Here is a 69,376-nt window from a genome sequence, read left to right on the forward strand (position 1 = left end):
AGTYATTGCTAACCCACATCAGGACTGAGGTGGAAAGCAGAAGGGAGGTCACCTTCATCAAAACCTGATATGGCTGAATTCATGGACTCTGTGCTGTACCCAGTGCTCACCTGAAAGAACCCCAGAACCTCCCCATGGCCCAGAGGGAGGTGCRGTCCCTTTAGCTGTGAATGGGGCTCCTTTGCAGTTTTCCTCCTCTGTTGTATGCCTGCACCTTCTCACTTAATTCAGTAGGTTGTTTTCTGCAAGACCTGAGAATGTAAGAATACATCTACCACTGCTTCCTCCTGCTCCAGCTACGCCTGCACATCTGCCCCACCTGCTGCAGGCAGGCAGGGAGAGCAGCTTTGCCAGCTGTGAGGACAGTGACCCCAAACCGCAGCTCTGGGGCDGCAGGGCTGTGTTTGCAGAGCACGTGCAGCCCCACACAGGAGCACATTCGCTCCTGCCGCCTGTGGTTCCTGGCAGCATTTCCAGGGAGCAGCCCTGGGCTCACAGAGCTGCTTGTTCTGCAGCATGTYGTGTTTTTGCCTGGTCTTGCAGCTGCCTGTCAGCTGCTGTACAAACACAGCCCTGTCTCCTGTGCTCCCCCGGCCTCTTCTCACTCCTCAGCTCTGCTCTTTGCGGTGCTCAGGATTAGCCACACCTCAGCTGGGTAAACAGGAGCTGATCCTGCCCCATCAGCCGGGAGCTTTGCAGCCTCAGCTGCCGCAAGCAAGAAGTGCTCCTTTATTTCTCTCCCAAGCAAATCCCCCTTTCATCATTCGGCAGATCTGAAGCCCTTAATTGGACACAGCAGTGGATGTGATCCTCTGCATTGGTTTCATCTTCTATTTTTCTTTATCCTTTTATTTTCTTTCTTTACCCTTCTATTCTCTACTTTTGGTCCACYCAGCTTCCTTATCTTCTGATCTGTTCCTCATTTTCTCATTCCTTTTCCTCACTCCTGTCTGTCCCCTCCTTTTTGCTTTTACACCCATCTGAGAAAAGCCACTCTTTCTGTATGTCACCTTCTGGATGCTAAATAATKAACTAATGAACTATTCTAATCTGAAAAAAAAGTCCTTGAGGTTGTTCATAACTACAGCCAGCACCATAGTCTTCATCTCAACTCAGAGACAGCATTTCCTGCAAATTTTTACCTGAGACTGAAGAGATGCTGAGAAGGGAAGGAAGAGGACACCCATTCCCTGCAGCACAGCACCCTCTAGCCTCCACCAGGGCGGTAGCTCTTTCCTGAGCTGGAAGGAGGAAGGACCTTCACCATCATCATTCAGCCATGCATCCTCCCATCCTGCCACACTCCCTGCACGTCCAGCCCTACTCCCTGCATGTCCAGCCCTGCACTAYTCTGACAAAATCCTCCTGCAGCATTGCTGCCAAATCCCAGGATGGATTTCATGAGAGCTCTGGAGGTCAGGATCTTAAAGCTGGTCTGCTCTGAGCAGACGTGTGGCAAATCAGACGTCATTTCCCAAAAGTTGAGACATCAGCTTTGCAAGGTGGAGCCTGCAATGAGCCGAGGTGGAGTCAGCCTGGAGAAGGGGTCATTACACAGCACCAAACAGCGCTGTTCATTTCCTCCAGCCCACRCAATACTTTAATTCAGAGCTGGTAAAAAGGGAAGTGCTGCTCCTGCAAAGCCAGGTAAGGTCAGCCAGTGTGGAGTGCAAGAACTCTGCAGTCACTTTGTTTTCTTGGGACACTGATCTGCAGCCTTCCAGGAGCCTGKGCATGAGAAAGGGTGGTCACCCTCAGCTCACCCTCTGGTCATGGTGGCAGACCTTCCCTGCTTGGCTGTGACTGCCAGTGTATCTCCAGGAAACCATCAGGCAGATGGAAATGCTCTGGATTAGCCTTTCATCCCAGATATCCCACTGCACCTTCAGCTTCCTGCCCACCTCTCAAACCATGCTCCCATGGACCCTACAGCCTCACCCACAATGCATATCCCTGCACCAGCATCAAGYCTGTTTCCTTTCATCCTTGTTTTCCTTCTACACCCAGGAAACAGAGCTCTGGCTCTCTGCTCCTGAACCAACCCTCATTCTCCAAAATCACAACTATAACCATTTCTTTTGTACTCACCCTCATTGAAACAAGTTCTCTTATTGCCACCTCCAAGATCTATCCAAATTCCCACTATTTTGGCACAAGGCAGTAGCTTCTGYCTCTGCTCAACTTATTTCCAGAAATATTGCTTTCTAGGAAAAGGCCCTTCCCCATTCCTCAGGCAATATAAAAATTTGGAGTTTTACAAGGGGCTGCTAATCCCATTGTTCGGTTCACTGAGCATTTCAGTTTGCAGGATTGCAACCCTGCATTCTCCTCAGGCATTACTACTTCCATGGAAACTTTTCCAGAGAAAGCATTTCACAAGCAGCCACTGAAAAAAAACCCCAATAACTTGTGGCTTTAGCAGACTCCCTTGCCACTTTCTGAGGCACGACAATAATAGTCTTTCCAGACTGCAACCTCAGGAACACAGTATAGTGGCAAATGTCAGACAGACCACTTGGGATTAAACAGACCAGCGACTTCCTTTATTCTTGGAAACACTCCAGGAGAAGCTCATACATCCTTCCAGCTCTAGTACATACATTTGTCCAAATCCACCCTGCCTTCCCTCAGAGACAACTCCTCTCTCTGTTCTCRCTGCCTGCCAGACACCCACTGATCTGATGCCACCTCCCCTGCACAGAACCCTCCTGCTTGTGCAGGTGTCTTTAGGGACAGATGCCACACCAAAGCACCGTCTGGCTCCTGCAGCTGTATTTTGAGTTACTAAAATGTGTGATAAAGGGGCAGAAACAGCTGCAAGTGAACAAGAGATGGCATTAAAGTGGCTGCAGAGGTATGCTCAGTTTTTGGTGCAGAAGGTATTCTGAAGGTAGGAATGTCACCKAACTGAACTCCCTGGAAAACTCAGTAGTGTTGTGACACAGATGCATTTCAGGGAGATACAGATGGATCCTTCTCCTGCACCATCGAGTCTGCTTGTGGAGCCAGGCAGGGTTCAAGYGCCATGGAGCAACCAGAAGCAGGACCAGCAGCACTGCTGATGTCAGGGAGTGGTTTTCAAAACCTCTTCCTCCAGCCAGTAGCTGTGGCTGGGTGTGGGATAAAAGCAGTGAGCTGGTTGCTGAGAATTTGTGGACAGAAACAGCAGAATACAGCCTGGTAAAGTGCTCAGCTCACTGGCATTTCTCATTTTGGCCTAAAGAATTCAGGAAAGCAATAGCCCATCTGCTCTGAAATGATCAGTGAAGCTCTCTCTGTAAACAGTCTGAGCCCTCTYGATTTGGTAGAAAAACAAAAAAAGTGAGTCAGAAAGTCTCTAGCAACAGCCTTCAGCCATTAGAGACCAGAGCGTGTGGTGTAGAGGGGACAAAAAGGTGGACAGCAGTACCCAGCAGGGCTGAGGTCAGTCACTTCRGTTCTATAATTAGGAAATAAATAGCATGCTAAATAAACCCAGAGTAGAAGCTTTTGAGGAGCGTGACAGAGCTGGAAGTTGGCAAGGAACAGCTGAATGAGAATGTGATGGAAAAATACTGATCAGGTGGGCCACGTGCCACCTTCCCAGCTGGTTTGTATGATGCAGCCATCCTCCCATCCCTGCCACTTGCTTCTGTACACTGCCAGCTCCTCAGGACAGAGGCTGGTCTATTTAGAGCTCTGTAAAGTGCCCATTACTCTTTTAGACACCATTTTCAGAAAATACGTAAGAGTCCAAAGAGCTCTGTGCCTCCAGAGCCAACAGGCTATGGAACAGCACAGCTCTGCAGCCCAGGAGCCAAAGCCTCACTGGCACTGCAGGGAAGGCAGAGCAGAGGAGGAAAAAGCATTGCCTTTATTTCCATCTGCAAAGCTTTTTTGTGCTCACATGTCACTGACAGGCACTTTGCTTATTTTCAKCTGGCAATCAAACCCTGCCTAAGAGGTGTTTTCCTTTTTGCTCCTGCTACACACTTCCAGAGATGAACACCCTGATGTTTCCTCTGGCAAAAAGGTTTCCTCAGGGGTGCAAAGTCCGCAGGAATCCTTCAGTGCATGGTGCGTTTGCTGAGCAGGAGAAAAGCTGGGCCAGGGGAAATGAAGCAGAAAAAGAGTAGCGAGTTCCTTGTGGTAGCAACAGCAAAAAGAGAGAGGGATGGGAAGAACAAAAGGTGATTGTCACCACAGTGTTACACGGGGGTGTCTCAGGCTGGTTCAGCAGCACGTGGAGTTCTCTCTGCCTGGTACCTTTCCAACTGCTGCATTTAAAAAGGTGGAATTTTCATCAGTCTTTTTTTGGCCTCTCTGTACAGAGRTAATTGCCTGCCCAAAGCACAAGGCAAAGCTGTTTTTCCCGTGCTTTTAGTTCCCAGCACATACATTTGCCCCTCTCACAACAGCCACACTACTCAGAGAGGGATCCTCATTCTCCAAAGCATTAGGATATCCCTGGACACCCACATCCCACCTCTCTGCAATAACAGCAGGCAGAAATATCTGCTGGGCYGAAGCAGCCAAATCCCTCCCTACAAGGCTGGAAACAAAGCTCAGCTCTTTCCAGCACTTTTCCTTTTGGGATGGTCCAGGCTCCTGCTCAGGTGGCACTTTCTGAGCATGAGCTGTTTACTGTGAGTGGCACAGCCTTGCTCCTGGCTCCTGGCCAGAGTGCTCCACCCACAGCACAGGCACACACAGCTTCTCCCAGCACCAGTCCGACAGAGCCCACCAAAACATCGGCCAGAGCAACTCCCCACACACTCAGAGGGAGGGCAGCTTCCTTCTTCACAAGCCATGGTTCACCAGCTGTTTGAACAGCCCAAAGCCGGATTTGTATTCCCAAAATGTGCTCGCTCCCTCCCAGACATCCCTGCTCCCACACCAAGAGGTGCAGCTGGAACCTCTCAACATTGCCCAGAGTAAAACACCAATGCGCTGGTTCTTCCTTCTTTCTGGAGATACAGCACCTTTTCCATAACTTCCCTTCTTGCRATAAACACAGCTCAGGATTTTGGCTCCCACGCCACAACCACCTGTAAATTTGTGCTGCCACATCTTCAGTGCTCACCTCTCCTCAGCAAAAAGTGAGCAGCAGGTTTGTTTTGCTTTGTTTTGTGACAGGTCTGTAAAAAGCTCTCTAATAGCTGAGCTTCTCTCAGGTCAGAGAAATCTCCAACAGCCTCCAGGATTTTAAATAAAATCTTGCCTGGAGGCTCAGCTCCAGTTTGAGGTGTGTTTTCCTGCCTGGATCTGTTTTTTCCTGCCTGGATCAGACGGTGAAGGAGCTAAGGTACACCTGGAATCAATTGAACTGCAATTTTCTGTAATCAAACTCAAACACATTCCTCAAATACCTCGTTGAGTCTGATACCGGATGTTTATCTGCTGAGCCTATCTGTTAACTTGATCACAAGCACAACTCAGCTGCCTTGAGACACACCAAACCACAGCCCAGCTGAGCCACTGACAAATTTAGCCACCATAAATTGCTGGGTATTTYCACAAGGTTTAATTAAAAGATAAGGAATACAACTCTGTTTGACTAACTGATGTGGGATCACACCTGCAGCAAGCAAGGAGAGGAGAATATCGCTTGTTTTGCCACCTTCGTTCCAGCAGTTCCCTCTCTGCCCTTCCCCTTCTTTGCCGTGACTCAGGCTACAGCAGTTATTCATCTCTCCACGTATACAGCGCCCTGGAAAATGTGACTCGCTCCTTGAGAGCTTTCTCCACGTAGGAAGCTCCAACACCCAGTAAACAGAGGAAACAAAATATCTGAAATGAGAGGATTTTTCCATCCAGTTATACAAAGCAACCATTAACACAGCTTGGAATGGTTAATGATACCAACAACGTAACACATGGCTCTTTTGGAAGAATCCAAGAAAAGCAGGTTTGTTAACATTGCACTGTGGACACTTCTTTATATTTTGTTTTCCTCCAGATGTGGCAGGGTCCATCTACCCCCAAGTGGATTTTGCTGTTCCACTCACACACCCCATGCCGTGGGACAGTGCTGAGCATTCTGAGGGACCAGGGAAGACCCTTCAGGGCTACAGGCACAGGCCAAGCTTGGATCCAGTGCTCGACACACAGAGGCACCCTGCAGGCCCCTGAGAAACAAACCCAGCGAGTAGAAGCCCCAGTCACCCTTTYCAAGGCTCGAAGATACTGTTCCTAAACAGCAGTATTATTATGTAACCAGCATGCAGCACCGGGGCCTCATGGGCAGCCTGGAGGAGGTTTTGGCCCTCAGGACCACCGAGCTCCGTGTCACTGTGGAGCAATTGTATCCTTCAGCTAGAGCMGCTCCCCAGGCTGCCTCCCCCGCGGCACGGGTGCTGGCTCCGGGGGCAGGAAGCGGCGTGCGGGGGACTGAAAATAAAGCTGAGGCAAAGGCTGAAGCCTCCACCCTCCGCACCCTCAGGCCCCGCTCTGTCATGGCCGCCACACCGCGCTCCCCGCCGTCACCCATAGCCCCGCCCCCAGCCCGCCACCGCCAATCAATCACCGCCCTGCGGRTGACTGACAGGTGTCCGAGCCATAAAAACCGCGCTGTCCCGCCCTGCGCTGCTCCTCCAGCCAATGGGATCCGCGCATCGTGACGGAGCGCCCGGGCGCAGCTCGCCTTCTGGCCAATGGCCGCGCGAGTCTGGGCGGAAGCAGCGCGGCGCTGGCCAATAGCAGGGCGAGGGCGGCTGCTAAAGGGCAGCGGGCGGCGGGCCCCCGGCAGACGGGCGGGAGCGGCGGCGGGAGCTGTCCGGGGCTTCGCGCCCGGCCGGGCTGCAGGTGAGGCGGGGGCGCCCGGGCGCCCCTTCCCGCGAGGCTGAGAGGGTGGCCGGGCCTCCTCCCCGCTTCTCTCGGCAGGGCCGGGGACTGCCTCGCGGCCGGGTTTGTGCCTGCCCAGCCGCCGTCCTGCTGTGCGCTGTCTGCACGCCCGGCCCCGCGTGCTTGTTTGCTGCGGGGGAGATGGGGATGYCGCTCGGTGGGGCTGTGGTGATCAGTGTCCGGTCTCCCTGCGGTTCTCCCCGACGTTGGAAGGTCTGGGAGGTGGCGGGGCGGTGACAGCCTCCAGCTTTCCTCCCTGGGGGTGCAAGGCAAGGGCTGAGGTGGGAGCAGCACATCCTTGTGCTCCCAGGGAGGGAAGGCCCAGGTGGGATGCGATTGGGAGCTGAGTGCGGAGCAGAGGATAGGATATAAGGATATAACTCTTGTGTGAGTTATAGCCAGGGGGWTTGTGTGTCCTGTCAGGTCACCTGCTCCCCATAAAGGATCCTCTTTGGTGCTCGTTTATGCTCCTCACCCTCTAAGAGCATCTTGCATTTGCTTCAGATTCCCTTTTCTTGCCTGCTGTGTACCTGTTTGTTACCCTGTGTGATGGAATTCTGCTCCATCCTGCACCTTCAGGTGTAACTTGTTATCTCCTTTAGCACATGATGTGTCTCTATTTATCACAATTGATGAGTTGCAGCTGCTGAGGTCTCTCACTGACACTAACTTGATTGCAGAGGTGTATCAGGAGCAGCTTTATTCATGCAGTTATGGCTGAAGGGGTTGCATTCTGTGCTTGCATTCTCTTGCAGGTTCCCTCAGAGARYTCGTAACAGCTTCCTCTKATTGTTGATGAACAATTGTCACTGGACTGGCAGGTACTGTAGATTYCTGTCTGCATCTTAGATTGCTCTTTGGCTTCCACAGCATTGGTKCTTCCTTCTGTAACAAATGTTCCTGGCTTATTACTCAGCTAACTGGTACAGTGTGTTCGTCTTGCATGCCTTATTTATCAATTATTTTCATGCTCAGCCATGTTTATTATATTGCTTAGGTTGACATGTTCTAGTCCCTGCTGATATGGTCTCTGTAGAACACTTAGTTTAGTTATTTGCATTTGTGGTATCTCGTWTTTACACTTCCTTTGATAATGTTTTTCCTGTGCAGGGAGTTTTGTTATTGACATCTATATTTGGTTGCTCTCTTTATCTTTTGTGTGTCACCTTCTCTCTGAGGTGCTTGCTTAGTTCTCATATCACAGGAGAAGTTTCARTAGCTTTTCTTGTCTGTTCTAGATCAGTGGACATACAGCCATTCTTATTTTGGTCTCAAGGTCAAGAGTAGGAACAGGAAGGATACAAAAAGAGAAGTAAATACTAATGTTTGAGTGCCTTTGCTCTCCTGCCCTATTCTTAAAAATAGTTGCTTTTGCATGGGAGGTTCTCTGTGTTGCTGAGTGAATTAGCTGYACAAAAGATGAGGCTGACCTAAGATTGTACCAGACTGTCTCTTAGGTGTGGAAAGGATGTGGAGGTTGGGGATAAAAAACCTTCCATCTTGCAGAACTGTTTCTGAAGAAGTTAAACTTAAAAATGAACTTCCCTTATGTTCTGCTCKTCCTGTAAAAGCTGTATTTTTCTATTCAGGGAGTGAATAGCGGCTTAAGCTCTTAGTATTTCATAAAGCTGCTTTATTAAATTTGTCATGTGAAAATTCAGAGATTAACACATTGAAATAGTTGTTCTGGGATGTGGTACTGAGAAGGAAAGATGGCAAAATRAGACCCTTTGACCTTGACACAGACATATGGAGGGGTTGTCATATGTTCCAGCTGTACTCCAGGTGGGATTTGGTGTGGGACAGGAAATGGTGGGTTTAGAGCAGTGAAATGCCTGGGTGCCACTGGATGCACATTGTCCTGTTACCTTTCTTCTTCCATACCTCTTGACTCTTCATCCCTGCTTTGCCAGCTCTGGCAGTACCAAAACTTGGATTAAGCTAACTAAGAACAAGATTTTGCAGTCTCGGGTAGGGGTGTAAGTGCTAGGGTTTGGGTGCTTGTGATTCCTRTTAAAAGGTGCAGAGACCAGCTTGAAATTAGTGGTTTGGACTCTTCAGCAAAAGCCTAAGTAACCATACTATTTTAAAGTCTTCATCTACACATTAGAGTTTCTCTGGAAGTGTTTCATGTATTATAGCTCTGAACTTTTGTTCTTAATGTGCTATAGATCAATTGATCTGTGCAAGCATTTGCCCTTCTTCACCCTAAATATCTCGCAAAGTTTAAGGTTATGTGCAGTTAARCGTCTGATCAAACTCGGCTGATTGATTTAATTTCAATTGATTTAATTTCAGTGTGCAAGGGCACATTGTCCTTCTTGTGGACAAGCAAAGTCCTGTTTGCCCAACATACATGGGTGGCAGTGATGGTATTTTATGGGGTAGCTATCTTAACCTTTTCTGGCTCTAGGAAGGCTTCTACACCCAAGGGCTTGTCTTTACTCTGTCAGTTGACTTAATAATAAAGATTCTCTGACTGCCAGCTTTACTCTGCCAGTATCAGGCAGCAGTAATTGAAAATGCTTTGCRAAGCAGTTGAGTACAAAGCAGCTGCTTGAAACGTCATTGTGCCTGTGCTCCGTTAGAGGTAACAGCAGTGGAAGGGAGTGCCAGACTGGGCAGAGAAGAGATTTTATCTGTATCTCTAGACAGACCAAGCAGTGCAGTTAGCTATCACTCACTCTGCTGTTGAGAAATGCTTTCATTTCTCATTATCATGGGTTCAGTCTGACTAAAGTAAATGATAACTTCCTCTGCTAATATGGGTTGAGCCCTTGCAAACAGCAAACTTTTCTGAAATGTCTCATATTTGCTAGCAACTGAGCTACAGCCCTATTCAGGGCATTGAGTACTCAAAAAATATAGTACATGCTCCTCATAGGAGGGGACCAGTGACTGCTACTGAGAGGCTCACAGTTGAGTACCTTGTCCTGCTTCTAAACTTACCTCAAAGCATCCTTAAAGGTGCTTTTGTATAGAGCTGCAGGTTCCGGAAGAATTATGCAGAGAGGGTTCAAGCCTGGCTCTCCCTTATCTGGAACACCCAGTTCTGTGGAGTGTTGGTTGAGCATATGTGAATATGAAAGGTTGTACTAAGTGAAAGAAGCACGTGCACAGTCATTTACAGTAAACCTCCTTGTAAGAAGTTAGGACAAAATGTCCTGAAACCTGTGCCTTTAATATCACTGGCCTGACACTTTGATATAGCAGGAGAGAGGGCAATGTAGCTCTTTGCACGTTGAGTTGCTGGTGACTGCTGTAGTGCTCCAAAACCACCCCTTTAGTTGTATTCTGGTAGAACCTGAATATTCAGCAGTGGGAGTAGCTGTGTGTTGGTCAGATCCCATCTCTTTGTGTGTAGTTCTTCTGTCCTTAAATGTTGCTGCTTCATTTTCAGTGTGTTTGCATGAATTAGGTTACTCCTTCTCTACTGCAAGCCTTCTATCTGTCATGGACAGRCTGTGAGAGAATGACTCTGCAAATCTTCTGCTCCCCTGTGGAGAGGAGCTGCTCGTCAGGGGAACAAAGTAAGCAAGGTGTTTAAAGACCTCAGTGAAACRGCACCTCAGCTTTTCATCACATTCAAGTAAAGGTGTTTTCAGACTGCTTGAACTGGACCATTCTTGAATAAATTCCCTTACCTGTGTTGTGACTGATTATAGCTGGTCTTTCCCTGCTGTGCATCTTGTCTAGTGTTGAGCATGTTCCCCACTTAYTCAGCCCTGTAGCTGAGCAAACAGCTGGTATTGGTTGGACTTTGAGCTGTTTCTCCAGTATGTTCAGCTGAGCTCTGTGAATGTGTTCAGTGTGGGAATGGAGGGGTTGGAGTCAGAGGATAAATGAARCTTTAACAATATGATGCTTCAAAATATAATGAAGGAATAGAGGAGACTTCCTTGAGGAGGGCTTGTCTATAATGCAGTTTTTGTTAGCTCYCTTAGCTCTGTGGCTTGATTCCAGTAGTTGCATTTCCTCATCCATTGGGCATGGATAGTTGGGTTCTCTAYGGTCTGTTTACTCCATTTCTTCCCTTGAGCTCAGTGCTGCTTGCTGGCAGTTATGTGGTAGGCAAGGAACACCTACTCSTGCTGTAAGACTGTGGAAAGGTGTTACCCAATATTTTTTTCTGTACCTAAAAGTAAGYTTGACCTCTTCTACAAGGACCTGAAGYTTTGCCCTGTATTACRTAAGGTAGTGGTTAGGGAGGCAGTCCCAAGTCTTTGTGCCTTATCTTAAAGGAAAGGCTCMTGTTATTTAARCAAACGTAATTATTTAATTACTGCAATTAATTGATTTCTGTGAAGTCAGAGTCTGGTGCTGTCTTAGTTTAATCATGTTCCTGAGGTGTGTGCAATAAAAGCTAAYGCKGTGGTTTTCAATCCATYTGAGACACACAGGAACCAGATAAGGTGATGTAACAGGGAGTCTACATAGCAACCTCAAATAATATACAAAAGCTCCATGTTCTGTGGTAGAACTGTTTCTGATCAGTTAAAATGATATTGTCAGGAAACAAAGGCAGTTCCTGTAGTTGGAAGGAAGTGAAATTCAAGGCTCATTTGACTGTAAATTAACCTTCCTGGAGAAGTGAGAGTGTTAAAGAGCCTTTGGCCCTGTTGGCTATGGTTTTACTCATGGGTGCTYTTTTAAGCAACCTGCCTTGGGATGTACACCCAGCCCTCTGAGGTGCTTGTTTTCTGCTCTGAAGATGTAGGACTCCTCAAGGGCAAAGTAAAAAGCTCTAGTTCAAGGCACCTGTCTTTCTGACTGTGCTGGTGGGTCCTTGTGCCATGAACTTTATTCCTGTTACCTCACAGTACCTCTAAATTTAGTCTGAGCCAAGTATTGTAACTGGTGAAAAGGTTAAATTCCAGTGAAGGCACCAGCCAAGAATTTTTTTTTGATCAGGGTGTAAACAATACTTGCTGGTTTCTGTACTTKCCAACCAGCCAAATCCTGGCCTGGCTGTTGCTCTGGCRCTGGGARGGATTTGCTCASAGATTTGTCCAGATAGTGTTCTTTTGATCATCCTTGTGATGGGACATGTCAGTATGCCCTCTGTGTTTTGAGATAAAATCTGTCACATGTTGGACAACAAACCCATGGTGGGCTTTGCCAGACTCCTGAGGACTGCACTTTMTCTCTCATGGCCACATCTAACCCTAAACTGAAGTGCCTTAAGTGCTCAGCTAATTCTTAATTATACCCTCTGAGGTTTGAGACTTAGCTGGCTCTTTTACATGTCCAGAARTACAGAGTGATGCATCAAGATCTCAGTATTTGCTTCTGACGTGTTCTCTGAGCCACACTGAGGTAATGGGTTCTGCACCCGGTGAGCTTGGGCTGGGTACATGCCAGTCTCAAGATAAGTGCTGTCATGACTTGCTTTGTGTGCTGAAGCTGATGAGGCATAGTATTGGTGTGACCCTAAAATACTTGTATCTRTGTAATTTTCTGGGAACAAAGTAGCAGTTTAGAGTTAACGCTGTTCTATAAAAACAAAGGCATTTTTTTAATACAAGTGCTGAGTAAAAGGCAGGATATGGAACTGCGCAATAAAGCTTGAGGCTTTCTTCATGATTCCTTTTGCACAGGTTCCTGTACTTGTGTAGCTTGTCCTCTAGTGCTCAGTAGGGCAGCGTTTCCCAAGTGTATTCATCATCCCCTGCATTTAAACCATTGAAAGCTCAACGATGTGATACTTTCATGCACTTCCTGGAGTGCGATTTCAGTAATAGGCTGCCATAAAACTTGTCTTTGTTAAAAAAACCATGTAGTGTTCTAACTTGCTACCCCTGTTCTTAAAATAAGTTCTGTTCTCTGTACCATGGTTCTAAATATCTCACCTGATAGTGACAGGCCTGTACGTTTTGGTTTTGTGSTGTATTTTTCAGAAGAGTCATTGGCTAAGGCTGATATTAAAGGTGATTAATTTCTGGAAACATTCCACAAAGAACTAACTTAAGTGAAATAACCTTCCTTCTTTCTCCTTTGAAGAGGTGGGAAAAACCCCACTTATTTCTGATCCCAGTCTGCCTAGGCACAACTCTTTAAAGTAGGGTGGGTTTGCTTTCCTCTTGTCTGACATGCTTGCTTTCAGTTTTATTCCCTAAGCAGACACKAAAAATATATGAAACCAGTCTGAGAAATGTCTGATTTGTTAGTTAACAAAGTCTGCCTGCTTAAAACTGTCAGAAATGGCTTCTTTAGCTCCTCTGAGTCCTAGTGAGTAAAAGTATTGCACTACTTGGTAAGCTGTAGCAGGCGAGGAAAGGGGACTTTTAAAGACTCTCACTGTTGGCCAGGCAAGTTCCAGTKTTTTGGTGATCCAGCTGAGCTTTGAGAGCATCAGTGAGCCACAGTGCTGATGGGTGGGGAGGCACCTATGAGGCTTTTGTACTGAGCTGCCCTTCCTGGAAATGGCACTCCTTCAAGATTCTGCACTTTATGTAATGGAGCATAAAATATCTTGCTAGTGGAACCCCTTTCAAAGAGCCCTTTGCTCTTTGTGTTCCATGTAGCTGCATTTTTGCATTAGCCCAAAGCATTTCTAATGCTTGAGTGAAATGAGTCTGCCAGGCTTTCAATGCTCATTAAAAGGCCTGAGGGGAGGATCTTGTGGGWATGGCTTTCTTTAATATCTTTGCTTTTTTAGTGTTGGCTTTCCAGTATGAGGAGTCAGACTCTGCTTCCATGGGTGGAGGAGCTGTAAAAAACCAAATCCTGTGCGTGCCCTGTTGAGTCACAGCGAAGTGATTTCTGTCCCTGGAAGAGTTTCCTCTCCACAGGAAACCTGGAACCTGGAAACGTGTACAGGTCTTGGATTTGTTGATAGTTGTGAATTCACTTACTCTACAAGTAAATATTTTGATGATGGCTTTCCCAAAAACCCAGGTTTTTTTGAAAGGATAGATAAGGAATTTGCTGTAGCTCTACTGGTTTTTGTAGCTGTTTTTGTTCCTGTCTGGATAGGGTGAGACTTGGGATTTTTTTCTCATTATACTTGTACAGATGAAGTGCTCTCTGTTAGCAGTAGTGCTGAAAAGTTTCCTGTAACATGATTTTCAGCTTTTCGTGATGAAAGGACAAATTGAAAGACCACAAATCCAGCATTTGCTTTCCAGTGATTGATTTTAAAGTTGTCCCTCAGTTACAATTGGGACTTAAGAACATTGCTTGAGAGGGCTGCTGGTCTTTGGCATTCTTGGGGCCAGGAGCTTCAGCTTCCTTGGGTTCCTCCATGTGGATTTCAAATGCTGTGATGGATGGAAAGGCTTGATGGCTTTCAGTGGTATGCTTTTGGTAATTCTGCCTAGCCTACCAGAAGTGAATCCAGTGTATGGAAAAAAMCAAATGTTTGTCCATTTAGATTAATGCTGACCCAGTTAGAGGAGATTCTAGATTAAAATTTGTCTGGCTCAACCCTGTGGTTATCTATCCTTTTTTTTTAACAGACAAGTTTATTGGTTTAATGCAAAAAGGGTTTAACAAAACATAAGCAAGGTGACCTCATCCCAGCTGGTAGAGAGGGAGACATTTGTCCTATGTGATTAGAGGCAGAGCTCAAATCCATTTTGGTAAGCTAAACCCTTAAAATTTTATAGCAAAGTGCCTTGACTCAGCCCTTGCAAATCTGCCCTGGCTGAGACAGGTCTGTTTAGGTCTTCAGAAATACCAGACTTCAGAGGAGGTACCTTAGTGACACAGCTGAATCCATAAGGCATGGAATCTTCATGGACTAGACCCCTTATTTAAATAATCACTGCAAAAAGCTGTGTAGTTAAAGCAGTGCCAGCTTTGTGTTACAGCTACAGACTGATCTGAGCTTTTGGGTAAAAATTCTGACAAATACATGAACCTCTRGCACATGTTTGAGGTGCGTAAGTTCAGTGGATGTATGTTTCGACTGTCTAAAATGGAAAATACTAATTCATAAGTGTCAAAGCGTAATCCTGCTTACCAACAGCTGATTTTACTGAAAGTAATGCCAGGCTGGTATGCTGTTTTAAGGGAGTGACAGGCTAACATGAGATRTAAAAGTACTAGAAAAGATGTGGTGTGTTTGTAATCTGAAGATTATATGGGAGAGAACATTCTGGGGGAGAGAGGGTTTGGCTGGATCAGTTATACTGAGTCACTGGTACAAAATCCTAATGACTAATTATGCCCAGTTCTATTTTTAACAAATTCACTAAGGTGAAAGCTGTAAACAGCAAACTAGCTTAAAATCCAGGTGTCAGGAAGGTGTCAGGTATCAGTGTCTCTTAATTTTCTGAATAAAACAATGATAGGAAGATGTCAACAGCACTTCTGGGAGTTTGACTTGGGGAAGATTTGCTTGAGCACCTGGTTGTCCTTGAAGTCAGGAACTCTGCTYTTCTTGCCAGTTGTACCCTCCCTGGTCAAGCCTTTGCTGTARTTTGCCTCTTGTCTCCTACAGAACTGATGGTAGCGTTGGTGRAAGTTTATCAAGTAGGGATGTGAGGGATAACATCCTGCACCTGAACTCATGGTGCCAGTACAATCTTCTGAGTAGAAGAAAAAATAGGTTTTTTTGTGGCCTATCCTTTCCCTTCTACTGTGAAGCTTAAAATTGGAAAATAAAAGCTTGAACTGTCCAATATTAAATGTCTCTGCTTCCCTCATTTTCTTCTGCTAGGCAGATGGTTGTGGTGGCAGAAACTTGCAGCTTTCCAGCTCACTGTAAGTCAATAACTGATGTCACACGTGTTTTCTTCCAAGGGATTTTGGTGTAGCTACATTGGGTACAGAAAGTACTTCTGAGGCTCTTTGCTCCTGCTATAAAGGAGAGTAAGGCTTTGGTATGGTCTGTCCTGATGGTGTGTTTTCCATTTGGAAGCAGCAGCCGTGGTAGAGAGCAGACAGTTCTGGAGCTGTTCCTGGAAGCTCCGATTCCCCATCGATTTGTTGTGCCTGTGGGAAGGCAGTTCTAATTGCAAGTATTGCTTACACTACCATGGTCACAGGCTGAAAGCTTTCTATTTTATTGGCATCATCAAATTCTTGTAACAAGCCTTCTTCAATGTGCGTTGTGTTAATTAGGTGACTCTGTCTGAGCCTCCTGTGGCTCCCACCGCGTTGAAGTGTGATATGTTGTAACATCTCAAAAAGCAAGTGTGGGAACAAGCAGAGACTGTTTACAAGCTTCCATCTGTAGGAGTGAGCTGTCTTGCTAAGCCTGAATAAAAGTAGCAGGAGACTTCTTTCCGAGTGGCTTCACACTTTACAGTGTAGATATTGCACAAAGTTGAGAAGGATGGTATCCTGCTAATCTTAGGCTTTTAAATAGAAAGAGACCTGGGTAGGTTTTCTAACTGGATACAAGGTCTCACTGTCTTGCAGAGATGGAATCTCTTTGCTCCTGAAGTTGTATTTGCCATKGAGTTAATATGCCATAGGCAAGTGGTCTAGTCTGGAATCTGTCCACTGGCGACAGATTTCTGATGCAGGTGGATCAGAGTTGGTTATGACTGACTACACAAATGACTTATTAACATGTCTGTGATGGCTCCTTTGTATAAATTCAYGTTCATCTTTTCCAGCTGAGAGATGCCACTTTATGAGAAATAATCAGTTTGCTTTTCCTCCCTTTGCAGGTTGCTTGGGTAGCAGGTGGATCAGTGACAAATCTACTGAGGGCTGGCATTTTTTTCTAGCTTGAAGAAAATTGAAATTGGTAAGACTTGGCTTGTCAGTTATCCTACTTGGGTTACCCGTGTGACGTAGGAAAGACCCAGGGAAAAACCTGCCCTTTCAAAAATAACTGCAGCTAGCTGCTTGAACTGTATGTTCAAAACTGAACTGTATGTTCAGTTTAAGAATTKGACTTCTAGCTGGAAGGATATAATTTTTATACTACTTTCCTCTGCCTCTGTTCCTTTACTCTGATGCCCTTGAAAGGCTAGATATTAATCTAGTCCTTTAGCTGCAGAGCTACAGTGAATTAAAAGAAATGCTGAAAATGCCAGTACGTGAAGTGACCACCTAAAGTGCAGACAGGATTTAGTACCAGTGTTCTCATGGAATTGCARTACTCAAGTTGAGTAGTTCTTTCAGGTTCTCGTTTTCAAGTCTGCCTTGTACACCTGTGAAGGAACACATATCCAAAGCTGCCAAGGTGTCTTTGTAGCCTGGCTTTTCACCCAGCTTCTGTTTGAGCTGGGTAGCATTGGCCAAAATCCTGCTCGTATTGGCTGGCTGCAGACCAGGRCTTGACACCTGAGACACTGGTGCAATTCTAGGGCAGCACTGATAAGGAGTAAATCTCCTTCACAGCTGGTCATCTAGTTTATCATCTTAGTCAAGGTGTCTAGAGCAATACTAACTAAACTTTATTTCAACTTAGAACTTGCTAGTYTGAATTGATWTGCTAGGATTTCCTGGCAGTGTTGACTAACAAATTTAGCTGGTTAGCACAATTGTATATTTAACATGACAGTTGATATTCATATCCAACACTATATTTCTAAAAGCTTTAATGTTGTTTTTTTATCTCCAGGCTGAAAATGAGTACGATATTGGAAACCTCTGAGCTGCCTGCAGTGTTTGATGGGGTGAAGCTAGCTGCAGTTGCTGCTGTTCTGTATGTTATTGTTCGCTGCTTGAATTTAAAAAGCCCAACTGCCCCTCCTGAACTCATTTACCAGGACTCTGCTTTGGCCCGCTTTCTACTCAAATCCTGCCCACTTTTGACCAAAGAGTAAGTAATATATTTTTTCCATGTTGATCTGTRTTATAGGAAGAAGAGCTACACTTGTCCATTCTTGTGCCTTATGTGTTTCTTAAACTTGGGTGCAAATGAATGTCAGGGTATCTCTYGATAAAAGAAATTTATTCTAAGTCAAGCATTTGTCTCAGGTACCTGGATTTACAGCCAAGCCATGTTACATGGACTTTTCCACAAATGCATAGAAAAAGTCATCACTGTGTTATCTTTATAAAAGCTGTAGCTGATATTATACTATACCAGCACTACATAGCCCACAGTCTGTGGAAATGGGGGAGGAATGGAGGCAGTCAGCACTTGTTTGTGATCTTGTACTCCTTTCTATTAGGGAAGGAATCCGTTGGGGCTCACAGGAAGGAAACGTTTTTGTGGTGTGTCAGTGCCCTTATAATGAACACAGGGTTGGCTATTAGTTTTAAAGTGCCTGCTCTTATCTGAAGTACCTTAAGTTGATTGAAAACTAATGAAATTTATTATTGGTAGAGCACATCCTAACTAGTTTAATAAAGTAATGACATACAGGCCAGCTCTAAGCCTGTTGAATACACTTTCAAATTGACCTTATGTCAGCTGTGTATTTGAGCAGGCTGATCCCTGATCTTCATTCTAAGACCTCCAGAATCAGTGCAGCTGCCCTTAGCTTCACCAAGAACCTTCACCAGTAATAGGAAGCATTTAGTACAATTTCATGAGGCTTTGGAGGGACAAGGACTTTGATTACAGTATTTCTCTTCTGCAATCACTTTGAAAACTTGCAAGTCCTATTTAGAAGCTCTAAATACATCAATTATCTAGTAAGTGCTGAGTGCAGCTGCATGAACTTTCCGTTTGGATCTCAAAAGTCAAGCTGACTTAAGGATAGTCATTTTAGGGGAGATGAGAGGCTTTTACAGTGCTGTGTTAGGCTGTGTTGATTACATAAGGTATAAGATGTTAGGCTGTGGGGTCTGTAAACTTTTAAAAGAAACAAAGCATTATCTGTTGAAATTGGAACCCATAGAGGGTTCTGTRATGCACTCCAGGTTGGTGGTAATGTAAGTGTGTTTGGTTTCTTGATTATATCTGGTGCCTTAACGGCTTTCCTAAAAAATACACTGACAAGGTTTGAGTTACTTGGTACTTTAGATATTTGCCATCTCAGTGTTGCACTCCAGAATGACATGTCCTTAGTCACTGAAGGAGCAAGCATGAAGCTGTGCTGATTACCAGCCTTGAAGGCATATTAGTATCAGGCTAGTCTTTGGAAATGGATTGTAAGCTAATTCAGAGTCCATTTTCCTGCTGTGTCAGCTCTSTTCTCACAGCATAGACTCCTAGCACTGCTGTATTAGGGCCATGTTTCTGCCTTGCAGTCGGAGAACAAAGCATCCCCAAAAGAGTGAAAATGCAGAACGTGTCCAGCAATATTTAAACATCTGTTGTGCATTGATTGCAGGAGTGRTGAGCTGCTTGCAGAGCCCTGGTGTTGTGTTAATAGTGTGCAAGTGTAGATTGTTTGCTTTCTCTGGGTCAGCTGAGCTCAGCTTGCCAGCTTCTCTGAAAACTGTAGCAGTGATCTCCCATACCTGGTTCTKGGGCAAAATATTGTTTGAAAGGCTTCCATGACACGAGGAAGCAAACTCAGCTGAAACAAACTGGAATAAAATGTGTCAATAGGTGGCTGTTCAATCCCCTTGCTTCTGTACCTATATTAAAGAAGGAAGGACTGTTGGGAATTGAAAGAGTTTACAGGAAAGACAACTCAAATTAAAAAAATCACATATACATATTTTTTTTACTATTCTAGTGATGTTATCATAGACCTTTTTCAATATAGAAATTTTTTAAAAATCAAAGAAATCCTGTCTTTAGGCATGAAAGTCACCTGGAGACTAAAGGGGAACAAATATATTTAAATTCCTGCAATTATGCATGAAACAGTTTGTAGGATAATTAGGAAAAAGCTATGTGAAAACAGCTTGTGCCATACACCACCRAAAAATCTTGCAAGGCTTTGATTACTTGCTAATTATTCAGAGTGTTAGGAAAGCTGATTAAGCAGCTCTTTTCAAATTCTACCATGAAAGCAAAATAAGTAGCCCAGCAATCCCTTCTSTTATATCAGTACTGGGTTTGTTGTCAGATCTGTTATAAGACCAATTCTTCTGTACAGAGGAATGTTCACAGCTGTGAACTGGCTTTCAGACCTGGTTTGTACGGCTCCTGYTCAAGGGAGGAAGGGATGAGGGCACTGCTGGGAAAAACACATTGGCAGGGAGAAATAATAACTTTGCCTGCTTCTGCTRTCTGTGCAGGTGTTCAAATTTTCTTAGAATAAACACTTTTGGACTCTATTTTCCCATTATGGCACAATCCTCACCTCTGTCTAATTCAGTACATTGCAACTGTGGTGTCATTCAGTGAGCCAAATGGTGGTGGATGAATAATTTAAGAACTTTGAATTGTAAAACTGCCTGAGATGGCTGTGTGCCAGGTACCTYGTACTTGTAGATGTTAGCACTGCTTTTTACAATTCTGTAAACTGCCAGAAACTTTCTACATACCTACCAAACATTGGGAAGCAAGAGAATCTGTCTTCAGATGAACATGAGGTCCTAGAACTCAAGTTTTTCCTACCCCTATTTCCATTCCTCTGCCCTGTCTAGCTCTGTGCTTTGGCTCACCAAGTGGAGCAGCATAATCAGACCCTTTTCCATTCAAATTGCTGCTTCTTGTATGGAAGCTCTTGCAATCAGCACAGCTATTGGTGCCCTTGAGCACTTGGGCCCAACTGCTGGTGGCAGCTGTGTCCTTTTCCTGTCTTTCAAAAGGGTACAGAAAGTCCTTCATCTGCYCTTATTCCCGTGGAAATGCAGTGCTGGCTCTTTGATTCATGAGGATAAATTTGGCCAGTGCTTGCTGTACTGGGCTAGACTTTTTTGGCTGTTTACAGTTTATTCTAMCAAAGTGTGTGTATCTTTATTTCTGTAAAGATATGGCACGTGTCATCCGTATGGAAAATAATTATCCTTGCTGTCTGCACACTTTTTATCATCCAGAAAGGCAAGCTCCTCAAAGATTGAGGCAAATGACTGTCAAGCCTGTTAGTAAACACTGTCAAAGATCCAGCCTAGATCCTTCTTATCCTTTGTTTGCACACCAACCTGTGCTGGGTGAGCAGGCTGCCTGGTACCTGAAGATTCTTTTACACTGTCACTGCTTTTCTCTTAGATGCAAGGAGATGAGTAGTCAGGAAAGCTGTCTTCAAGCTTTTCAGTGTTCTTTTCTTCCCCCTAATAGCAAGCAGTGTTTGATCCCTGTCAACTCCTTAGTGTTTTACTCTGGGAGGAACACTTCCAGGAGAATAATAAACTAGGAGAACAGTGTTACCCCTGAAGCTTTGGCAGGTGAACATGCTGAGAGGTAGAGAAGAATGGCAGCTTCCTGTTGGTAAGTTGAAGCATTGACCTTGTGGAGAAGCAGCCTCGGGGGTCTGAGTTTTTGCAGGTGCAGCCTTGTGTTCTCCAGCTCTTAACAGCAAGGAAGATTCTAAGTGCTGTAAATGCTCATGCCTTGTTTTGGCTAAAATGATTCTTGTAGTCGCTGGTGGAGGAGGAGGGGTGTGATGGGCACTTTAAATAAAAGCTTCCTGAATGGTGAAGGTGGTTTAGCTGAGGCTAGTCTGTACTTTTAAATAGTTCTGACTTCAYACAGGTACTGTGGGCAGCAAACAAACACTTCTACTCAACTTGTTTCTTTTTCAAGGCTCAGGGAATGTGTCAAATCCATAACCTGCTTAATTTTTTTTGTCGTGTATCTGCTGTGTTCTCATCACATTGAGCATGCTGAGCTGATGCAGAAAAAACTGCTTTCTGCATATTTGGGGTCAGGGGTTGAATCCTGGCAGACTTTTATATGAGTTTTCTTGATTGGAATTCAAATTGCATTCCCTAGCATCAAATAAGGGACAAGGCTCAAAATTTGATTTTGTAAAGCATTCTTTAGATACCTCCAAACTGCTCTGTAAAGGGGAAAACCAAAATCTCTCACCTGTTGTAATGCAGGCAAGAGTTCTTAGAATATCCTGACATTGGATACTGTTAGTGAGAAAACAGACCACAACTTGTCAGTGTGTTATAGCACATAAAGGCCATGTAAGAGTTAATGTTTAAAGTGTTAATCTCTTCAGATGAAATGAAGCAATGCTCCAGAAATAAGCCTGTTGCTGAACTTCCACTTCAGATCTTTGAGGACCTGAGTGCTGATGCCTGCTAATAAAAATAGCACAGTTTTTATGTGCTTTGTGTGAGCTGCTTATGCAGCTGCTGCTTTCCTAAATTCCTGCATACYGGATGATGTRCGTGCTCTAAAATGATWATCTAMTGCCTGAGAGCCACTAAACTTAATCTACAATCTCATGCTGAAATTGTTTTTAATATTAAAATGCTAGGAGAAATTTTTGGGAAACACCTGGGAATTRTCTTGTTCTAGGGTACTGTGGGCAGCCGCCTACCAAGATACATGCTGCACAGCTGAAATGCAGATTTTGAGCTCAAATATTAACATTTGTGAGCAGATTTATGTAACTGGCTGTGAATTCACTTAGCCACCTCAGACTGATGAACTCTGTRCTTGTTGAGCCATGTAAGTCAGCTTCCCTAATAAGTAACTACCATCCCCAGGCCTTTTCTCCTGTCTGCCTTCTGTTGCAGAATCCTGTTACTGGGAGTTACAGGGCTGGTTACTGGAAGACATAGCTGCTTCAAATATTTATCTTCACTCAGGGTGCCTGCTATCTATTGCAAGTGACCAAATGAAAACAGGGATATGAATCAGTTAAAAGCCTTCAGGTCTGGAGGAACTGGGAAGCCATTTATGTTTCACCGAAATATAAAATCTCGGTTTCTGGTGCAATGCAACTTTTCCTTTGGATTTTCTTTATCAGTACATTGCTTGTCTGGGTTATTGTGTTATGGTGTCCTTGTCCTTGTGTGGAGGTCTTGGCAAGAGGTTGTCCTGGCTGGTGTTCACTGCTTAGCTCTTGTAACCATAAGCCACTATTGCATAACAGTGGAAATGCTGCTTATGGACATGGTGTTTGTTCCTGGGCTTTTGTACATCTGGGAGCAGCTTCTCTGGAACAGGACACTGAGAAATCTGTGCTGAACCATCTCCATGYTGTGCCAGAGTAATYTCTGCAGTACAATGCTTTTCAGAMCCACTTCAGTTTATAGCAGACAGAGAGGAAGGAGTTGAAAATCTATTGTGTCCTTGAASAGTTTCCTTGTTTCTGCTTGTTATCAATGCTGGAGGGAAGCCACCTGCTTTTGAGTGAAGGGCCYTTGTTTGAAAGACATGGTTAAATTTAGCAGTAATTATAGTTTTAGCATAAAATCTGAAGGGCAATGCTCAAATRCTCCTTAGACTGAATACTACTTGGTAGCTCAGTCTGCATGGCTGTGTTTCCCTGGGYTGCATCCTGCTGAGCTTGTTTTCTTAAGGTAAACCACAAGAATGCCCTGAGTACATGCTCTTCTGTCTGCAGGATCATTGTTTTGGAGAAGCATCTTTTTTCAGCTGTTTGCCATGAGGAATGTTGACTTCACTACAAAACAATCTGTTCTAGCTATTGCTATCAGCACTGGGTAGTTAAGCTTTTTTCAGCTGGGTTGAGGATAGAAATGTCTGGAACTGCTTTTCACATAATAGGCTTAAATAAAATTTATCTAAGCTGATCTGTCATTTCAGGGAGTAAAGGCTTTTGCACAATTCCTGGCAAGTTTTCTCCTTCAGCAGTGTCATATCATGCACCTTCAGGACTGAAAAGTTCTTTCTATGCTGTCTCCTTTGAATGATTTTAGTAAAATCAAGCTGAAAGTCCACACAAATCCTGTACAGAAAGATATTCTTATCCTTCAGTCTTGTACTTTTAGGCTTAGTACTTGCTCTTCGAAGTTCTTGTAAACTTTGTCTCATCAAAAGAGATAAAAGTCACATGAAGATTTCAAAAATAGATTTGTCCATTGCCAAAGTTGAGGGTCAATAGAAGTAGTGTGACAGGCAGATCATATGTCTGATTCTGCTATAGATTATAAGGATAYCTTGTCCTCAGCTGAGAACAGATTTTTACCTGAATTCAGTGATAGAGAGCAATCACTCTTATATAAAGGCTTTGCAGGGTTTTGTAATAGGTTAGATTGGCAACTTGTCTTGGTAAAYAGAAGTAATATTTTTATTAGCTGCTTGATTTTGCATCCATCTGGTAAGGTAAATTTTAATCTTTGTTTTTCACTGATAATACAAGATCTATACTATCTGGGCAACTTTTTTGCTTTTCYCTGTTAAAGGCTTGTGGTGTGCAGTTTTCTGAGCCTGGATACTTAAGGGATATCTTTTGTCTCACAAKTCTGCCTAAAGGCTGAGGGGCCTAAACAAAAAGATGGGTGAGATAACAAGCTTCTTCCTGACCACTTGCATGTATTTCTGAGCTTCAACTGCTTTAAAACTTGCGTGCAAACTAGAAATATACTTAATGACTTGGTAGAAGTTACAAATCTCTATATCAGAGTACTATGCACATTACTCATGCTGAAGCTTGGCCTTTGAATATTTGTCTAAAATAGTGTAGTTACATGCAGAGTGACTAACACAAGCCATCTTTGCTGCAGGCAATGTGATGTTTAAGCAGCTGACTGGAGTTAGCATCATAAAAGATAAGCTGAGCATTTTACTTGGTCCATAGGATGCTCAAACACTTGTGCATTCTGAAGGGAGCAACAGTGAATGCTCCCTTGTCCATAGGGCTTCACACAGTTTTAGCTTTGAGGGAAATGTGGAAGCTGTAAGTGTCACTTAACCATCATCATGGATGGAGTAAGAGGTATTCCTGCCTTAAAAGGGGATCATGTCAAAGAAACTGCATGTGCTGTTTGCCTGTAAAAACAGTGTAAAGGTTGATCTTTTGTAGATCAGTATTTATGTAACCTCCAGCTGGGTTATGCAAAGATCTGGGGGTTTCTTTCCCCAGAGAAAACATGAGTGACCTGAAGAGGCAGACTGTGGGAAGTGTRTTTGAAACYATTTGCCTGTCATTTAAACTGGCAGTAGTGGTGAGGCTTTGAAGACTCTTCTCATTCCCTCTCTAAYAACATCCTGTGGTGTGTGCTGCTGCCTCTGTTCCAGTGGGTGACTGTAACCTATAGCTGGAACTGAACTGTGGATCAAACATGGGGAGAGCATTGGTGCTTGCAGAGATCCTTCATTTTTGGTTTGTTTTGGGKTTTTTTTCATGGTAGCAGTAATCAGTAACAGTTGTATAACTTAGAGCTATAGCTGGACAAATTGCTTTCCTGTTAGCCCGATAGGGCAAGATTTTGGGATAGTCTTTGATTTGAAAAGCTCTGGATGGAAGCAGAGTCACCAAAACTTTCCGACGCGTGTTCTTACCCAAGATTAGAAACCATGAAGCAATGTTGAYGTCTGAGTCTCCTCTAAAAGAGCTGCAAATTCTTATTATAGGTTCTATTTGTCAGCTTTCTCAAAAGGTGCTAGTAAACCCTATCTGTAAAGGATGTCTGTGGAAAAAAAAAGACAAAAAGCCAATCAGGCACTGTCTAGTATGGAGTATGGCTACTGATATGAACTGCTGGTAAATTACTGGAGTGAAGCCAGTTGTTTTTTCCTTATGTTAGGAGAGCAGTGTCTCTTCCATCTGGCATAATAGTTGTGTTCAAAACACTCTGCACTGAGCTGTGACTTGAGCAGGACCAGGTGTAGTTCTTGTGCAGCTTGATTTATTTTGACTACATTATCCCAATGGATATGTATTCTGAATTATGAGAATGGACCCACTGACTACTTTCCAGCCCTACCAGCTATTGCAGAGGATGAGTTTTCCAGCCTCTGTCACTGCTGGGAATCTGGACATTGCACCTGGCAAGACCCAGTGCAGAGATGCTGGGCTGACAGAAGAGGGGTGRTGCTGCTGGCCTTGCCTGGATCCTTTGAAAAGCTTCATAGTTAAATGATCAAACCCAAAGTGCACTGAGGGTTAATTTACAAGGTTGTGTGCATCAGCTAGCAGCTTTTGCAGCCTTTATTGAAGCAATGTCTGCTTCTCCAGAAATCTGTTTTGCATCTTTTTGGCAAGTACACCTGCAAAAATGAGTGAAACTGCAGCAAACTGTTGTGTTGTTTGGACTGTAAGAAGTCTCCCTCATAGACGAGGGAAAAGAATGGGGAGRAAGAGAGCATACTGCTGTTCTTGTCTTGCTAAACAACCCTAARTAGTTTTTATTTGATAGGAAGCCTTTTTAAGGAGCGTGCGGGGGAAGAGGGAGTTGCGGATGTGACACATAAGAGCTGGCATGGGGAAAGGTCCAGCTGTATGAGTAGGTAGTGTCAGAGCACAAAGGTAGGGTTTCTGTCACATTCTAGTGGATTATGGGCTTAAGTAGTAAATTTGASTCCTGAGCTGCCTAGTTTTTTGTGWACAGGGAAGAACATGATCTCTGCTTCATGTGCTCTCAAGAAGTCAAAAGGAATAATTGCAGGAAGCCCTAAACACAATAGGGAGGGAGYTGCTAATCTCTCAGGATCCAAGGTGTTGTCAGACACTCTCAAGCTACTTCTGGATCCCTGGTCTGTACACCRGAGACCACAGTTCTTTAACTGGCAGTGGGACTGTTCTCCTCAACAATAAATCATTCATGCTTTCCTGTTCAGAGCTGATGTAACTCCCTTTTCCAAGGCATTGGCTCAGTGTCCTTTTTCTGAGTGACCAGATGACTTGCCCACATGGTGGTGGTGGCAGGGCACAGTATGTTTCCTGCTAAACCACTTGCAGCTCTGCTCGTGCTAAAAAAATCTGGTAACTAAGCCTTTAATGCTTTCCAGCTCATAGCTGTGTTTCTCACATATCTTTTTTTTTGAGGGTCTGTAAGCCAGGAAAAGAGCAACAATCTGCTTTGTCACATAGCTTTAATATACCCTTGATAAGCATAAATAATTGGTGGACTCACCCCTCTTACTGAAAGGGATTTGTTACTCAGTGGRATTTCCCCAGTTCTGACTGGTTCTCCTAGCACCACCCCAACTTTTACCTAATTCCAAAAGGCAAAATCAGCCTGTACTGTGCTCTCTGCTTAACTTAGTAAAGCAGTTCTGTGTAAAATGGTCCCAACCAGCAAGTCCTGGGGGTTTTTTTTGGTTTTTTTTTGGTTTTTTTTTTGCTATGAATTCTCCAGCCAGTTGTTTCTGCCACTGGCTTGTACAAGCAAGTGCTTACACAAGTTCATGTGTCTCAACCCAGGAGGCTTCAGTGTTTCAATTAAAACAGATTTACAGCACTGTGCAGTTCTGGAGGTCACTTTGGTTGGYTGGCAACATGGAGTCCCAGTCTCACCGAGGCAAAAGGCCTCTGTGTATTTAGTGAGAAGCATTTGTGCCTCTAACATCTCAATACAGGGAATGTCTGAGTTTTGGCTTCTGCTGCTGCTGTCAGTGCTGATTTCTCAGATTTGAGAGAGTTTTGRTCTCTCTTGTGTAAGGCTGCAAAGATCACTGCTGCCAGTTCAGTCACAGCAAAAACAATTCCATATTTGTTACTATATTTGGAGGCTGGTGAGAGATTTGTTATGGGAGTGCTTATCTGTTCTTAAAGGCTTTTTAACTCAGCAGGGGTAAGCAATTAAATTTCTGCCTTTCAGGTACATTCCACCCCTGATCTGGGGAAAGAGTGGACACATCCAGACTGCTCTTTATGGAAAAATGGGGAGAGTGAGATCACCACACCCATATGGACTTCGCAAGTACCTCACGATGCCAGATGGAGCAACAGCCACCTTCGATCTCTTCGAGCCACGGTCTGAGCACTGCACTGGAGGTCAGTCAAASAGCTGCTGGCTGCACCTAGCTGCTAACCTGGAATTCTGTACCCTGGGGGACAGATGAGGTTAGAGACCATGACTCCCATTTGGCCCTTAGAAAAAGCAGATTTCTTTTTGAAACTGTCAGTGTTGAGATCTTCATGGTGCAATGCTGCACTGGAACAGTTACCGTTATCTTTATTGCTGAAGAGAATGTGAGCAGTGCCTTTCTAATGAGGTAAAAATTCAATGGCTAGAGCTGGTAATGYTGCAGCTTTGCACATGAGAGTTACAGTTAATTTGAAGTGCATATGATAATGCTGAATGTAATTTACTGTGCTTACTTGAATTACAGCAATTACTGTCTTGGTTGATGAAATGATATCTTGTTAAACTAGTGAACAGTGTCAGCAGATCAAATATCATTAGATTAGCCACGAAGCAGATGATGGCTAATGTCAGCTGATCAAAATGTCTGTGCTTAGCRCAGCTTCATTTGTAAGATCTATATTACACCCAGCTCTAGAAGGGAAATGAGGGGGAAACAGCATAACCAGTCTGCTTGGAGAGCTGGGCTCCACAGCTTCTACACACATCACAATCACAACAGACTGTCAGAAGGCAGAACATGTGTAACATCAAAAATGYCCTTCAAAGGGAAGGATGTAGTCTTGGTCTCTAGGCAGTGCCTGTAGAACTTGTTGCATAGCTTTCCCTGAAGTTAAAAACTCTTCCTCTCCCATAGCATGAATTACTTTTCCACATCTGCAGCCCTAGAGCTGCCGCTCTCCTGTCCCGTATGGGATTTTTGGCAGACTGGTAGGAATTCTAGCTTGCTTGTGGTAGGTGGTTTCCCAYGGATCTGAAATGGAAGCCTTCTGACTCTCTTAATTTGCATCAAGTGACATTTACTTAACTTCCCTGTTTTTCTGAGCGCAGAGGATGTCACGATGGTGATCTGCCCGGGGATTGCTAACCACAGTGAGAAGCAGTACATCCGTACCTTTGTTGACTATGCCCAGAAAAACGGCTACAGATGTGCTGTCCTGAATCACTTGGGAGCCTTGCCAAACATTGAGCTMACTTCACCACGGATGTTCACTTATGGTAGGTACTTCATGGCACCTGGGGAATTTATTTTCTACCTTGTGGAATTTCTGGGGATTGATCAGCCTCCTTCAGGATAATAACTGCTGTACTCCAGTGAGGGTAACAGTTTTGTACTGTTTCTTAGGAATTAAACTGAACTTAGATGGAAGGAAGAGGGGAGGCTAATACTGAAATCACTTTTGTCTCATGTATTCTCTTCAAGGAGACAGTTTTATGTAAGAAAACTTATTTCTGGAAAAAAGAAAATCTCTTGTGGCTACCAAGAGTCTGTTCAAATGACTTTGGAGATACTGAAATTGCCAGTTTCATGGAATGTGGAACAAACCTGTTTCTGAAGGATAGATGCCATTTCTGAGTCTTTGTARAGTGAAACACCAGAGGAGTTAGTACCAGCCTATCCAGAAAGAACATTTATACTATAGGAGGGGGACATGAGAATATGGTCCTGGATGTAACAACACAAGTCAAACGACAACCACAGTTCTAGAGYATGACAATAAAGCTACAGAAGTGGTAATGATTATCTGCCACGTTTATGAGCTCTCACCTTGACTATAAGGAAGTCTTTCTTAAGCTAGAAATTAAAAGGAATAAATTATTTGAAACTGTGTAAAAGGTGACTCCAGCTAGTCTTAATAGCCCTTTTGGTGAGTCATGTGACCTTTGTAGAATGAGGCCTCTTTGCCTGTGACCTAATCTGCTTGTTCCTGAGCTCTCTTGAGCCCTCATGTCCCTCTTTACTGTAAATATCTGGAGGTACTTTGACAGTTGTGTGTTTAGCAGACGTGTGTTAGGTTTTATTTTTTAAACTTAGCTAAGATACTGCTTAGAGTTTGGATTRACAGAAAAGTTATCTTGAACAGTTAAATTGTCAAAACAGAAATAYTGTGCTTTGAGGTGCCAAGTCTGGGAGGCAAATAGACTGTAATGCTTTGTTGCTTGTTTTAGAATTAAATATTTTCCTCTTTGGGAAACACTTCAGAAATACCAAATACCTTCATTTGTATTGAGACCCTAGGCTGTTAATGGCTGCAAGACTACCATGTCTTGAAAACTAAACTTATCAAAACAGCAAATGCTTTAACAAGGATAAAAGTTAAGAGTTTGCTTTCATGGARCTTTGCTTTAGGCCTTAGGGTCTTATTTTGTAATGCATCTCTTGAGATGTACCTTTCTGAGTCTTTTATAGCCTTGGAAAGGGCAAAGAATGCCTAGCACTTCCTCTGAGTAAGACAGTAAATCACTTGGCAGCATTGCTTGTTAAGTAAAGAGCCATCAAGACCACGAGCAGACTTTACTCTGCCTCCTACCCAAATAACTCAGTGCCCTTTCAGCTTTGCTGTATTCCAGGCATACTTGCTGRGGAGCAAATAGCCTAAATTTGGGATTTGCCGAATCCCAGCCTCTATCAAGCTTGACCTGTTGCTATTCTAGTTTTGGATTTCTGAGCTGCCCTGAAATCACAAAGGTCAAGCACTAAAGTGTTTTGACTGCTGGTTTCTTCCAGAGCAAACCAGAGCAGGGCAGCATATGCTGCCTTGAAGATTTGTTCATTAAGAATGTTCACAAGGAAGTGCCCAAACCCTGTTGAAAYGCTCAGCCAGGAGCTTGCTGTTCCACTGAAGCAAACAAACCCTGGTGCTCAGAGTTTACTCCAGATCTAGGCAAAGTTGGAGTCTAATTTCTGCTGAGGATGCCACAGCTGGGGTGGGGGCCCAGCRGAGTAGTGTTAGGTTAGTACAGGGTGGAATCCTAGGATTTATCTCCCTGGACAAGTTCCACACGATAGAGCTGAATTTGTCTCTGGACAGGAAGAAACATCTGGAATTCTATTTCTGTTGTTCATGTGATGCCTCCTGTGGTTTGCAGCCTTAAATCCAAAGGGAAGGTTAACAAGCTGCATAAACAGTTGATACCAGTGTACCAAAGCCATCATTATTGCAGTTACTTCTTCATATTTCATTTTCCCATTCTCAAAAGCAGGAGAAATAGTTGCAGGTATTCAGTTTGTCGCATGTGTGGAGCCCTTCAAGTCTGTCAAACAATTGGAGGATGCCAGTACTGCCAGAAACTGGATCCCTCAGTGCCTGTGGGATGCAAGTGGGTGTTTGCTGACAGAGGAACAGATCTCTGGAGAGGCACTKAACTGTTCTCTTGATGTGGGGATACCCACGTGTCTCTCAGGGAGCTGCAGTATCTTTACCCTTTCACTGGTTACAATGGGCTGAATGTCTCTGCTGAAACCCTTCTCCCTGATTCCAGAGATCACCTGCTTAGGCTCTGCAGCWGTCTGCTCTGCAGCTGGGAGTTGTTTCTGACAAGCCACTCCTTTCCCCTCCCCACAGCAGCATGGATTTAGGGATTCGTGGTGGCCTTGGTAAAAATAAAGGAGCAAACTGCATTCCAGATAGCCCATTTCACTTCAGAGGTAGCAAACTGCCTCAGGAAAATAATGATGTTTGCTGCTCTTGCATAGCAGTGTCAAGCCCAGAGCTGCTGGACTCTCATTTTTAAGCTGTTTTAGAAAGGAAGAGTTTTGATTGTCACGATAACTGTTGCCATGATTTTCAAGCAACTAAATTTTCATCTTGCTTTGGCACTSTGTCAGAACTAAGCATGAGCTAAGCTCCACAGGACTCACAGATGTATGAACACATGTGAATCAGAGCTCTTAAAACCTTAAGGCTATTGAAAAGTCAGAAAGGGTTAGAAGCTGAATTCAAAGCACGCAACTGAAGTTTCAAGTGAGAATTTAAATATGTCAGGAGATGTTTTTTAACTTTGCTCTTCTTTTTAGGATGCACGTGGGAATTTGGTGCCATGGTGAATTACATCAAGAAGACCTACCCTCAGACCCAGTTGGTTGTTGTGGGCTTCAGCCTGGGTGGAAACATAGTGTGCAAATACCTGGGAGAGAGCCAGGCCAACCAGGAGCGAGTCCTGTGCTGTGTCAGCGTGTGCCAGGGCTACAGTGCACTGAGGTGGGTCTGGAGCCTTTTCCCTGCTGGTCTTTGGCAGATCTTTGGAAGGGCAGCATGGAGATGGTTGTTTCTCTTGCACTGAGCTGGTCTGACAAACTGAGTGTGTAGGATGGCACCCTCCTGAAAGAGCAGCTGAAGCTTTGTTGATTTACAAGCACAAATAAATGTTGTAAGCAATGCAAACAGGTTTTCTGTACCTGGCCAGGTACATGCTGGCAGCTTCTGAACTGTGCATGTGTTGCTGTCTCAYGGCTACAGTGTCCTAAGAGGAGGCATTCCTGGAGTTATTAACCTGGCAGGCTGGGGCAGCGTGAGCAGCTGCTGAGCTGATGCCAGCTTTGCAAGCARTAGTTGACACTGTCTCATCACTCTGAGAAATATCCCGTGGTTCATAATCTCTTGTTTGGTTTCAGTGGGCAGTTTGATCTGGCAGCTCCTACCTGGGGAGACTGGAAGGACACAGCACATGCACTGTCACTGTGTGTCACTGAAACAGCACTGTGGGCTGCTCAGGGGATGGAGAGGTGCTTGCAGCTGTGGTATAGAAATGGGAAGGTGGAGAGGAAAAGTGTTATAGCCCTAAATTCTGAACATATTAACCTGTCTCCCCACCTGGAAGCCAAGGCTGTGGCACTTTAGGAGCTGTGTGGCTTCATATGCAYGTATTGATGGAGGGTCCAGGCACAGCCCTGCTGCTGGAAAACTGGTGGCTCAGCTAATGTACTTGAACCTTTCCATGTGCACACAGTTGATGAAGATTAAAACAGTGTACCTGGCTAAGGTGCTGTTCTCAGTTTTTGCTGTCTCTATATGTGGACCATTACTAAGCTGTAGCTGATTGTACAGTAGTTTAATTGCAGTTTTGAGCCACAAGACTATTTACAAGGCAAAGGGGGCTGTTGAGACTCAGGTATTTGGGTCAAGATCCTTTACCTGATAGAAATGGTGAAACAGGCTTGGAACTTGGCCTCACAGCCTGGTCAAGGTAGYTGGAACTCTCAATGCTGATGATGTTTTGCCTGTGTAGGGACCAGTTTGATATTCACCAGTCTGAAGACACCTTTTATAAATCAGACTCCTACAGGTGAAAGCAAAAACCTTTTCTGAAAGCATTAAGATGTGAGTAAAAGCTTGATATGCCTGTAATATTCCAGCTGTCTAATCCCTTTTGAGGTCAGATGTGACTACTGCTAAAGAAGTGYATAATCTGCTGCTAGTTCACACCCTTAAAATCTGAACAGATGCTACAGGAACAGCTGTTCTGTTTTGTTTCAAGTAAAATGTTCTTAACTGTCCTGGGGTTCTGGCACAGAACACAGAGCATCCTTTTGAAGCCAGCTCCTTAATTGCAACCATCAGACAGGGTTTGCAGGGATAATATCTGGCTGAGGTCCACTTGGTTCATCTTCTACAATTATGCAATATTGTATTCCTGATCTCCAAAATGATGTAGTGAGTAATGCTGTTATGCTTGGAGGGCAAGGACAACCTGATTAACAATTCTACACTTGGATATTTGTGTGGAAAAACAACTGGCTGGGGTTTTGTTGGGTTTTTTTTCCTGAATTTAATGCACCCCGTCGGGTGGGTTGTGTGGATTATTGAGCTCTTGCCTCCACCTGCTGGGTAAACATCTCCTAGCAAACCTCCTGCCACAAAACATCTGCTCTGTATTACTGGACAGTCAGCAGGAAAGCTTTTCAGGTCTTGTGTCTCCCTTCCTAAGATCTACATCTGCTGTAAGTGCTAATTAACTGAAGAGTGAGGAGAAAGCAGCATCTACTGAGCAGAACACAGGAGGAGGGAGGGCCTTGTGCCCTGGTTATGGAAATGGGAGGGAGGAGGTACAAAGCACCTCCAGGCAGAATGGTGAAGCCATTGCCTTCCTGGGCTTGGTCTGCTAGGTTGAARTAGCTGTCTGCAGCCTTCAGGGCTACAGGAAAGTGGATTACCCTGGTAGACATGACCAATTAGTTTACAATTCCTTTTTTTTTTTATATATATATTGGCTTGTCCAGCATTTATTCCCCAAATAACTTCCATAAGTGGAGGAAAAAAGTTTTAGTGACGAAGGTGAACCAAGGATGTCAAATAAGGTTTTTCCAGAGCAACAGCAATACTAGGATCTGCCAGAAGAATGAGACTCTCTTAGTTTAATGAGTTAACACAGAGTTTCGGGAATGTGTTCCCTGAGGCCAAACAGGGACAGGTTTCCTAATTCCTTAATCTCTGCCTGCATGGGCTTGATTCTGCCTCTTGATCTCCTGGAATGCATCTTCACCATAGCTACAGGCTGTGGGGAGAGACCTCAGCTCTGAAACTTGGGCAGTCCACAAAATACTGGAAGCTGCCTGTGGTTTTTTTTCAATGCTTGCAGCTCTTCATATCAGGAGTACTGCTGTACACCACAGGAACTGCAGGGAAGCGTAGTACCTTTAACTTCAAACAACTTGTGATAACTTAATAGGTTTGCTTGGAAAATGGTGAAGAAAGAAATGTGCATTTTCCTACCTTCCTTCGTTCCTCTGCTCTGGCATAAATGTAGTGGGTATAGCCTGCCTAGATAAAAAGATAATGGATTTTTTTAAAAAAAAATTCCATACTCCAGCATGGCTAATTACAAGAAAACAGCTTGCTCTTGCCTGGTAGGGTACTTGCTTGGAAGGTCATGCTAAATCTACAGTAGTTATCGTGGTGTGTTAATGTTTAAGTGGTAGGAGAGCTTCAGTAGCTGAAACTGCTCCCAGCATTCTTCAGTCTCTCAGTAAATGATAGTGTGTTCCCTCAGTAACAGCAAACCCTGCTAGGAATAAAGCTCTAACCTGCCCATGACCCTGCATTGCAAAGGAGTGCTGCTATCTGGCAGAGCTCACACTCTGGATGGCTTAAATTCTGTTCTAACAACAGATAAGCTGTGAAGTGCTATTCTGCTTTGAGAATAGGTAAAGACTTCAACTTCAGATGCCACTTGCAGCTGCAACTAGTATTTATCTCTACAGTTCCTGCCAATGAAGTGAAACAATAATAGTATTTGTAYGTATTGGAAACATCTGCACAAATTATTTCCTCTGCAGAGCTATATTACACAATAGACAGCACTGTTGAGCAACAGGTTTTAGCCCTTTCCTTGAAAGTTCCATTATGTAAATTAAATTCAACTTCTGCAAAGGGATACTAAAATCCTCTTGTCAGTGTTGTGGATCTTGATTGATGGCTCTTAAATGCCCTGATCAAAACTGCTAATTGCATTGTGCAAGATGAGACTGCAGATCTGTTTTCTGATACTAACAAACTTCATCTGAGTGGAAGTCATTTCCTGGAAAAGGTTAAGCTGTGGCAGGGAACGCCTGGAGGTTTGTTTACACAGCCCCCAGGCTGCCATAAGATGTTAGCAGTGTATTAATCTGATCTTTCAAGAGCTCCATTAACAAGTTTGTTTGTTTTGCATGGTGTTTTTTCTAGGGCACAGGAAACCTTCATGCAGTGGGATCATTGTAGAAGATTTTATAACTTCCTTATGGCAGACAACATGAAGAAGATCATCCTTTCTCACAGGTACTGCAGTACATCATTTCCACTGACAGTATTGATTGGGTCAGTTGTTATATTGGATTTGTCTGCCTGGTCCTTTAMAATGGGACTCCTGAAAGGTTGTGCACAAGTTCCTTGGTGGGTCTTTAGATGAACCAACAGAGAAGGTGAGCCCATGTCAATCTCATTATACTATAAAACAGACAAGCTTTGGTCATTTTGCTAGAAGAAAGGCATTGTTGTCTTTTTGTGTTCTGTGGAAACTTGCTGAATGAATAAACAAGATGTGCACAGCAAAACATTGCAATTAGACTTSAAAGTGGAGTATTCTGCATCTGTTTCACTTCTAGCCAAAGAATTCCCTATTGAAGGAGCCTCTTGTTCTGCCACCTACCTGAGGTAGGACTAATCTTCCAGATCTGCTGTATGGAGTTGCTGCTTATCAAATAAGCAAATAGTCAAACCTGTAGCTCTGGCTTCTAGTTGTTCCTCTAGAAAGAGCATGTAGCCAGCAAAACACTTAACACTGCTGTTCCTGGAGTGCAAGTGTACTGTAGGATCCCTGTGCTGCTGTTGCTGATCCGTGGCTCTTGCATAACAAAGAAATCTATGTGCTAAACAGGTGACATGTTCAATGTTGGTGTTCTCCCCAGCAGAAGTTCTCTGGGTGGTACTTTCTAGGCAAGAAAGTACCTCATCTGTGTGTATTGGAAGTTGCTCGACTGAGGGGAAAGAAGGGGAATATCTAAGACCTATTTCACTGAAGGAGYATGTGTCACTTCAAACTTCTGTTCCTGTGCCGTATGAAACACTTGTAGAAGGAGGGTAGCCAGTGTAGGATGATCCACATAATTCATTCCAGGTTTACAAATATTTAGACAACTTGACCAAATTTGACGTGTGACGTTAGGTAAGTTCCCATTAAAAGGTACTTAAATTCTTAACCCAGAAAAAGCCGGTGCTGGCTTGAAGGCAAGTGTGTTAAGTAAACTTTTTCCATAATCACTTGTGCTCTAACTCCCCCAAATCAAATCTAGCCTCCCTTCTGCTCTGCCCTGCAGCTGCCTCTCAAAGGGAATAAAAATCCCTTTCCAACTTGTGGCTTTTGTTCCGTTTGTTAGGGAAGAAGTTTGTTCTGGTAAAGAAACACATTACTCTCCCCTGAGGGCAATAACTAATATGACAAGTGTCCACAGTAAATAGCTTTCTGCTAAGGTAATAGCCTGAGTAATTTCTGTGTGTGAGGTAGCCTGAAGTCTGTGCTGGGGGGCTTTAGAACCAGATGGTGCAGGAGATGCTGTGCCCAGGATTGCTGGTGCTCGCACCCAAACCACACACAGACTTGGTCTGAAGCCAAAGAGCCCTCCCTCTAACATGTAGCCTCTCTTCCAAATACCCTTAGTGCTCTCTGTTCTGGGAAGTTTCTTTTAAGAGGCCCCCTCATGCAGTTTCTCAGTGTATAAGGAAAATATTTTTATCCTACAAGAAGTCTGCTAGGGTTTGTTATGTCTTGCTGCAAAGGTAAGTGGAGGAATAAGCTGTTCTTGCTCCCAAGAGAGCCTCATGTTTATGTAGCCCACTTCTAATCTTATCTTGTCAGATTTAGTAAACTCAGTTGTCCTTGAACAGGTCATGGTTTTGCTGCCCTCGTGTTATTTGGATGTAATTCTTRATGTTACTCTTTCAGGCAAGTTCTTTTTGGAGATAACAATATGAAGAAGCCACAAAGCCTGTCAGATGCTGATCTGGGCAAGCTCTATACAGCAACATCACTTATGCAGATTGATGATAAYGTTATGAGGTATGAAGAGCAATTCTTTGCTCCTCTATACAACTCCAAGTACCTTCTCTTGCATGTCCCTTGCTGTGCCTATAGGAATCTGCAGAAATACAATGAACACAACTTTAAATTCTTACTTGCCTCCCCAATAAAGAAAACTTAGCAGAGGAAAAAAAAAAACAACAAAAACAACTTAAAATTTACAGTCACAGCTTCTTGAAAATCATCCAGGATGCATTTATTTATTGGTAATACYTGAACTTGCAGCCTTCACTAAGTTAGGAAGAGGCCAGCTCTGCTGCCAAGCTCTAGCAACAGAAAAAGGGAATAAGGATTTCCTTAGCTCTGTTTGAAAAATCTTCTCCCCCATAAAACACTRCTCCTTTCTCAGTACACAATAGAGCTGGCTGAAATAATACAATCGCTCTTATTTTTCATACTAACACCTAATTAAGTGCTCTGCTTTAATAAGCAGTAGCCTCTTACTGCCTGTGCCCTTGACAACAACACAGCACTTCAAGTGACAGTGTTCATACCATGGCATGTTCTGTATCAGGCATTGACCCCTTTCCAAAATAAAGCTGTAAACTGTTAGCTGAAAAGCTATGACACTTTTGGCACACTGGGARTATTGGTTGGCTGCCTAAAAAAAGCCATTCCTAGGGAGATCTCCCTACTTGTCACCCATCCCTGAGGCTTTTCTAGTTTGGACCAACTGCTATGTTATCCTTTATATAAGGGGAAAAAAAAAGGCATTTAAATATACGTATACTGAATTCTTGGTTTGGGATGGTGTGAATAGATTTGGCAAAGAGGTGGGGCCACAGTCAATTMTGAGGGATTTGTCCAGTAAGTTTGAGCTTTATAAGCTGTGCTGGGTTTGTATTTGGAAAGACTTTTAGGGAAAGATGAGCAAGATCCTGACTTTATTTCATCCAGGTGTACAGTTAAATGCAGTGGGGTATTTTAAAACAAACACCCTGAAGGCTGCAGGTCTTCAGTTTGCATGTTTGACCTGCCCATGCTCTCTGTGTTTGAGTAGGTGCAGAAAGCATCAAAGCATTTGCTTCCCAAGGGTTTTGTAAAGACACTGGCATTTGAAAATTGTCTGTTGGAGTTGAGGCATCATTCCTGCTTCTGCATATGTGTCCTCACTTGAAAGTAATAGTGAGGTGGCTGAAGCAGGTGATTTTAATGACAATCTSCTCTATTTCAGGAAATTCCATGGCTACAGCTCACTGAAGGAATACTATGAAGAGGAAAGTTGCCTGCAGTACTTGCACAGGGTAAGCTCTCACYGTAGACTGCTCTGACACTGGAGAGAAAATATTCTGTGGTTTCTGTTGTTGATACCTGATGCAGATACCCAGTCTTAGCTGGGATTTTCAGAAATAATCAGGCACAGTATATTGGAGCGGGATTTCTGTTCTTGCTGCCTCTAATACTGGGGTTAAATTCTCCAGCCTCTTAAGAGTTTATAACTCTGGCAGGTGGTTGCACCCAAGAGATGGAGATAAAGCCACACACTGGGAAAATGGTTGGTGGCATGGAGCCTTCATCTTCAAGGAAGAAAGGCTTACTGGATGCTGTGGAGGACACTCAGGACACTGACAGGCAGAGGCTTGAGCAGAGTTTTGCCAAAGTGGAACTGAGATGAATTCCTCTGTTTTCTATTGAACCAGAGAATGGAGATGTTCCAAGGGAGTTTCCTGGACTTAAACCAAGGTGTCCATAACAGAGCTGGCACTAGCTGCCTGATGTGCAAAGCAATGCTGAGCAAAAAAAAGGGTGTAGCTATTTCAGTTCTAAGAATGGAGACTCAGTCTGTTTGCTCTGATGCACCCTTGCCTCATTCTTACAGTTGGGGTGCAGGAAAAGAATCACTCTGGATTATTAATAAATAATTGAATTAAGCTAAGATATTTTTACCATTTGTAGATTGACATTCAAATATCAACTTCTATTTTGTTTTTTTCACTTTTATGTCATGTTTCCTGCTGCAGATCTATGTTCCTCTWCTGTTGGTTAATGCTGCTGATGACCCTCTTGTCCATGAAAGTCTTCTATCAATTCCAAGAGCTCTTTCAGGTATGCTGAAGCAGTCTCCTCCAGCTGTGCATATTTGTGTACCTACAGCTTGCTTATCACATCACAATTCCTGATTTYAAAGCAGCTTGACTTGCTTCCTTACATCTGCAATGCCATAGGAGGTGTGCTAAGCTTCTTGTAATCACCTGTTGCTAGAATTCACAAAGCTAACCTTGAGCAGGAAGAATTTGAGTCTTTTCAGGCACTTGTTGATAACCAGCAGGTTACATTCTTGKATGAAAAAGGTTTCCTCACATCTTCATTGCTCCCTGGGATTGGATGGGAAGGTGGGTGGTGGTGACAGTGTGGATGAATCATGGATAAACATCCCCCTTTGCTGATGAAATGGGGACAGTGCATGGCTGTGTCACTTGGCACTGAACTGGGATGTCTCCCTTAAAAGGAGTAGAACTGTCTGTCTTCAAACAAGGGAAAAGGTAAATTATCTTTAGAAGCTCAGAAGAGGGAGCTGCTGCTGCTTCATCACACAGATAGTGGGTGCACAAGGGAGGGAAGCAGAGTTCATTCTTTTCCTGGTCAAGGGCTGTGAGCAGTGAATTTATCCACGGCTGCTTTCAGACAGAAGCAGGCACAGGGAGTTTTTCACTATCCATGCAATAAGATGGATGATACACTGTCAGAGCTTAGTGCAGCTTGACATGATGCAAAGAGTCCTGGTTCCAGGGGATGTGAGTTAAAGGTGTTCATTTTTTAAATAGTGAGAATTCTTAGGGCAATACAGGTATTGCTATAAGGGCCCAGGCAGCAGCATCTCTTGGGAAGCCTTCTTGTCCTGGCAGCTCAAGATGGTTTCATTCTCAGCTTGAAGATGTTAACCTTCTGGAACTTTCTGCCTCTTTTTCTTTTACAGAGAAAAGAGAGAACGTCATGCATGTGCTGCCCCTTCATGGAGGCCATCTGGGATTTTTTGAGGGGTCTGTGCTGTTCCCAGAACCTCTTACCTGGATGGATAARCTCGTGGTCCAGTATGCCAATGCCATCTGCCAGTGGGAGAAGACAAAGCCTCACTGCTCAGACACAGAGCAGGCTGTGTCTGGCCAGGAGTAATCAACCCAAAGACTCTGGATCACTGCAGTGTATCTCCYCCTTTGGGAACATTTTGTTCCCTCACCTGCTGCTTCAGGTTTCCATTCTCCTTGATATCCCATGGCTGGGGTTTGATCACCATGTTTTTTTTYCAAAATGGAGTTAAAGCAGAGGTTAACATCTGGTCAGAGCCTCTTTGGATATCCAGTCACATGGATTTGTAATTTACTGCTCTGCTTGAAGAATTGGGTTGCTGACAGTAGCTTGTTACAGGGCTACTGAGCTAAAGACTGCTTGCTTTTATATAGCAGAAGTTTCACATGTCAAAATCTCTTTACCTGCTGGTCAAAAACTTGATCTGCAGCATTGTTTAGGTGTAAATGATGGGATAACTGTGGCTCTGTTCTCTGTCTGGGTGCTGGAAAATCCCTGTACCAAGCCACAAGCCAGTGAGGGGTTCAGTTTGTAAGCCACTGCAGTGTGGCTTGGAAAAACAGATGCTTGACTGCAAGTGTAGTGTCAGCTTTGCACCATCTCAAAGGAAACCTTTTAGTACCTAGAATGCACTTGCACAAGTGAATCACTTTAAAAATATTTGACTTTTGTGCTTGAGCTGCGTGTGGATYGGGGTGGCTTTATGCTGGGTCTCCAAGTAGAGAAAATCTGCAGCCTGGTAATGCCAGTTAATATTTCTCTGTAAACATGTTCTCACTCCAGGACCTGATCAGTCAYCTCGTCATCTTTGCCTCTTTTTAAATACTGTTATCTTTTCAGTACTGGATTCTTTGTTTGACCCAGGGCTTTTTAAAGCTGGCTTTGGCTTCCAAGTGGAAACCCATGATTAAGAATCTGCAGGATTTTTCTGTGAGCTCAATCTGTTTGAAAGAATATTTCATGGAGAGCTATTGTACTCTCTTAGGGATTAATTGGTGGGGGGTAGGGTGTATCTATTTAGATTTACTCCCCTTATGTCAGGGTAAATAATACCAAAATTCTTCCCATTAGCTTTCAGAGYATCAAGTGGGTTTGAGACACATCACTTGCCTTACAGTTGATGTGGAACTGGATGTCCCTAGCCCTGGGCACCTGAAATGACATCTTTGCATGGCTGCCTACTTCCAGATCTGTAATGCTGTAGGATTTACTGGCTTCACTAAGAAACTGGGCTCTTTCTCACTAGAATTTCTTATCCACACCCAGACATCCCCTTCTAGTTTTAACATGCAAAGTGTGAAAGCTGTTTGCAGGAAAGCTGGCTACTCACCTGTGCTTTTCCCTCAAGTGGCAGTTGTGGTCTGTGCCAAGATGGTTATTAAAGGAAAGTTGTCCCATGACAATCTGGAGACTGAAACTTGTGGTAAAAATCTTTTTTTTTTTCTTTTTTACTGTTTGTTCTGTCAATATTGTAGTGTCATTAATCCATCCTTAGGATTTCTTTATCACAGTGTCAGTGAAGTTCTTTTCYTGTCACACTTTCCTCATCAGCACTTTATTGCTTCAGCCTTGGTCTGTGTTMCAGGCACTTTAATTTATAGCTTAAGGGTGAAACAAACTGCAAGACTTCAGTCTGGTAACAACAAACCAGGAGAACAAGCCTTCTGGACTRCCCTGTCCCTGAACTTCAGTAGGCTGAGTAGGTGGGGTTTCATTTTAATAAAGCAATAATTAACTATTGTAGCAAAGRTGCATTGTCATATCAGGAAATTCCTCTCATTTGCCTTAGGCCAAACACCTTGGCCTGTGATCCACAATGAACTGTGGATATCTGCACATTCTCCTAGTTAGCAAATCTGGGCTTCTTTCTGTTCTTCAAAGAGAAGATGAAACCAAGTAAAGCTACAGCACGATTTGGCTGTGCTTGTGGCWGTTCCTTAAGATCTATTTTAGGGCCTCAGTTAGCAAGGATATTCTTAGCTGATGGATATCTTGTCTCTGTGTTGCTATCCTCTTATTCATACTGCATCACTAAAGTATGTCATAAAAGACATTTCAGTTTTTTTGCTTAAGTACTGTTCATGTAATATTCATTGGATATGACTTAAATATCTTCTCGCTTCAGCTGAAGTGGCGTGTAAACAACACTTGTACACATCAAATAGATACAGTGTAAATTTAGGTGTCTAAGTCTCCTAAAATGAGGTGAGCAACTGGGCAGTTCTCAAAGCAGCAGGAGCTGTGGCTTTGTCCAATCAAGTAGGGATTTTCTTTAATTTTGGAGAGTCTTTCTGAGGAGTATTGCTTCCTGTCCCACAACCCAAGCCTTCATACTTCAGAAGTGCCAATGCTGTGGATTTTCTGAAACTCTACACTACAGAAGTAACGTGGGTCTTTGTCTTGCTCCTTTGCCCTGTTTTTGCACTTGAACCTAAAATTGTTCAACTCACTTGTGATTTGACTGGTTCTGGCCTCTTTGGGGAAGGACAATTTTTTGTCACGGATTTTTTTTTGTGCAAGGTTTCTGGAGCTTGAGGTTCAGCTTCYTAAGCCTGTAGGTGGAAGCAGTGTGAAATAAAACAAACCTATTCTCTCCATCTCAACAAATTTGATGCTTCTTTGAAAGCAAAACTTGTGGTCAGACTTGCAGCAGTTGCTTAAAGAGGTCTTGGGGAACTCAGAGAGGAGAAAATTAAGCTACAGTTCATGTCTAAAACCTTAAAATTATGTGTTAAATCTTGCTATTGACAATTGATRCCTAGTGACACATGGGACTTTGTCCAGTCCTAATCTAAAACACTCTTTATCTCCCAAAATAAGGCAATACTAGTCTTGTGATGTGGGCAGGTGGTCTTTGTTTGCACAGCAAACCCAACCTTAAATGCAGGCTGAATTTTCCAGTCTTAGAGGTGAAGTCTTTCATCTCCTGTCGAGACACATGAGGCTGCTGAAGTGTGCACTTGTAGATCATTGCAGTCTGGTCTGATAGAGCAGTTCAAGATTACAGCATGGTGAATCTGACATGTGCTCTGCTTAGTTTCAAACAGGGATTAGAAAAATCATTAGGAGAGCTCTTAGGAGAGTAGTCCCATGGTAAATACACCTTCCCCRTCACTGAATGTAAGTAGCACTTGAACATAAACCCCGAGGACCCTCTCAATCAGACAGCAAGTTACAGAACTATTACTCTTTGATGGTTAGGCTGGTCCAACCATCACCTTTGCCATTTTTCTGGAGATATCTGAAGATGGTAAGTAAGCAGCTCAGACTTGCTCTGACTGAACACAAGGAACTCCAGCCTCTGCTACAAGAGCTCTGCCAGCATTTTGAATTGCCCCTTTGTTAGCTTCTAAATCAAGGTGTTTTCAGATGGGTCTGGCAGTGCTGTAGTTGCACTGTAAAGGCAAACACTTGAACTTCCCTGCAATCTTTTTTTCCTGAGTGTTTTTCTGCAGTTCCTGTTTWTGAAGATATGGGTTACAAAGACAGGGCATTAAGTAAAAATGCTGGGAACTATTAACTCCAGTACTGAATTTAGCCAAGCTACCTGTGTGTCATCTGTCCTGGGTCTGTCACAAGTTCCTRGACCACAGCCCTTTGACACGTGGTGCCTTGCCCTTTTTCTCCTCCTCCCTTGACATCAGCATATCTAGAGACTTCAGTAACAGCTCTGTCAGAGCTTTTGGGGCTTTGCTTTTTGGTAAATGAATTTTCAGCCACTATCACTGAGACACACTGGTGATGCACACRGTACAACTGTGTGCTGACATAAAGGACCTTTGTGGGCAGCCTACAACTGGCTACAGTCTATTTCAAGGCTTAAAATASCAATGTATATAAGCAGTGGATCATTTTCAGCTCTCTGCTCCTCTAGCAGTAGGAATTGAGTCATAGAAACAGGGTTTGCTTTGCTTAATCTGTGACCTGTTATCCTGCAATGCCAAAATTTTTCTCAATGAACACTCCAGCAGTGTAGCTGGAGGTAGATTGCTCAAGTGGCTACGGCTTAAATGAAAGAGCAGAGAGTACCATCTTCAGGACTTAATTGCCAGTTTGGTCACCTGGATTGCTTCCAAGTTTTTCTGGAAATACTTGTCTGGAACTTGCTGAAATCCTTCAGTCTTTTTTTTTTTTTTGTGAGACCAGAGAAGGCCTGTGCCTTGTGYTGCCTGTATAAGCCATTTGTTGTAAAGAGCATCTTGTTTCTGGCTCGAGTCATGCTCCATGTGTCTGTATTCCTTAGGGAGGTCTGTTCATTTGGGAAGGGACTCAAAGTGTCTCCTTCATGGCTTCTGGGTGAAAAGCAAACAGCCCTTCTTGGTGTGAGGACTTTATGATTTTTCTCCAAGCTTAGAATGCCTCAGAGCAGCRCCGGCCCCAGGGAGGGTGCCCTGTTTTTGTTCCCTTTTCTCACTGGGAGTGGGAGTAACACTGGCCTGGACTTTCTCAGCTGTTGAGGGAGCTTAGGCACGAGTGCCATCAATGACTCAAAGCAGTTGCCAGCTTTCCATGCTGTGTGGAGGGGTTTCTGGGCTTATCCTGAACTTTAGTACAATGTGGCACAAAGCCCCTTTGCATTGCRTTGGTTTCCATTGTAAGCAAAGTTCTTGCTCGACCACAGAGGAGATATGAAACTTTCTTCTAGGATCTCCCAACTCTGCTGGGTGGTTCCTGCCAACTGGAAAGTCTTTAAAATAAATAAAACCCATTGGTATTTGATATAACCAAGTCCTACTGCTTAGCCCGTATTTTCTCATTGTGTTACGTGACAGCTTGACTGTAATTCCCAGTGACAGATCTCTAGACATTCTTCTTGAGAAAGCATAACCTCTTTCTCTGAGAGTTCCAAGCCAAAAAGGTCTGTGAAGATCTTGAAAAGAGGAGACCTGTGCCCTTGTTTTTCTCATGCAGCTGTGTTAGAACAGGCAGAGTGACTTCCAGTGTTCTTGGTGAGCAGTTGACTATGAAAATATTTTCAATTTGGCAAAATTGTATTCTGTAACTGTCTCTAAATGCTGCCCTGAAGAAGCTTGTATACTGAGACACCCTCCCTGCTGCCATGTTCTGAGTCAGATTCTCTGGAGCTGAGAGCTGCAGGGGAGATGATTTGCAACTAGCAATGCAATTTTTCTATATCTGCTGATGTTTACCTTTAAAATTATATATAAATATATATAAAACTGTCTTCAACTTTTTCTTTAATTTTTGTTCTCGTGTGGTGTAAAATGGAAGTCATTGCAAAACAAAATGTAATTTTGTTATCTTTGATTCAGTGGGGTTTCTTTATTTAAAAATAAAGGACTTATTGAAGTCAGTGCTACATCTAGTGTCTGTGTGTGAAGTTCCATATGCTGGCAGAGGCTCTCAGTCTTCCCTGAGGCCCAGCTCGGGGAGCTGGCTGTGAGGGAAGATGACTTTGTCTTCTCCCCCTTTCTTGCCTGCAGCACATGAATGCAAGCAGTMGTGGTGCTGAAGCCTTTCCTAGTTGTTTTTTGTCTTCTGGCCAAGAAGAGATCTTTGATGCCACTCTAGTGGAGAAGGGGTGTAGCATCACCTTTCAAAAACACATGCCTGCCCTGAATCTGCTGAAAAAAAAAAATAGTTTTTTGCCAGTGGAATAGAACATCTCTTATTTTTCCCTGTGTGAGAGCGAGTGGATTTCCTGATCCTTCAGCTACTGGCAGAAGAAACAGAAACCAACATCTTGGGTGAGGACAAGTGTACAAAAACCCTGCCACAAGGACTCCTCACCTGACCCTAAGAGCTCACCAAGGTGTGGTTTATTATTGAAAGAACAAGTGACAGAGTTGTGGAGGGGAACTGGGACTGGTGCCCTGTGGGATGGTGGGGCCAGAGACCATCACTGTGCTCTRGGGGTGACAATGGGCTTCATGTATAATTGTGAATTAGCTGTTAGATCCACTTCAAAACTCCTTCGGGGCTTGGTCAGTCACTCAGCTCCCTGCTCTGCTGCTCTGTTCTGTCTCCCCATCAAAGCAAGCTGCCAGCTGACAATTTGTCACAGCTTTGGTGAGCAGCCATGGGCACTTCCCAAGAGCTGTGCCTGTCCCACTCCAAATCCCAGAGGCAGCAGCATGATACTCCTGTCCATGTGTATGKTTTTTTTTTCCCTTTTKCTGTTTCCCCAAGCTGCAGTTGCTCTGTCCAGCCAAGCTTTGCTGTTGTGTTTGCACTGGCCCGATGGTGGCAGGGTTGTCACACGTGGTTTCCTTGGGATGGCTCCAGGTGCAGCAAAGAGCCAAAGGAAGCGGAGAGCTGCCTTTTGCTCTGTCTCTGCATTCCTGCACAAGGCTGGCACAGCCTCGGGCTTTGGGACTCGCCCTGCATGGGCTCACCAAGCTGCAGAGGCTGGAGCAAACAGATCTAACCCCAGACAGGCCCCGTCCTCCCYGCAGCTTCGGAGCCCGTGTCCTGTTTGGTTTGAGCCCGAGCCAGTGCCCTGATGAATGTGGCTCTTGTCATCASCCTCCACCTCGGCCAGCTTTGGCTGGGGGGCTGATCTGGCTGCTSAAAGGGGCCTGTGTGCAGCTGGGAGGGAGCAGGACACACTGTGGGACAGGCTCAGGGTGAGGGGAGCTGGGCACACACCAAGAGCTTGCTCCTCTCTGAGCCCTGCTTCTGGCCAAGGGAGATGGGCTGGAAATGTGAGTCTGATGGGCTTCAGGAGGAGATGCTCGGTTCATGAACCAGAACTGACTGCCTTGCCTGGGACAGCTGCTTGTGCCTCCCCCCTCCCCCCTGAATCCACCTTAGCAAGGTGCAATTAKTGTCAGGTACAGTTAATTAGCTGGGCAGGACCCTCCTCTGCCCTCCACAGTGGCTTTTGGTGGGGCTTCCCCGACTGAGCTCCCTTTCACAGTGCAGTGCTAGGAAAAACAACTTTGCAGAGGCTTTTGAAGGATTTAGGAGGGTGCATTCTGCTTGTCTTTCTATTGTTTTGTGATTGAAATCCATCTCCTAGTCTCAGTGGATGCTGCAGCTTCTGTTCTCCTCCCTGCCTGCCTGAGCAGGAATTAGGCAGAGACAGCTCCACCTGGGCCCCTGGCTGGGTTTTTGTTTGCATYTGTGTTCTCTTTCCTGGTTAGAGCAGATAATTAAGAATCGGGGTCCTGTCTCAGGCAAGGGTGGGACTTGATCTGCAATGCAGGGAGGATGGAGATGGGCAGTTCCTTGGTCCCTGCACCAAAGTGCAGTCAGTGATGAGGGGACAGGCTGACACTCGTGACCTCCTTCGAACCAGCAACGCTGCCCAAAAAGCTGTGGGACCGCAGAGCTCAGCTGTTAAACACTTTATTTCTCCATCACTKTAGCCCTCCCTTCCCAGAGCAGACACTCTCCAGGAAATGCTGTGGGAGAGGGCTGGTGGCCTCCTTTCTCTGGAGGAAAGGATGCTGTGCCTGGGAGGGACAGCCCCTGCCGGGAGTGGGGACAGGAGGGACGCGCCCGGAGCGCCTCGGCACGAGCGGTCACTCAACCAATGCTACGGGAAGGAGGGGCCTGGGGACAGAGGGCCACCYCTGGTGCTGTGGTACAGGGCAGGGCAGCAGGCTCCTGCTTTAGAGAGCCGTGTCCTCRGACTCGATGCGGGGCCCAAAGAGCTTTTCAGCCGTTGCCTTGCCGTCGTACTTGGGCAGGTTGCCGCCAAAGTCTGCTGGCAGGATGTCGGCRTCGATCTCCTGGTAGAAGGATTCCAGCTCCTCCCCGTGCACGAAGACCTGCAGGGACATGGGAGTGACCCTCAGCAGAGGGCCAGGGCAGCTCTTCCCAATCKCTGCGTTTCAGCCAAGGACACGGCTGTGCCTGCAGGGCTCTTTCCCACTCACCCTCTCCAGCAGTTTGCTCTTCAGGAACGGTTTGACCACGTTGTAGGTGGTGGTGAAGTACCAAGGCTGGTGGATGAAGTGGACGGCCTTGAACCGTGCTGGGAAGGAGTCCTAGGATCCCAAAGACACAGATCAATGGACACTGTGGCACYGCTATGGCTCTCCTTGCCCCATCTCCCCTTCTCTATTTGAGAATAGAGAATATATCTCCCTTTCTGTTCTGACCCAGAGGATCAGCTATCCCAGCCCCAGGAGCACCAGGGAGCTGAAAAGCCTCCCAGAGAGCTCACTGTTCCCACTCCATGAGAAGGACCACATTTCTGGGAAGAGCTGAGTGTCTTTGGCCTCTGGTCTAAGGGCAGAAATCCTGGAGTGCCTGAGCATCCATCCAGCCTGAATTGGGCTGGGCTGAGAGGCTCATGAGAAAAGACCCCCAGGCCATGCAGTGAGTGGCAGTACTGCTTCTGGTCAGGCATTTGAGAAGGCAGGGAGATGGGGTGGGAAAAACAGGATTCATTTTGCAGGATTAAGCCAATTAGCTGGCAAGGCAGGGAGAGGGTGATGGGGAACAGCCTCTCTSTGATGCTTTCTCATTGTTCCAGTGTGGTGGCAATCCCAAACCCTGCCAGCCCTGCCTTCTCTGAGCTCCCTGCTTCCCCAAGGCCCCCTCTGCCACTGCTGGGCACAGATTTTGGCACCTCACCTGCAGCATGTCCACCATCTTCTTGAGCTCRGAGGGTTTGATCCCTGACGCCTGCTGCATGGTGAAGCCCTTGAAGTTCTCRATGATGCAGAACCCATTGATCTGGGTCTCCTCATTTTCCAGCAGCTTCTCCAAGATAATGCAATAGGCACGAAGGATCTAATGGAGAGGAGAGACAGCAGGGTCTTGTGTGAGGTGTCACGTCCCACAGACCCTACAGGGTACTCAGGAAGGGTCYCATGGAATGTTATCCATGATCTGCCTGACTCCAGCCTGCTTGTCAGAGCCAGCCCCCAGATTTCAGAGCAGGCAGGGGGGATGCTGAACCACCATCACTTTCCCTTCTCAAATCATGAGCATCAGATCTGGGTCAGTGATACGCTGAGACCAGACTCAGAGCTGAGCAGAGAAGGGAGCTGGGAGCAGCTGCGAGTTACACACTTGGAGACCTCTTTGCCAAGAAGCTCTTCCCATGCCCTGTGCCTCAGTTTCCTCCTCTGCCCTTGATTTAATGGTGTGGTRCCTTTCTCCAGGCCAGGGGATGCACACCCTGAATTTGGCCTGCACTTTGYACTGCATCCTTTGGGATGGACCATGCTCTCCCAGGCTCCCTCAAAGGATCAATTCAAAGGCTTGCAGAATGGCTTCCACYCGGATGGCTGGGCACATAAACATGCTCGGATGTGCCAAAAAGGACAAGCCCAGCAGCACAACCACTGTKGGAGCAGCATCTGAGCGGGGCTCACCTCATCGAAGGTGATCTCCTCGTAATCCCAGTTCTCGATGTTGAAGAGCATCACCACCCGTCCGTACTTGTCCCTGCTGGCCAGGATGCCGGGGTAGCCGGCCTCGATGGTGCTGCGCACGGCCTCGGGGCTCAGGTTGTCAAAGAGCTCGGGGTACTGCTGGCGGAAGTTCACGTAGCCTGCAGAGAGGCAGAAATCACGGGATGGGCTGGTGATGAGGTGTCAGTGCTGAGCCCCAGAGCTGTGGGAAGCTCTGCCTGTGGCCCACGTGGGTCAGGGCTCCAAAAAAGCTCAGCAGCAGAGCAGCCCCAGCATGCCCGAGTTATCCCTCCCCTTGCCAGGAGCCTCCTGCACCTGCTTTCTCTCCAACACCTCAACAAGTAGATAAAGTAATTTTCCCCCTCGTTTCCCTTCTCCCCTTCCTCCCTCTTTGGGTGACAACCCCCATCTCCCCTCTCTTGGCACCCTGCAGGCACAAAATAAGGAATTCCATCCTGGGAAAATGCAGGCAAACAAAACAGCTCGTCTGGGAGCCAGCACTGATAATTACAACTCATTATCCCCTAAGCTGACACAAAGAAGAGCAGAGCTGGAGCCAGGCAGGTTCCAGACAGCAGCCACCCTCAGGGCTGCCTTTCTGCTYGCCCTCCATCCCCATGGGTCACTCTCAGTGTGGGACAGGTGCCACAAGCCACACACTTTTAGGTGTCCCCTAAAAGTGCCCCAGGGGTGTGGAGCCCCACCAGGCACCGTGCACAGAAGCTCCAGAAGGTGCAGAACTGGCTCCTGACAGGGGTGCAGAGTGGGGACTGTGGGGCATGCATGGYGCTTGGGGGGCTCAAAGGGTGCAGCCCAAGCCAGCTGGGTTTGCTGCACAAAAAAAAAAACAACCTGCCACCACCAAATGTGAGGGGGTTTTACCATTTGTTGGGTAAATTTGCAAGGAATGGGGTGGTCCTGCAGGATGCCTGGTGTCACCCTCATTYATTTCCTTCCCCATCCCCAATGTTTCCAAGCCCCTCAACCCTGACTTTTTCTATTCATCCCCTCTCTTCATCCCCTTCCCATGTCAGCACAGCCCAGTTTGGGGCTGTGGCACACAGGAGCTGGTGGGGGATGTGTCTCCGTCCTCACCCAGCATCACAGCCCAGCCCAGGAGCCCTCCCCACCTTTCAGCAGGTCATAGGCCCTGTGGACATCGAACTTGCGGGCACGGATGAAGCGGAGCAAGAAGGAGTCGTCCTTCTCCTGCACCTTCTCAGCCACCTTCTGGCACACGTCCTCGCCGCCCGCCCGCTCCCGCACCAGCTCCCGCAGCGCCTTCACCGCCACCTCCCTCTGCTCCTCCGTCTCGTTCAGCTCATCCTTTGCCTGGGCGGAGCACAGAGGGCACCCAGTGATGCCACACATGCTTTCTGAAACACCCCGGGGGTCATTTGGGCACCCCAAAACTGGGGGAGGACAGGAAAGCTCCTTGCAGCATCGCAGCACAAGGAGGGCAGGGCCACTCAAGTCCCCAGCTCGGGGATATTTTGGTAATGCAAGGGGCCAGCTGAGGGGCTCCTCTGTCCCTGAGAAGGCACAGGAGCCTCAGGCTGCCCCTGCCCCCCATTCCCCACAGCCGCCTCACCTTCTGCAGGGTGTGTGGGGGGATCTTCTCGCACCTCCCGAAGACGGGGCCGTGGTCCTTGGTGGTGAGGCGCTCCAGCTTGCTGCGCAGAGCCTGCTCCTCCTCCGAGACGATCCGGAACGTGCCCGTCTGGGGGGCAGGAGAGCATGTGGGGGCTCCCCAGACAGCCCTCCAGCTCCCTGCCCCACCAGCAGTCTCCTTGGGAGCTATGGGGAAGGGGAGAGGCTCCCCACGTGCAGCCAAGGGGGGCAGTGGGATAGGGATGGACTGTATGCTGCTTGGATTAAGGTGCACCCTGTGCAGCCCATCCCAGCAGCACAAGGAGGGGATGCTCTGAACCCAGGGGATGGGGACAGTACTCACAACAGCAGACATGGTGTCCTCTATCCCCGTCGGCAGCAGGACTCTGGCAGAGGGAAGGAGGAATCAGCACAGATCCAAATGGTTTCTGTGGCTCTTCCMTGCCCCATTCCCTGCCCATCTCGCTCAGAAGTTGGTGTCCAGAGGGCACCCCCAACCCTCCTCAGCTCCGTCACCTACTGCCTGCATCTCTGCCTGCCCTTGGAGGCTCAGCAGCCTGGAGAATCACCAGGGATGTTTGCAAACGCAGCTTAAAAATCCGTGCATTAATCATCTGATACCTTCCTGTGCTTTTCTCACTCTACCTTTCCTCTTTGTGCTRGGGGCACCTCAGCCTGAGCCCACCCAGCACTATTCTGTCTCAGACCAGAAGGGCAGAGGCGAGCACCCAACTTTGSCCAGGCAGCCAACTCATCCTTTTATTTCTACTATCAAAATAACTAATATTCCCAAAAGAAATAATTATCCACAAAGTATTTCCCAAACTCTCCAGTCTCGCTGCTTCGCCAGCTGCAGGGCTGGACTATAAACCTTCTCAGCATCCTTCAAAGGCAGTCTGGGTGAAACACCTCATTCCCATGAGGAGGAGGAGGGTTGTCTTCATCCTACCTCCAGCATCTACCCCTGCCTGGCTGTAGCACCATTGTGAGCCCAGGCTGYGTGAGGGACGCTTGGCTCCAGCTCAACCATTTCCCAGGGCCATCCTCTTGCCCTCCACCTCCCGAGGAAGGAGCAGGCATCCCTTTTTTCCAACCAATTCAAGCCCTGGAGGTGCCAGGTTAAGCGATGGCTGGATGATGTTCTTCAGTGCAGTTCTTCCAGGTGGATCAAAGTCCTGGCTACTCACCAGGAAGAGGAAAAGCAGCACAGTCGTCAGGTCAGCGCAGGGAGCCGAGATGGATGCAGGGATGGCGAGGCCGGAGTGGAGCAGCGAGSAAGCCGGGCGAAAGCTTTGTAGAGTCACCGGGTTGGGATTAGACCGTCACAAGGCATCAACTCACTGCAGCTTTGTAATTAAGTCAGCACAGCCCGGGCAAGAAACCCCATTAAAACATTACAAAAGGCAGCTGAGGAGAGGGAAGGAGGGAATTGGGGCTCCAGCGCCAGCCGGAGCGTGCGTGGAGAGGCGGGCTGGATGCCGGACCCGATTAACAAAGTATAAAAGCTCCTTGTTGTGTAACTCGCTCATTAGCACGGGGCAGGGGCAGAGGCAGGGGTGGGCAGCCTTCCATCCCGGCCTGCTCCTCGGGGTGAGCACAACAGGTCTCTTCCCCAGCTTCTGCCCCAAAAACCCTGGCAAGGTCCTGCTGTGAATTTGGCCGTGTGGGCAGGGTCCGGCTGCGGGCCGGGATCATTCTGGRGTTCTCCAACTCCTCCCCAAGGAGGCCACCCAAAGCAGCATCCACACGAGGCCCCCTTCAGCTTTTAAAACTTAAAAAAAAATAAGTGGGCAAAATTTCTACAATGCCCTCAAATGATGAGTACCCGCTCGGAGCTCTGGGAACTGGAACCCATTGCACCCCCAGAGTGACGCCACAGACCTGGGAGGGAGGGGAGCCCCGGAATGTGGCAGAAACCAAGCTGAGTCCACATGTGAGTGCAGTGGGATGGCAAAATGAGCTGTGCTGGGATGCCCCAGCGTGCTGAAGCTGCACAGGGCAGGGGAGCCCTTGAAGCCTTAATTCTTTGAGTCCAGGCTTGTGGGAGCTGGGTGAGGATGTGGTCAGGATGGAGCTGTGCTCAAGCCCAGGAGAGGAGCTCGGCCAGGTTCTCACCATGATGGGGATTTTGGGGARGTGGCAGGGCTGGGCTAAGCACCAGAACAGAGCTGAAGGGGCTTACACAAGGCATGTTTTGTAATGCCTCTGGGATTTACGGATTTGGTTTCCACACGGGGCTGTCCTGCAAGCAGAGCTGAGACCCCGATGTGAGGGAGGAAGGAGGAGGAAGGCACGAGACTCCAGATGAAAGGCAGAGGTGCTGCTGAGGGAGAATTCCAACTCTTGACAAAACCCTGAGCAGCACTGCTGTGGCCAGAGGCACTGTGCACTGCCCTTCAGAGACCCCCAACCCTTGTGGATTGTCCCCATTCCACACCAGCGCTGGTGCAAGGCTCAGCTCCCTCCCACAGCTCAGTGAACCTTTGTCTGCAGCTCAGCRCAAGACAGTGCATAACAGGGGGACATCATCAGTGTGGGGTTTCCCAAATAGACCCAGTAATGCTCTATTGGGATGGCAGAGAGAACCTGTGATCCTTGGGCATCCTGGTTATCACAGATGAAATAGTTTTGCAGACACATGCACAGCCCCTGGCRTCCCTTTGTCCTGGGTAAAGGGGTCTCAAGGAAAGAGGTGGCAGCCCCAAGGCAGCCCCGTGATTGTGACAGAGCCCTAAGGGGATCCTTCTCCCATATCTGGTTCTCCCACTCCCCACAGCTCCCGGTCAAACCCGCTCTCCTCCCYCAGCAGCATCAGCTCCCGCTCCACGTGAGCACGGGGCTTGCGAAAGCTCCCACGCTGCGCTGGCACCGGATCCYTTGGCCAAATCCCGCTGCTTAAAGGCGGGCTACACCTCCTGGTACGCTCAGGGCCACCCCTCGCGTCCCCCGGCATTAAGGGGTTTTACTCGAATGTATCCGAACCGCACGTGGGCGGCACTCGCTGCTGATGCGGGGTGGCCCTGAATGGGCACTTTGTGCCAAACTTTGTGCCACTTTGTGCCGCGGTACCCCCGGCTGCCCATCCCACGTGCCTGCACCCCACGTGTCTGCACCCCWCTGCATTCCCCGTGCTCTGACTGGAGCTGCCCAGAGAGGCTGCGGAGTTTCCCTCACTGGAGATACTCCAGAATCATCCGGTGGCAACCCTGTGCTCTCGAACGACCCTTYTTGAGCACGGAGTGTGACCCACTGCGGTCCGCTCCAGCCTGACCCGCTCCGTGATTCTGTGATTCGGTGACACTGCGCCCCTTGCAAAACAAACAMGAAGTAGTAAAAATACTGCTCAATGAAATTATCCCCAAGTTTAGAGTACCCAGAGAAATTTCCTCTGATAGGGGAATGCATTTCTGTACACAAATTATACAAGCAATCAGAGCGAAGTGTTAAAAATTCRGTGGCAACTTCACACTTCCTACAGACCACAGGCTAATAGTCAGGTAGAAAGAATAAAGCAAGGAGTCAGGTAGAAAGAATAAATCAAGGAGCAAATAAGAGAAATTTGGCCAAGAAACCAATTTGTACTAGTATCTATCGCTCTTGTACGACTCAGAATAAAACCCGGATCAAAAAAAGAAAATCAGCCCATTTAAAATTCTTTATAATACGCCTGCTACGCGCGGGACTGGAACACGCGGGATTGGAACGCGCGGGATTCGAACACGCGGGACTGGAACACGCGGGATTTGAACGCGCGGGATTGGAACGCGCGGGATTGGAGCGCGCGGGATTGGAACGCGCGGGATTGGAACACGCGGGACTCGAACGCGCGGGATTGGAACGCGCGGGATTGGAACACGCGGGATTGGAGCGCGCGGGACTGGAACGCGCGGGATTGGAACGCGCGGGATTGGAACACGCGGGATTGGAACGCGCGGGATTGGAACACGCGGGACTCGAACGCGCGGGATTGGAACGCGCGGGATTGGAACGCGCGGGATTGGAACGCGCGGGACTCGAACGCGGGGGAGTCGAACGCGCGGGATTGGAAAGCGCGGGATTCGAACACTCGGGACTGGAACGAGCGGGACTCGAACGCGCGGGACTCGAACGCGCGGGACTCGAATGCGCGGGACTGAAACGCGGGGCGGGGCGGGGCGTGGCGGGAAGCGCGCGCCGGGGGCGGGAGCTGTTTCCCGGGTGATGCGCGGGCGCTTCCGGGCGGGAATTTCGCGGGGACGGAGCTGCGGCCCGGCGGTGCCGGGAGCCCCGCGGCCCCATGGCGCAGCAAATCCTGGCTCTGGCGGCCGAGGAGGGCTCCGAGCGGCTGCAGGAGGCTCTGCAGGGCCTGGCGGAGGGCGAGGTGCGCGGGGCCGGGCGSGGAGCGGGGATGCACCGGCCAGGCTACTCCGCGGGTTTGGGAGCGCTCACAGCGTCCCCTTCTCTTGCAGCTGGGCGACATGGTGACCAGACAGGCTCTGAAAGGGAGGGAGACGGCGGCTTTGCTCAGAGGGATCTTCAAAGGTGGGTGATGSGGCTCCAGCCCTGCCGGCTGCCGCTGGGTGCAGCCCGTGTTCAGCAGCGCAGGGAAGTGTCGCTTTTGGTAAAAAATCCGCTCGTCAGGGCTGTCACAGGGAAACCACAACATCCAAAAACACATGCGGGGARATAGCAAACTGGACTAGAGTTGGCGATGAGCCCGTGGTAAGCGGAACTTACTTTTGAGAATGCTTAGGTACCTTGGGGTAGGACTGAGCTGGCCACGAGAACTAATTGCCAAGCTGGTTCTCAAAATTTTGACAGTTCCCGATCCCTGGCAGCAGGTTGAGCTAACCACGGGGTGTGATTAAAGGGTGGCCAGCTGCTTTAGCCGAGTATCTGATTTCCTGTGCTCTGTGGTTTTTTATTTGTTTCGTCAAATAAATAAAACAGGAAGTTGCAGCCAATTGACAGTTCATCCTTGCCGTYTTCCTGTAGTTTAGCAACTTGCATGACTTTTTTTCCCATTGTTTTGTCCCTSTCTTTGCTGCAAGGCTCCCCCTGTTCCCAGAGAAGTGGTGTTCTCAGGAGGCTCCAGGTTTACAAGCACTGCATCCCCCTGGTGGAGTCAGGGGACCTGCATTTGGCCAAGGTGTCTGAAATCATAGGGCTGCTGATGCTGGAGGTAAAGCTCCCTTGGGCTGGCTTTGCTGGGCTCTGCTGGGTGTAATTTAATGTGTAAACTGAGATATTTCACTAAGCCACTGAGGGAAATGGGTTGTGTCCTTTCCATGGATCTTCCCTGGACTAAGGGAGCTGGTGGTGGAATTGGCTTTGTGTGTGAATTTGATTATCTTTAGATATTTAATCTTAGGCTCAAAACTCCAAACCTGCACTCACATCATCGTGATTTACTGCTCTGTTCTATAAAGGACAGTACAGAACAGATTTCAGGGATGAATTCTCCTTTAAACGGAGCGTTTCACTGTAAGAAATTCTGCTTTCTGCTGTTTTTTGGTGACAGTTTGGATGTGTATGTGGAATTCTGTGCACTGCCTMAGGCTGTTTCCTGCTCCATGTTCTCCCAGGCCCGCCAGCTGCCAGGCCATGCATTGGCTGAGCTTGCCAACCTCTTTGTGGATGTTATCAAAGGTGGCACCCTGACCAATGGGAAATCCTTGGAGCTGTTTTCCACTGTTCTCACTGCRCTGGCCAGTTCAAAGGAGAGCCTGGCTTATGGGAAAGGTAACCCCTATCAGCTCCTCCTGTTCAGCTTGTCCTCCCTTCCTCTGGAATGAGCTCCTAAGACTTTTGCTTTTCCAGGTGAACTGAATGGGGAAGAGTTTAAGAAACAGCTGATAAATACCCTCTGCTCCAGCAAGTATGTACATCTGCCAGCTCTTGGTTACGTGGCAAAACACTGTGTTTCATGCTGTGCTTTGAAAAAGGCATCACCACGAGCTGTGTCCTGCCATCCTTGAATCTGTGCCTTCTCTAACTGGGAAGACAAGGGAGCACCCTGTTCCCAGATCCTGTGAGACCATTGCATGAACTGGTCTCAGGAAGTATTTGTTTTTGTTCCTTTTCTAGTGTTTGTTATTAGTGGGGCTGGGTTCATTCAGAACTGTGTGGATGTGGGTGGTTAGATGGGTGCTGATGATTTCTGGTGGAATTCTGGCTTCTAATTTTAATATCAGAATGTAACAGGGAAATGGTGACTTGGAATAACTGATTAGGAGAGAAGAGCTAAATGTTAATCCTGCTTGCTCTCAGTCTTCCAACACATCTTTGTTTTATCAGGTGGGATCCTMGGTGTGTAATACACATTGCCAACATGTTCAGGTAATTCTTTTTCCCTTCTTTTTCCCTGCTGTGGTCATTTGTGTCCAGTTTCACAAGTAGTTTGTGGCAGTACAAATAGGAAGTCTGACCATACCYGTGGAGGGTTGGTCAATGAGCATCCACACCCGATCCATTTGGCAATACAAAATACAGCTGGGCCCTCATGTTCCAAGGGCTAGGCATGAGATTGTGGTTTTTRTGGCAAATAAACAATATATTAATGAATAAGAATCTTTGGTTCAACAGGGATATTCCACTGTCAGGAGAGGAGCTGCAGTTTGTGGTGGAAAAGGTCCTTAGGATGTTCCCCAAATTAGACCTGCAGGAAATTCCCCCTCTGGTCTATCAGCTGCTGCTGCTTTCTGCAAAGGTAAAATCTCATGGGATCTGGATTTCCCCACAGTTTATACCATCAAAAAAAAAAAAAAATAAAGTCCAGACTAATCTGTAGTCTGGATTTTGGCAGGGATTCTGATTGTTCCCAAACCATGCTGTTTGAACGCAACAGGACATGAGTAGGTTTTGTTTCCTCTAACTCCCTCTCCTATCTTGGTCTTCCTTGTGGGAAAAGAAGCAAACCTTTGGGGAATGAGGGATGAGCACAGACCAGGCAGGCAGCAGAGAGGACTGTGCATGGTTTTGCTCACTCTCTGTGATCTGCACACCATAATAATAGCTGATGCTATAATCTGACTTGTACTGGRAATGTGTCATCCCCTGTGCTTTTCTCCAGAGCACAGAGACTGCCAGGGACATCTGTGCCCTTTGACAGAGTGATCTGGCTCTTTTGCTTTTCATTTATGACCCAGTCAATGCCAAAATGATCCAAAGACAAACTGTATGTGTGTTACAGAGGGTCAGTTGGGTCTGCTGGCCAAAATGTACTGTTAGATTTAAGGTTAGGAGTCTGAAAGCCTTCCCAATTGATTAAAACATAAAGGATCCTTTCTAATTAGTAACAACTTCTAAAAAAAAAAAAAGACAATCACAATATCTGAGAGCTTGAGTTCCTTCCAGCTCTTTGATAAGTCAAAAGAAATAAGTGCAGTCAAAAGAAAGATGCAAACTGGGAATCTGGAAATGAGCCATACAGGAGCCCTCCCCTGCCTTGGCAATTTATAGAGGGAAATGAAGGATACCCTGAGATTTGTGATAGGTGTGGGAATAGAGTGTTGTTCTCTGGGATACTGCAACAGCTTAATGTAACATCCTGCCTTGCAGGGAAGTAAAAAGACTGTTTTGGAAGGAATCATCAGTTTTTTTAATCAGCTGGATAAGAGACAGAAGGAAGAACAGAGGGTTCCACAGTAAGTTCTTGCTCTGTCACCTCCTTTCTTTACCACCTGGGTGTTTGTAGTGGTTAAACCTTGYACAAGAACATCCTCCTTGATCCATAAGACATGATTTCTGGCTTTGGATGACCTGTTAATTTTTGGTCAAACTTTCAGATCAGCAGACCTCGAGGTAGCCACAACGCCCCTGGAGCAGCTCCGCCACGTGGAGGGCACGGTTATTCTGCACATTGTTTCTGTCATCAGCCTGGACCAGGACCTGGGCGAGGAGCTAATCAAACATCTCAAGGTGTGGCAAAGATGGAGCAGGCACTGTTCTTGAAGATCTTGAAGCAGGGCTTAAAAACTGAATTGGTTCTGTGGAGAAGGGATTTAATAATTTTTATAATGGYAGTCATGCTCTCTTTAGCAAGGGCTGTGATATATTTGAAGAGGTGCCTGAAAGCTTCCTGAACTTGAAGATAACAAGCTTTTCCACTGCTCCTTGCTGTTTCCTAGACTGAGCAACAGAAGGACCCTGGTAGAGCCCTGTGTCCCTTCAGYGTGGCTCTTCTGCTGTCGGTTGCTGTGAAACACAGGCTGCAAGAGCAGGTAGGTGCTTAAARCTTGAGAGAAYTTCCATGGGGAYGCACTCTGCASTYCCTRTACAGGAAAGGAAGCACAGTTAGGTCACAGTCCCATCAGAATTAGGCTTGAAATGGTTTCAGGATGCTCGTGGGTAGATTCTTGGATCRTTGGTATGCTGTTCTTTGCTGAACACGGTTAAAGACCCCAGAGCAATATGACAATTTTCCGGAGCAGTGATTCCTGTGARCTGGTGTTGTAGGATGAGAAGAAAAGCAGTCTTCTTTTCCTAATGTTTTGGCTCTGTGGTGGCCACATGAAGACCATCTGGCAGCAAATTTTACCCTCCTTGAGGCACTTGAAGGGACTGGTGTATTTGTCCTGACAAAGAAGTGAGTTCAGATTTTTGGCAGGCYGTACTGGAACTTGTGTCTGGCTGGTGCTCTTACTGGAACATACCCAAGACTATACAGGTCCCATTTCAAAGATCATTTCCTCCCACTTAATGATTTTTTGTTCCAGATATTTGATTTCTTGAAAACATCAATCACAAGAAGCTGCAAGGACCTGCAGTTCCTTCAGGCCTCCAAGTTTCTGCAGGATTTGTTTCCTCAACAATATGATGTAACTGCTGTCATTCTGGAAGTGGTGAGAAATAGGTGAGCTGTTGCCACGTGCTGCAGCACATTCAATGGGCTTTGGGAGTGGGGAGAGTTTCAGCCCTGCTAAAACACTCTGAGATCCTAAATACTTCTGACCATGTGCCGGCAGGGATCAGTGTCAAAATCCAAAGGTTTTATCCCAGTTTTATATTAGCGAATTTAAAAAAAAAAAAAACAAACAAACCAACAGCGTGAGGCYGTGTAAATCTGCTCCTTCTACCTCAAATCTCAGGGTCTGCTGGTACAAAGGACTAAACTGATCAGGGGCTAATCTGCAGTTTGAGTCATGCTGCTGGCTGCAGTTTGTGTTCTGATCAGGGGWTGAGGAATAATCTGGTTCACTGGTTAGTCCTTTAATCATCCCGTGGGATAGCTCTGCTCTGTCACCAGCTGTCCTGTAGTTTGATGGGAGGCATTCCTCTGCTCTTTCTCTCCAACTTGAAGATCTTGGGATCTGTAGGACACTCGTGCTTCCCTGCTGTTGTGCTCAGATCAGACCTGATTGCACATCAGTCCCCATGGTGAGGAAACCTTTGGGATGGAAAGGAATTCAGAAGGAAAACGAGGGCTGCAAGGGGTGTTATGCTGTTACCTGTCCCTCAGTCTAAAGACAGGCAGGGGGTTGTGAGGGATGTCATCCCTGCTGTCATCAATGTCTCACTGCTGCTTTGGACCCTGGAATGGCTGCAGGAAGTTTCACCCTTGCTCTGATCTATACTTTTCTGTGACTAAGTTGTTTCTTTCCTGGTGGGTTTTGTGTCTTCCTCAGTGCATTTGGCTGGGACCATGTTACTCAGGGCCTGGTGGATCTTGGCTTCAGCCTGATGGAATCCTATGAACCAAAAAAGCCCTTTGGAGGAAAAGCTGCTGATAACAGTTATGGCCTTTCTAAAATGCCAGCCCAGCAGGCATGCAGACTGGGAGCRAGTATCCTGCTGGAAACGTTTAAGGTAGAGGATGTTTTGGAGAGGGATTTTTGATGGGAGRAGAAACAACTCTGTTCTTTTTCTGTGTTGGTAAGAGGTGTCAGAACCTTGCCTGCTGTATCCATTGTGGGTGTTTTGCAAACAGCACTGGATTTTGTCTGCTGTTTGCCCCTTTCCAGCAGGAAGAGACCATCCTCATGAAGATSTAATTCTAATCTGTTCCAGCTGTCATGATATTTGTGTAATCCCTATTACAGTTTCCAAGAAGCTGCAGAGGTAGGGAAGGTAGAGAAATTCAGAGGTACAAATAAAATCTGACAAGGTGGGATTGAAAGCCATTCATTTTCACCAAATTGGTAAATTTTCATCCCATAGATGATTGGAACCATTATGTTCTGGGTGTACTGTGTGTGCCCTGATGTGCTGGTTCTGATTATCCTGGGATGGAATCTGAATCAATCTGTGTGGATTTAGCTGAAAGGGMACTTCTGGTGACCATCCTAACTCACCTGTCAGATCTGGATTTGCTTTGTGCTGTACAATGCCCTGTGAAGTAGAGGAATATCTGAAAGGTTTTGATTTCTCTTTATTGTTTTTTCAGGTTCATGAGCCCATCAGRAGTGATATTCTTGAGCAGGTCCTGAACAGAGTCCTCACCAAAGCGGCGTCTCCTGTCAGCCACTTCATAGGTAAGAGAGAGGAGGAGAGAGAGAAATGTGCCCTGCTCTGTGGGCAGTCACAGCACAGCTCCTCAAACCACATTATGGAATCCCAGAATTGGGTTTGGGTTGGGTGGGRCCTTTGAAGGTCATCTAATCCACAGCCTTGTGATGAGCATGGAGATCTTCCACTAGACCAGGTTGCTCAGAGCCCCRTCCAACCTGGCCTTGAGTGTTTTCAGGGATGGGGCATCCACATCTCTCTGGGCAGCCTGTGCCAGTGTTTCACCACCCTCATTATAAACTCTTTCTTCATTATATCTAGTCTGAATCCACCTTCTTTTCATTTAAAACCTTTACCCCATTTTCTTATAACAACAGCTACTGATAAAAAAATCTGTCCCTAATCTGTCAACAGCCCCTCTGAGTACTGAAAGGCTACAAGTCTCCCCAAAGCCTTCTCTTCTCCAGGCTGACCAGCCCCAACTCAGCCCATCTCCACAGCAGAGGTTCTCCAGCCCTCTGAGCATTTTTGTGCCCCTCTGGACCTGCTTCAAGAGGTCTCTGTCCTGCTGGTGCTGAGGACCCCAGAGCTGGACACAGTACTCCAAGGGGGCTCTCACCAGAGCAGAGAAGAGGGGGAGAATCCCCTCTCTCATCCTGAATGGCTTTTTATGCAGCCCAGGATGCGATTGGGTTTCTGAAGCTCCTGCTGGAGTGACCCAAAGCCAAGAAAATCAGTTGTTCCTTCCCTGACTGAGCTATCAGCTGCATCAGATTGTCTGGTATTCATCACAGGTGAAAAATATGTTTGCAGGCAGTTGCCATGGAACAGCTGACGCACAGCAAGTCAGAATCATCAGTCACTTGCCTGTCCCACGTTCCCAGCCTTGCCTTCTCCTGGTCCTTGGGCCTGGGACCACTGGGGCTGCTGGGATCAGTGCTGCAGSCTCTTCCCTTACACCTCAGTGCCCTCTGGTGGGGTGAGGCCCTTCAGCTGGCCTGGGAGCGTTTTTAACACAGCAGACTCAGCTTTTTGATGCTCATCACGACCTCTCTGTGCAATGGAAGGTCTTTGATTAGCCTGTAATTGTTAGCTCTACAARCATCTTCTGCTCAGGCTTTTCTGGCCCCTTGGCATCAGCTGTTCTTTTTGTCCTTYTATTTTTCAGACCTGCTGTCCAATATTGTTGTGTCTGCTCCTCTCGTGCTTCAGACTTCCTCCTCCAAAGTCACAGAGACCTTTGACAATTTGTCCTTTCTGCCCATCGACACAGTGCAAGGGCTCCTCCGGGCAGTGCAGGTAAAGCTTTGCATTTCTCCGTGGATATCCTTGCTAGTTCAGTTCCAGGGACAGCTCTGGGCCACAATTACATGCATGGTCTGATAACCCTCATAAAATAAGCCTTCATYCTCTGCTGTGGGTTGTTTGGTGTAGCATGGAGCTGTCTGGCATGGGATCTCATCTGCTCTGTGCTGACCTTTCATCTGGAAGATGCCCAGATGCTGCTGCACCCTGTAGAAAACCAAGTATAGCGTGTTTAGCTGAACAGCTGTAGCTGTCAACGTTGATTTTTCTCCTTCCAAGCTCCATGTCAGTATTCCTCTTTGCCTGGCCTGAGCTATTGCCCTGGTGTTTTAAATTTCACCTGCTTTGTCCAACGTGGGGATAACAATTCTTTTCCCAAAGCCTTGCTCTGTGTCCTCACTAACCTGCTGAGGTGTCTCACTGCTACAGCCCTATGGGTTTTCTTGTCTATTTTAAAATGTTTTGGTTCTCCTACTGTACTGACGACAGTGCTGGAAATGCAGGGCCAGATGGGCCTGAGGAAGATGAGCTCATATGCCCCAAGGGCTTGGCATGCCTTAGTGCTTTTCTCTCCAAAGGTTATTTTCCTTTCCAGCCTCTGCTCAAAGTCAGCATGTCAGTGAGGGACTCCCTGATACTTGTTCTTCAAAAAGCTATCTTTTCCAGGTAAGCTGGGGGAGGGGATTCTGTGAAAAAATTTCTACAGCTCCTTTATAGTTTTGGAGCAGAACTATTTTTTAGTTTGGCTAAGTATCTTCTTCCTCTGTTCTTTTCATAAGAAGTGTGGCACAATCACAGCTCCACTGAACTGAAACACAAATCCCAGCCCCCAGCTGAACAAATGGGCTTTGCAAGTTCAGAAAGCTGTTGGGAACTCCAAATACATAGGCAAAATAAAAACCAATTCCAACATGTGTCTRACACAGCTGAGTACATCCAGGGAGGGTCTGGAAGGAGCCACTGATCAGAAATGCTGAGCTGCCCCTTTCCCTTTGTTGTTTTGGTCATGCTTTGAGCAAACCATCCTGCTGTGATTGTAGACTGTGTTTTGTTGGCCAGTGGCTCCCTGGTTATGAATACAGAATTCAAAATTTAGGATTATTATTCAAAGYAGGGAACTTGGCCTTGGGAGAGATTTGGGGTTTCTGTGAGCAAAGCAGAAACACCAGGTTTTTGTTAGGAATTTTCCAACTCTGAAGTCTRTGAGACTCCCCCAGCTTTCAAGGGACATTTAATACTTCAGTCTTGCTCTGGGCTCTCCCTGAGAGTGAGCATTTCAAAGACAGAAAGGAAATTGAATATTGTGAAGGTGTAGAGCGAGGGAGTTCCCAGCAAACTGCCAAACCCTTGACTGTTTGTGACTGTGCTGCCCTTTTGGGAAATACAGTTGTACTGTGCCCAGTCACTCCCTATTTGTGGCCTTTTATTTATTGCTGAGTTGATATTTTATGTGCTGCTGACCTTCTTGCTTCCCTGTTTCCTTATGTAACCCTCTTTCCTGTCCTGTTTCMCAGGCAGCTCGATGCTCGTAAAGCTGCAGTCGCTGGCTTTTTGCTCCTGTTAAGAAATTTTAAGGTTCTGGGCAGCTTGTCCTCTTCCCAGTGCAGCCAGGCCATTGGTGCCACGCAGGTGAGTGCTGTGCTGCAGTGTGGACCTGTGAGACACTCTGGTGTCTGAAACAACCCAAAAGGGGAGTGCTCCCCCAGARTGGAAACACAGCTTTAGTAAGGATTAGTTTGGAAATCCAGCAAGGGTTTCGTTCCTGGAAGGAAAGCTTTGAGAAGGGCAGGATTCAAAGAGAATCTGGCCCGGAGATGTTGCTTCTCAGAGTCATTCTTACAGCASCAGTGTTCTGGGAGCATTCCCACTGCTCCATGCTGGTGATGAGGAGCCTGGCAGCACCAGGACTGTCTCAGTGATTGTTCAGGGTCAGACTTTTATCACCTTGCTCTGTTGTGATATTGTAACCAGTATAACGTGACTGATATTCCTTCTCAGGTCCAGGCAGATGTTCATGCCTGCTATAATTCTGCAGCTAATGAGGCCTTCTGCCTTGAAATCCTGGGCAGCCTGAGGCGATGTTTGAGCCAGCAAGCAGACGTTCGACTCATGTTATATGAGGTAAACACGGTTTCTTCATCTCTTAAACAGCCACAAGCTCTTCTGTGGTGTGTTTCTTCACAATAACAATCATGTTATTGTGAAAAACAGCCTTTCAGCTAAGTTGTGTTCTTCATGGGACATGTCTACCATGTTTTCAATCTTTCTGCTGCTATTTTTTTTTTTTTTACCATTATAGACCCAAAGACACGTTGATGTATCTTCTTCAGCTCATGCATTGTTTAAGGGCAAAAATATGTTGAAATCTGTTTTGCTGTGATATGGCTTAGGGAATGGGGAGCATATTTGATGCCCAGTGAGGAGGGATGGCACAACAGGCATTGGGTAGATGTGGAGCTGTTGAAAGTTAGTTATGGATTCCAAAGAAAGTTTTTTCTAAGAAACTTCCTTAGAGACTGCAGCACGGATCTGTCTTTTCTCCCTTTCCTTTCCAGGCTTCTATAAAAGCTTGGATGTCCTAACAAGCCTGTTATAAAGGGCCATATTTGTGTGCTTATCTTAGGTTCTGTTATAACCATGGGATACCACCTTCAGAAAAAAAATCCTTTACAGGTCAGAGAGATTTTGTTTCCTTGTCTTGGGTTGATTGACCTTTGGTGAGCTGCAAGTTCTGGTTGTGTTCGTCAYTGTTTCTAGAAAACTTGTGCTTGCTTTATCCATCCACTGAGAGTTTTCTCAGTCTGCAGGATTTGTTGCCTCCTACAGTTTCCCCACTGGCTTGTTTTGCCTTTGAAGCAGGATTTCACAGTTTGAAGTTGGATCTTGTGCTAGTGCTAAATAGCAGCGAAAGTCACTCTGGGCTTGATGCCACTGCTGCTAGGGAGATACAGCTTGTGAGAGGGCCCCTGTGAGGAAATTCATACTCTTTCTGATTCATCCCTCCTTTCTGTGGTGCCTTTGCTTTGCCAGGTATGGAGTTTTACACTGAGCACATTGTTACTTCCTCATGGTTCCTCACGGTGCCAAAGTGTCTTTGCCGCCTTGTGACGCCAGCTTATTGTGCCTGTGGTTCCTTTTCTCTGCTGTGTCAGCCAACTTGTCCTTCCTTCCTGTCTGCAGGGTTTTTATGATGTCCTTCGCAGGAACTCCCAGCTGGCCAGCTCCATAATGGAAACKCTGTTGTCCCAGGTAAAGTCCTGCTCCGTGGTGGGGCTGCAGGGACTCTTCAGAATTCTGCACTTCAACCAGAATGGCAAACARTTCAGGTTAAATATTGGGGAAGTTGTTCTCCCTCACACTGGAAACATGTTTAAGTGCTGTGACACTTCCCTGAGGAGGTGTTCTAATCCCTGCTGTGCTGAGAGAGCAGACCAGGCAAACGTCTGGAGGCTGGTTCATACCCTGTCAAGGGCTTGAAGAGGAAAGATCTCTTAGAGCCCTTTCCAACCCTTCAGTTCTTTGGTGCTGTGGAAAGTGTGAGCCCGGAGAAGTTCTTTGTGCTTTCCCCACAGCAGTTACCCTGCCATACTTCCCCAAGGATGTGTGCTGACACAGTAATTATTGTTGCTGTCCTCCCAACGGGAGAATACCCAAGTCCATGTAGGATCTGGGAGGATTAACTCATCCCCCAGCAGTGTTGCTCATGGCAACAAGACAATCACATTTCCTCAATCCATTGGACAGGCTGTGCTTTCTTTGAGACAAGTAATTTTCTTCCCTTTAATCATCCATAGAGTTCATGCTGACTAATTCCAGCTTTCCCATGACAGTAGAGGGTCTGAGGAAGGAACATGAACAGAGCCAAGACAGCTTTTGGGTAACAGAGGGCGCTTAATAGGAAGTTGGTGGAAATGTGTAAAATTTTATARCATCATTATGTATCTGTAACTTTCTGTTGCAGCAGCAGCTATTGATCCTCACTGTTTAAGGAGGGTTACCCTGCAGGTGGGGTGCAAGTTGTGTTACCTGTTGAGGMAGCACCACTGCAAGTGGTCAGCTAATCTTGTTTTAGGGCAGTGACAKGTCCTGGCTGAGAGGTCCAGGAGCAGCTCAAGCAGGGATTTTAGTCACCARTAATGCAAGTGATGTGGCTCACGTGCTTGTGCAGTCCCATTATCACAGTGCCAGCTTTGCTCTSTAGAATGGGGTACAAAGATTATTGTACTCTCTTTTCAAACATCCTAAGAGGCTCAGTTACCAAGTAACTGGTTATTTTTATTTCCTGTTTTCTGTGACAGATAAAGCAATATTACCTGCCCCAGCCAGACCTCCTGCCTCCACTCAAACTGGAGGGATGTATTATGGCTCAAGGAGATCAAATCTTTCTGCAAGAACCACTGGTAAGAGCGATATTGGCTGCCCACAGCTGCAGGCTCATCTGTTACTGGCGTTTTAGTTGTCCTGCTACATGAGCTGAATACCTTGTGCTTCTTCAGCCTCTCCTAGCCTGGAGCAATTCTTTTAATGGCAGCAGAGCTGGGCATCTCACCCCTGCCTCAGGCTATTTATTAAAGCTCCCCAAGCACAGTGGTTGTGGGGACCTGTGTGAAAAAGGCTCTAGGAACAGTGTACTTCTGTTATCCTCTGTTGAGTTCACCCTGCGGGGTTTTTTTCCCCCTCCTTCAACTTAATTCCACTTAAAATAGTTGTGCAGTGTGTGTGTGTAGCGGGGGGAAGAATTTGCCCTTTGGTTTTGCTCCTTTGAAATCKTTGGAGATGAGACCTGAACGATTTGTTGGATTTCCAAGGGAACAAATTCAAATTAATCGTTTTGTTTTCCCCTAAAGAAGCTCGTGTGCAGCAGCACAGCCAGGAAGGGAGCAGCTAGAGTGAGAGTCCCTTTGGAAATTGCCATTGCACCTCCTTCAGAGGTGGCTGGGTGGAGGGAGCAGAGGGAGTTGAGTCTTTACATCCCATCTAGGCAAGCTCAGGCAGAGAAGCACCCAGAAATTTGTGTGTGGGATTTCTGATCCCCTCAATTTGGGTGATGAGGCATATCCTTGAGGCTCAAGGCAGCTCCAAGGCAGCTCTTTGATTCCAGCAGTAACAGCGTGGCCCATGTCCACTTGTGGCAGTGACCAGCAGCTCCAGGGCTGAATGTGATTGTGGCTGATTCCTGCAGGCTCATCTGCTCTGCTGCATCCAGCACTGCCTCTCCTGGTACAAGAGCACCSTGCGTCCCTGCCAAGGAGCTGARGATGACGAGGAGGAGGAGGAGGAGGGTGTGGGATTTGAGCAAAACTTTGAAGAGATGCTAGAATCTGTCACACGACGAATGATCAAGAGCGAGTTGGAAGACTTTGAACTGGTAAATCAGATTTTGGGTTTGACTCAGTGGGAGAAGACGCCGAGTTCTTGGCAGGGTTTGAAAAGATTTTTCACTTGTTTCCTTTWCCTCTCAGGATAAATCAGCAGATTTCTCGCTGTCTTCTGGTGTCGGTGTGAAAAATAACATCTATGCCATTCAGGTGATGGGGATTTGTGAGGTTCTGATTGAGTACAATTTCAACATTGGGAATTTCAGGTAAAACATTCAATCTCACCCTGTTCTGTTATTTGCCCAGCTGTGCTGTGCTGTTATTTGCCCAGCTCTTTGGAGTCCAGCCTCRGGTGGTAGTGCCAACACAGATCTGATTTCCTTGTGGCACAGCCACTGACAGAGCCTTGGGGAGTGTTTTCCTTTGGAATATCAGGTGTTGTGGGAGATGGGATCTGACAYTTTGTGGAAGAGCAGGCTGAGGAGGATTGGGTGAGGTATGCACTGCTGGGGAGGCAGGGAGATGGAACAGGTCATTGTTTCATCATTTAGGCAGCGTCGTTGTGTAATTTGGCACCTGAAGCTTCAACTGGGAAACTCCAAGGCTGCATTTCCTCCATTAATGCCTTCTGCTACTTTATTGCAGTAAGAACAAGTTTGAGGATGTCCTGGGCCTGTTTACATGTTACAACAAACTCTCYGAAATCCTGAGGGAGAAAGCTGGAAAGAACAAATCTGCCTCGAGCAACAAAACTGCACGGAGCTTCCTGTCCATGGGCTTTGTATCTACTCTTCTCACAGCTCTGTTCAGGTGAGAAGGCGTCCAGTCCTCTGTGAAACAGCCAGACATCAATTCAAACCATGTGTCAGACTGTTTGGAAAGGCTKCTGTGAATCCATCCTCCGAGTGTTTGCTACCCAAACCAAGAGTCTTTTCCACCCTGAGTTCAGCCAGAGGTTTTATCTGTAAATTCATATTTAAGTTTTGGATGCCGTAGGCCATCTCTGAGCTTATTCTGTGCCTCCCCAAGTGTCTGACAGTTGTTTTGGTGCTGCAGGGACAATGCCCAGAGCCACGAGGAGAGTTTGGCCGTGCTGCGCTCCAGCACGGAGTTCCTGCGCTACGCTGTCAGCGTGGCTCTGCAGAAGGTGCAGCAGCTGGAGGAGACGGGGCAAACAGATGGACCAGACGGGCAAAACCCCGAGAAGATGTTCCAGAACCTCTGCAAAATCACGCAGTGAGTCAGTGTGGAGATGTCAGCAACGCATTTGGGGGGGTTTTGGGTTCTCAGGTGGGGTTTTGGATGAGAAATGCAGTCCGTAATTTGTTTTGAACTGTTGTTGTTGCTGGGTTGAGGTCACAGCCTTTCTTTGCTCCTGAGAAATCGAGTGGGGGCACTGCAGTTTCTGTGCCATAGTGAGAGATAGAACTCTAATACAAGCCTGGAAGAACCAAATGCCATCAAACATTTTCAGCCTCTTCCTGACTTCTGGCTCAT

At 46.3% G+C, this 69,376-nt stretch overlaps 3 protein-coding genes across 5 annotated transcripts in view; 2 read left to right on the plus strand and 1 right to left on the minus strand.

The window, feature by feature from the left end:
- The first annotated feature begins 6,702 nt into the window (after positions 1–6,702).
- Positions 6,703–45,202, plus strand: ABHD2 (abhydrolase domain containing 2, acylglycerol lipase). 2 transcript variants are annotated; one of them, XM_057365833.1, is made up of 12 exons: positions 6,703–6,783; positions 7,578–7,643; positions 16,443–16,522; positions 17,345–17,545; positions 27,259–27,434; positions 28,357–28,524; positions 31,325–31,508; positions 34,971–35,063; positions 36,727–36,840; positions 38,036–38,105; positions 38,823–38,907; positions 39,779–45,202. In XM_057365833.1, the coding sequence occupies exons 4-12, from the start codon at positions 17,352–17,354 to the stop codon at positions 39,973–39,975; spliced, it is 1,281 nt and encodes a 426-aa protein (XP_057221816.1). In that variant the 5' UTR covers positions 6,703–6,783; positions 7,578–7,643; positions 16,443–16,522; positions 17,345–17,351; the 3' UTR covers positions 39,976–45,202. The 2 variants fall into 2 exon arrangements, with proteins under 2 accessions (XP_057221816.1, XP_057221817.1); XM_057365834.1 differs by lacking the exon at positions 7,578–7,643 and having other exon boundaries at positions 6,704–6,783.
- A 2,009-nt stretch (positions 45,203–47,211) lies between these two features.
- RLBP1 (retinaldehyde binding protein 1) lies at positions 47,212–51,186 on the minus strand. Its single transcript, XM_057365789.1, has 7 exons — positions 51,175–51,186; positions 50,812–50,940; positions 50,351–50,552; positions 49,182–49,360; positions 48,436–48,594; positions 47,733–47,843; positions 47,212–47,624 (listed from the first exon to the last, which is right to left on the minus strand). Exons 1-7 carry the CDS (start codon positions 51,184–51,186, stop codon positions 47,466–47,468), a joined length of 951 nt encoding a protein of 316 aa, XP_057221772.1. The 3' UTR covers positions 47,212–47,465.
- Positions 51,187–55,058: 3,872 nt separating this feature from the next.
- Positions 55,059–69,376, plus strand: part of FANCI (FA complementation group I) — a 23,069-nt gene continuing 8,751 nt past the window's right edge. The window contains exons 1-23 of one of the 2 annotated variants that reach the window (XM_057365837.1): positions 55,059–55,191; positions 55,280–55,352; positions 55,862–55,992; positions 56,396–56,552; positions 56,631–56,688; positions 57,108–57,149; positions 57,396–57,519; positions 58,371–58,456; positions 58,598–58,730; positions 58,940–59,032; positions 59,528–59,664; positions 60,437–60,617; positions 61,195–61,282; positions 62,425–62,555; positions 63,157–63,227; positions 64,076–64,190; positions 64,560–64,682; positions 65,742–65,810; positions 66,860–66,961; positions 67,744–67,929; positions 68,024–68,145; positions 68,525–68,689; positions 68,936–69,115. In XM_057365837.1, coding sequence (XP_057221820.1) covers positions 55,108–55,191; positions 55,280–55,352; positions 55,862–55,992; positions 56,396–56,552; positions 56,631–56,688; positions 57,108–57,149; positions 57,396–57,519; positions 58,371–58,456; positions 58,598–58,730; positions 58,940–59,032; positions 59,528–59,664; positions 60,437–60,617; positions 61,195–61,282; positions 62,425–62,555; positions 63,157–63,227; positions 64,076–64,190; positions 64,560–64,682; positions 65,742–65,810; positions 66,860–66,961; positions 67,744–67,929; positions 68,024–68,145; positions 68,525–68,689; positions 68,936–69,115 — 2,651 coding nt within the window. In that variant the 5' untranslated portion in view covers positions 55,059–55,107. Of the gene's footprint in view, positions 55,192–55,279; positions 55,353–55,861; positions 55,993–56,395; positions 56,553–56,630; positions 56,689–57,054; positions 57,150–57,395; positions 57,520–58,370; positions 58,457–58,597; positions 58,731–58,939; positions 59,033–59,527; positions 59,665–60,436; positions 60,618–61,194; positions 61,283–62,424; positions 62,556–63,156; positions 63,228–64,075; positions 64,191–64,559; positions 64,683–65,741; positions 65,811–66,859; positions 66,962–67,743; positions 67,930–68,023; positions 68,146–68,524; positions 68,690–68,935; positions 69,116–69,376 lie in introns of those variants that run through there. The other variant, XM_057365836.1, reaches the window with a different exon arrangement.

Source organism: Malurus melanocephalus, unplaced genomic scaffold (assembly GCF_030028575.1).
Source record: "Malurus melanocephalus ecotype Western Australia unplaced genomic scaffold, MMel_1.1 scaffold_58, whole genome shotgun sequence".
NCBI lineage: Eukaryota > Metazoa > Chordata > Aves > Passeriformes > Maluridae > Malurus > Malurus melanocephalus.